This window comes from Rosa chinensis, chromosome 2, assembly GCF_002994745.2.
Source record: "Rosa chinensis cultivar Old Blush chromosome 2, RchiOBHm-V2, whole genome shotgun sequence".
Classification (NCBI taxonomy): Eukaryota; Viridiplantae; Streptophyta; class Magnoliopsida; order Rosales; family Rosaceae; genus Rosa; species Rosa chinensis.
In genome coordinates this window covers 40865680-40937768 of record NC_037089.1, presented here as the reverse complement: position 1 = coordinate 40937768, position 72089 = coordinate 40865680, and the positions used below count along the sequence as shown (strand labels likewise).

The 72089-nt window shown below is 36.4% G+C and overlaps 1 long non-coding RNA gene across 1 annotated transcript; it reads left to right on the top strand.

The window, feature by feature from the left end:
* The first annotated feature begins 48003 nt into the window (after positions 1–48003).
* On the top strand, positions 48004–48808 carry LOC121051559. Its single transcript, XR_005806095.1, has 3 exons — positions 48004–48192; positions 48280–48332; positions 48799–48808. It is a non-coding gene; the product is annotated as an uncharacterized LOC121051559 (long non-coding RNA).
* The last annotated feature ends 23281 nt before the right edge of the window (positions 48809–72089 follow it).

The following is a 72089-nucleotide window of genomic DNA, read 5'->3' as shown; positions in this document are numbered from 1 at the left end:
AAAGCAAATCTGATTATATTCTGAATTGGGTTGCCTCCCAAGTAGCGCTTGTATTTTACGTCTTGCAGCCAGACGGTACCTACACTAAATAAAGTTAGTGACTATACAATAAAAGAAAAACAAATTAATGATTTATCACAATTTAAACAAGTATAAAGAGAAGTATATATTACAAAAATATGCACAATCTTCACAAATGAACCACGTAAGAAATTTATACAAGTATAAAATGTACAAAACAACACAATTTACATGTGGAGGTTATGTTCAAGTGTATTATTATCTTTACAAATAAAGTTAATATCTTAATTGATTACAAGTTGTAAGTCGAGCCCAATAGAAACCACTACTATTGGTGAGATACGATCTAGGGATAGTCGCCTAGACATAAGTAGCTTTCCTTTGTTTCAGAAGGCTAGATGGCCAGATTAAGAGGTAAGTGAGAGGGAGGACTCATTTCGGTGACACTACGGAGGCTACTCCCTCATTGAGGTTTAGGCCCCTATCGGCTACTCCCACATTGTGGTTTACGCACGGTCTATAGTATCTCTGAGATCCAATTTGAACCCATCACCCAGGGTCTCAACCTAAGACACCATCTATATGCCCCTTACTCAGCTTGGAAATAACTCATGTGTTAGACAGTTCTCCAAATGTTAATAAAAGCCGCCCTCAACCTCATAAGACCTCAGAAAGGCACTAATGAAGGGTTAAGGCCAATATTAACAAAAGGGCCCTTATCTACTCATACGATTTTACACACTTATAATAATCAAGAATTTAACGATATTTATAATTAATGCTTTACATTTCTTTTGTTTAGTAAGGTTAGACACATTATGTACAAAAACTTTCAAACAACAAACAAACAAACGTCAAATTTTTTTTTTTTTTTGAACACACATATAAACAAAACAAATATTCACAATATGACAAATGATTTTTCAATCCCCGGCAACGGCGCCAAAAATTGATGTCGCTTTTGGGAAGCGCGCAATTTAACCCTGAAAATATCGTTAGTAATATAAGTAAATAGGGATCGTTCTATTCCGGGGATTGAGGGTACACCTGTAATTGTGAAACAATTAAAGAAAAGTATTATTTACAAAAATAAAATAAAGAATATAAATATATACAATTGTATAAACAAATAAAGAATTAAAATAACAAAGTATTATTTACAAAAATAAAATAAAGAATAAATATATACAAGTGAACAAAAATAAGGGGGGGTTTAGGATTCTTAAAATTAAAAATAAAAATAAAGAAAACGTAAAAACATATATACAAGGGTGGAACGCAAGGAACAAAGATCAAAATCAATTCCATGTAATCAAATTCGATTCAAACCCTATAATTGTTCTTCCAAGTCATGAGAGAGGAGTTGATCATGTGAAACATTCGAAAGCAAATGATTTCCCATATTTTACTTTTCAATGCTAATTAACCTAAGCGAAAGCACCTAGATTAATCCTATCAAACATGCAATCAAGCCCTAGAAAGCTAGTCAATCATGACATGTTCAACGCATTAGACATAGAGAAAGGCTATCAACTCAAGTGTACAACTTAGTATGAATAAGTTCACCTAATTGCAATCCTCTTCAATTGAATTCGATTTTTGTCCAAAACCTTTACTACTTTGATTCAAGTTTACACAAAACGAAAAGTCGATTTCATGTTCTTAAACCTAGCACCAATTACATGCAAATCCTATAAGTGTCGACCCAAATAAGATAAACATATAAAAGTTTTCTATCAAGCAAATTCAATTGAACAAACTCACATAAGCAACTTAGAATCACAATTATGGAATTCGAAAACTTTATTTAAGCATAGAAATTGGGCTTAAACTTTACCCTAAACGTTATTGTTAGCTAGAAACAAGTTCATACGAAATCAAATAAGGAAACCAAAAAGGTTACAAGGAAAAGGAACGAATTACACCGTGAGTGGAGATGGAGATGGAGAGCTAGATGGTTGGATCTTGAATCTTGGAAGCAAGCCTTCAAGGTGGATGATGGAGGATATGATCTTCACGGCTCCTTCTTCTTCTTCCTCTCCTTGCTTGAAAATGCAGAACTTTGCAACTAGAGAATGGAGAAGGAAAATGGAAAGGAAATGGAGAGACAAAGAAGATGAGATGGATGAAGGAATGTGTGTTAGAATGAGAGGAGAAGGTGTTTATATAGGGAAGAAAAAGAAGAGTGAAATGATGAGTGGAAGAAAAATAATGAAAGTGGAGTATGAAAGTGATTTGTAGAATATGGAAAAGAAAGAGAAATGATGATTACACCCTAAAACATGGAATGTTTTTGGGTGATGATGATGGTGGATTAGTGTGAGAAATGATGGAGAAAACATGATGATTACACCATAAAACATGGAATGTTTTTGGGTGATGATGATGGTGGATTAGTGTGAGAAATGATGGAGAAAACATGATGATTACACCCTAAAACATGGAATATTTTTGGGTGATGATGATGATGGATTTCCTACTCATTTACTTCAATTTTATCTCCACCATTTGTAGGTAAGTGTGGACATAATGCTCATTTCACCATCATTTACTCCAATGTACCTAAGAAAATAGAAATTGAGTTAAAAATCGATTCGTTAAGGAATTAACTAAGCAAAATGTGAGGAATTAACTATTAAAATATCACATTAAAATGCTCCTATCAGGTACCATGGCAGACATATTAGAGCTCTAACTAAATCGTAACCTGTCACTCGGCCAAGGTTCAACCTTACGATATAACATTGCCATGAGGATGCAACTTGCAACCCCGGATCCTTAGGCCAACCTGACCCTAAGATCAAAACGTCAAATCAAATCAAAAGGAGAAATCACAACCTGTGACTCTCAAATCCTTAGACCACCGGTCGTCAGATCAAAACGTTAAATCAAACTAAAAGGAGAAATCACAACCTGTGACTCTCAAATCCTCAGACCACCGGTTGTTAGATCAAAACGTTAAATCAAACCAAAAGGAGAAATCACAACCTATGACTCTCAAATCATCTTACACTTTTCAAAACAATAGAAATACCATTTCCCACCATTTGTTTTCCGAAAAGTCACATCACAAACAATAAAACTCATCATTTATGCATATTGCTTCCATAAATCCACAAATCCACCAAAACATATATATTTCACGTAAATATGTATATATGTAGTCATCCGCTCAGGAATGCTTACTAATACCAACTATAGTTTGCAGTTAAATCAATAACTCTCAAAACAATAAAGGTAATCCGTTCATTAATGAACCTTGTTAGAATACTCACCTCAAAACTCCCGCTGCGTCTTCAATATAGAACAAGTTAGCCATACCACAAAACAACCATCCAAAGATACCTCGTCAAGTACCTAATTACATACGGTTTCAACTTAGCAACAATCCACAAACGATTTAAGTCCAAAACCCCTGTTTTGAACTAAAATCCCCAAAGCGACACTAATCGAGGCGAAACCACATCCGAGACCACCCAATGTCTCCGGAATACTTCTACGATCGATATGCCAGAACCACAAGTCGATCGGAAGCTCGAATCCTCACGGATCAAATAAATCGACCGGTATGAAACCGTGAAAATCATAACAAATCCATACGAACTCCAAAATTTGCATATTATATATCGAAATGCTCGTATCAATGAGTAGAACATATATAATACCAAAAACAGTTCCGTACATGGCCGGAAAACCACAAGAACACTGCCGGCCAAAACTCAATATTTCACAAAATTCCCAACATCAAAGCTGTTCATCTAAGCATGCTTGTGAATTTTCATAATTAGCTCGAAGTCAGAAAATAAGCATAAATGGTCGAAAAATACCTCGCAAGCCGTGAATTACTGTTCAACCTGAGTTCAACTAAGTTCCATGTAAATCGACCCAAACAACCACCATGGATTGATCAGGGAGCCTTCTCTGAACTCAACCAAGGAAGCATGAAGTCACGAAGTCGCCGAAGCTGCATTTTCCGACCGGGTCTGAATACACCAGACTCCGGCGCCTTCTAGCGCCATCACAGCCGCGAATCGCAGCTAGATGACACCACAAGGAGGAGTGGACGGCAACTACGAACTGATCTGGAAAGTTTCGTAGTCGGAGACCTCCGGAAAAGCCGGGTTGGGTTTCCAAGTTCGGGTCGGGTCAATCGCGCGTGAGGAGAGAGAACGGAGAGTTTCTGGTTTCCGGAAAAGGAAAATGGAAAATGGAAATAGTAAGTTTCCGAAAATGGAAACTCCTATTTATAGAACTTTCCCAAAACTTCAAACGCTCATAACTTTCACATATGAACTCCGATTTCAGCGTTCCACATGTCCACGAACTCGTATCAACGCGCTTAACAACTTTTGTGAAGGAAGTTTCCGAAGAATCCCAACGAATAAAAATTCAACCCTTGCGCCCCCCCTGAAACGACGCTTCCTGAATAATTAATCGCCCGAAACACTTCCGCTCCATCCATGAGCCACGAAACCGTCTAATAACCACTAATTAAATTCCAGAAAATCCTCGAAAAATAATTACGAATTTCTGAGGCATCACAAGCACAATAACACAAAGTTATCTCCCAAGTAGTATAATGTACTCGTGAGCACAACAACCCAAAGTTATCCCCCAAGCAGTATATTGGCAGATAGACTAAAGCTCTAATTGAATATTAGCCCGTCACCCAGCCAAGGTTATGGCATATGATATATTGCCTCGATCACCAATGTGACCAAAGGTCCTCAGATCGAAACATTTAAAAAGTCCACATGAATCAAAATGTTACACTCAACCCAATATACTCTTTAACACAATCACATCAATCAATCACATGATATATTACATTCCCAAAAGAGTAAATGCGCAAAATAATAATTCGACTAAAATCACAATTATTATACCTCTCACAAAGTCACACCATTCAGATATATTTTCCACGTATATATATATATATATACACACACACACACATAGTCATCCACTCAGAGATACTACTAATACCAACTATAGTTCACAATCACAAAACTCGAGAAATCATTTTTATACTTAAAATCTCATTTTACTTACCCATGAACTATTGCCGAACAAGTTCATATTATTTAAAAACAAATATTTATTTCCATGAAACAATTTCACGATTTAGCAATTAAACTGCCAATAATGTAATTTGGTTCATAAACGAACCATGTGAGATTTCTTCACCTCTAATTCTAGCTGCGTCCTCTCAAACAACTACGATCATACAAAACACAGAACGTTAAGCAATACAATTCCGTCAAGTACCTAATCAGAAATGATCTCAACTTAGCGCACAAATCAAAAAACACAATTATACGACGATCCAACTGTCGGATCCTCATCCGAGACCATCCAAGGTCTCCAGAAAACTTCTACGATCAATACAATAAAACCACAAGTCGATCGGACGGCCTGATCCTCAAGGATCAAAATCCGAGACAATAGAAACCATAAAAACCCTAACATAATCATACAATCTCCAAAAATTACATATTGTATATCAAAATGCTCGTATCGACGAGTAGATCGTATACAGAATTAGAAACTGCCCCTAACATAGCTGGAACATACGCCAAGCGCCACAGGAAACCGCTGAATTGGGTGGTGAGACCTATGCCAAAATATTCATTTCAACATGTACAACAACTTTCACAACTAGCACAAAGTCTGAATCAAAGTCAATTGGCTAGAAAATACCTCAACAGTGGGTGGATTAAAGATTTTTCCCAATTTTTCAATTTTCTTCGATTCTCTCTCCACGCTTCAAATTTGTTCAAACCTCTTGGAGAGCGTGATCACCATCTTTTGGGCTTCAAGAAATGACCGGTGGCGAAGCTTGGGGTGGCCGGACGGTGAAGAAATCAGAGTTGACCGAAAATTGGGCTTTGGGTCGGGCTTTTCTTGCTCCGCCGCATAGACGCCGAGTAAGGCTCCACAAAACGGTGCAGGAGGAAGAGGCGAGTCGATTGCGACCAATGGTGGGTCCAAAGACAGCTGAACGAAGGTAGGAGGCGATTTCCGGATCGGGATAGAGAACAAGGGTTTGATTTCTATTTTCAAAATTTAGAGTTTTTTTGAAAAATTACCCAAATTTTTCTATTTATCCCAAAATTGAAAACTTTTTCCAAACGCCATAACTTCTTCATACGAACTCCGATTTTCGTGTTCCACATATCCACGAACTCGTATCGATACGTTTTATGGTTTTCGTAAAGGAAGTTTTCACAAAATCAAAATGTATAAAAAGTCAACCCTTGAATTGAAGCATTCCGAGTGAATAATTGTATGAAAAAATTTCTAATTCTCGGTAAATAAAAAAAAAAAAAAAGGCATCGAGACTGTAATTTGTACCAACTGGGACTTTCATTAATTCCACACAAAATACAAGAAATTAAAACGAAAATCCAAGTCATTACACTAACATAATATTACCATGAGATAAACAATACTAAGACTAAAAAGTGTCAAATTCATGTTATAGTCTCAAATTATTCTTAACCTGAAAAAACCACCGTACATGGAGAGGGATATCCTCCAGCATATCTATAGACTTTGACATCATCTGTGCATCAAGCTTAATGACCACCTCTGCCCTGCCTGAAATATTCAAAAACTTTTTCTTAGGCTTCTTCGTTTCCAAAGACAATGGGAGATCTTACCCTAGGCTTTTTGGCCGAAGAGACTAGCACCACCTCCTCCTTCACAAGAAGAGACTGGTACAGGTCACCAATGCCATCGATGTTGTTCTTTTTCCTCTAATGATAGGCATTGCCGCAATTGTGTTTTTTTCCCGTACACTCGATGAAGATGCCACCACCACAAGTTGAAGTGAAACCTACCTCTGTTGATGTTCTCGAAATTGTGAACATCATAGGTTTAGGCATCGGCATGAACAAGCTCACAACTGAAGCCTGAGCAACCAATTCCTAAAGATGCTCTGCGACGTTATGGGCTTCAATGCGCACTTCCGCCTTCTTTAAAGTCACCATTGCTCCTCTTGAAACCTCGTAGTAGGGGTTGACTTTCAACCACTGAAAAATGAGAAATCGATCAAACTGTGTCCTCAAAAGCTTCCTAGGCCCAAAGACTAATCCGTGCTCGGGGGATCTTGTCAGAACGCTTCCTCCCCCTGGCCACCAAGAATATATTGGGATTAAACTCCAATAAGCGTCGGCGGGATTCGAACCCGGGTGTGGGGGTTCCACACCTGGAGGCTCTTACCAACTCGACCACCTGTTACTACAACAGAAAGTCTTTTTAGCGACCAAGTTTTTTGCGAAGAATTTATTTTCCTGAGTAAATGTCACTTTTTACGAGGAATATTTCGATTCCTCACTAAATGTTATAAGGTTTCCTGCGAGAAACATATTTTCCTCACTAGACACCACTTTCTACGACGAATATTTTTGTTCATCACTAAAAGTGACCATAATTTGGTCTCCTAAATCATCATGTTATTAGCGAGGAAATATGAGACTAGGGTGAGGACTTTTTTCATCGCGAAAACGACATTCAAAGAGGAAATAACGATTTCGTCGTTATTAGTTTGGCGGAAAATTATGCAAAACCCGCCAAATTCAATGGTGAAAAAATTATGGATTCCTCGCTAAAATCCGTGTTTTACGATGAACTATTTCCTCGTGAAAAGAAGCAATTAGCGAGAAAATAATGATTTCGTCGTTATTAGTTTGGCGGAAAATTATGGAAAACCCGCCAAATTCAATGGCGACAAAATTATGGATCCCTCGCTAAAATCCTGTGTTTTACGATGAACTATTTCCTCGTGAAAAGAAGCAATTTGAGAGGAAATAATGATTTCGTCGTTATTTGTTTGGCGGAAAATTATGGAAAACCCACCAAATTCAATGGCGACAAAATTATGGATTCCTCGCTAAAATCCTGTGTTTTACGATGAACTATTTCTTAGTGAAAAGAAGCAATTAGCGAGGAAATAATGATTTCGTCGTTATTAGTTTGGCGGAAAATTATGTAAAACCCGCCAAATTCAATAGCGACAAAATTATGGATTCCTCGCTAAAATCTCATGTTTTACGATGAACTATTTCCTCGTGAAAATAAGTAATTAGCGAAGAAATAATGATTTCGTCATTATTAGTTTGGTGGAAAATTATGTAAAACCCGCCAAATTCAATGGCGACAAAATTATGGTTTCCTCGCTAAAAGCCCGTGTTTTACGATGAACTATTTTCTCGTGTAACGAAGCAATTAGCGAGGAAATAATGATTTCGTCGTTATTAGTTTGGCGGAAAATTATGTAAAACCCGTCAAATTCAATGGCAACAAAATTATGGTTTCCTCGCTATAAATCCATGTTTTACGATGAACTATTTTCTCGTGAAAAGAAGCAATTAGAGAGGAAATAACTATTTCGTCGTTACTTGTTCGGCGAAAAATTATGTAAAACCCGCCAAATTCAATGGCGAGAAAACTATGGTTTCCTCTCTAAAAGTCCGTGTTTTGTGATGAACTATTTCTCGTCAAAAGAAGCATTTAGCGACGAAAATACACTCTCCTTGTTATTAGTTTGGGAAAAAATTGTGTCAGGCCAGCCAAATTCAACGGCGATAAAACAATGGATTCCTCATTAAAAGTTTGTGTTCTACAAGGAACCATTTCCACGTAAGAGAAAAAATAATTAGCAAGGAAACAATGATTTTGTTGTCATTAGTTTGGTGCAAAAATTGTATAAGACCCACCAAATTCAACGACAACAAAATTAAGATTTCTTCGCTAAAAATCAGTGTTCTTCTAGGGAACCATTTTCTAGTCAAAAGAATCCATTAGCGAGGAAATAACACTTTCCTCAATATTAGGTTGGCCGGTAGGCCTCATCAAAAAGCCCGCAGATCAAGTGGGCCGATGGAGGCCCGCCGGCCCAGAGGGCCAGAAGCCCGGCCCGGCCCATCAAAAAGACCGCCATAGGCCCCGCCCTGTGGGTAGAGGGCTGGGCTTGGTTTAGGGGTTTGAAACCCATAGGGCAGCAAAAAAAATGTTATATAAATAACACAGAAACTGTTGTGCAGAACACCTAACTTTGCTGAATTGCTCGGAACTTCTCAGATGGAATTAGGAGATGTACCCTATATTCACGAAAAGCCCCATGTGTCTAGTTTTTAAGAAATTTTGCGTTTTGTGATTCTGACTTTTCTAGAAGGAGTTATAGCAATTTAAGTGAAGGCAGTTTAACTTGAATGAGAATCTGCAACACAAAAACTGTTGTGCTTTAATTTTACTGAATTACTGGGAACTGCTCGGACAGAATTAAGAGTTGTAAACTATATGCATGGAAAGTCCCATGTGTCTAGTTTCTGAAGAATTTTACGGTTTGTGATTCCAACTTTTCTAGAAGGAGTTAACGCAATTTAAGTGAAGGTAGTTCAACTTCAAAGAGAATCTGCAACACAGAAATTGTTGTGCAGAACACGTAACTTTGCTGAATTACTGGAAACTGCTCGGATGGAATTAAGATCTGTACCCTATATTCGTGGAAAGCTCCATGTGTCTAGTTTCTGAGGAATTTTACAGTTTGCGATTCTGACTTTTCTAGAAGGAGTTATAGCAATTTAAGTGAATACAGTTCTACTTGGACGGGAATCTGCAACATCTTTTACAAGTTCATGTCTAGAACCGAACTTTGCTGAATTACTGGGAACTGCTTGGATAGAATTAGGAGCTTTACCCTATATGCGCAGAAAGCCCCATGTGTCTAGTTTCTGAAGAATTTTATGGTTTGCTATTCTGACTTTTCTAGAATGAGTTATGGAATTTAAGTGAAGGCAGTTCAACTTTGACAGGAATCTGTAACATCTTTTACAAGTTTATGTCTAGAAGACCCAGCACATATATTTGGAAATCTTCAGTGTGCCACATCATCATTATATGTGTGTATGTGTCTCTTTGTGTGAGTGTGAATTTGTCACGCCCCGAATTTTGAATAACAAATTCAAATCCGAAACATGAATAATAACCAAAACAAATAACATCTTGAATTTTTTTCTTAATCAGCGTCTCACAAAACATAAATAAACCTCGCAGCAAACTATCTCTCGAGTCAAATAATACAAAACCATCAAAAATAAAAGTTACGCACAAAAGAGTCTATAAAACACACTAAAATAGACCAAGTGCCGATGTCAACCCCGCTGCCCTACACAGCTCGCTCTTGACCCGGATCATCCTAACCTGCAGGATTATCCGCTACACCGTTTGAATAGTGTACCGGGATTGCAACAACACAAAACCCGGTAAGCTTTTTGCAAAGCTCGTGAGTAAATAAGAAATGAACGATTGATTTAATAAATCACAATTCTTTTAAATCAAGTAAATCAATCCAACAATCTGAACGCACACAACAATTCCAACAATTTAATCACCAACCCAACTCACGTGGCACAAAGTACTCACAATGCAATAACCTAGTTACCACCATGACTGTACTCCCACAACAGACTAGAGCTCTAACTACATTGTAACATGTCACCTTGGCCGAGGTTTAGCCTTACGATACCTTTACACCAACTAAATCGTAACCTGTCACCTGGCCGAGGTTCAGCCTTACGATACAGTGCACCCAGGTTACCACTGTAACCTTCGGACTTCAGACCATTCGGTCCTCAGAACAAACCCAGGTTTACCACAGAAACCTTCCGACACACAATTGTCACAACACAACTCACAATCATTCTTTTAACAATATAAATCATCAAAAACCACATATTTCAATGTCACACCATTCCGTATAGAATCATGTAAATATATATACGTAATCATCCACTCAGGAATGACCACTAATACCAACTATAGTTCACACGTAGTAAAACCAAGAAATTCATTTTCTTAAATACTTTAATTCACATTTTCCTAAAATCATTTTCTCACGCAAAACAATTAATCGTGCAGTAAGGAAATTTGGTTCGTAAATGAACCATGTGAGATTTACTCACCTCTCACTCCCGCTGCGTCTTCTATCAAATAAATCCCAATATCACAAACGTTCGTCCACTCAAACCGTCAAGTACCTAACAAAAAACAATCTCAACTTAGCACCCAATTAAAAAAAAAACGCACACTATATGAAGATCTAACAGTCGGATCTTCACCCGTGACCACACAAAGTCATCGGGAAGGTACTACGATCATTATATCAAAACTACAAGTCTAACGGACGGTCCTATCTTCACAGATCACAAATCGAAAGATCGAAATCGATCGAAATTGTAAAATTCATAACTTAATCATACGATCTCGAAAAATTACATGCTATATATAGAAATGATCGTATCGACATGTATAACCTAAAAATGGGCAGAAACTGCCCTTGGGGTGACCGGAAGTGGCCAGAAAAGGCCACCGGAGTTTGGGACAGATCCACTGCCGACCACTGCCTATGGTGTCGGGGCCGAGCTTTTCCTCTTCATTTAATCATTTTGAGCAACTTTCACAACTAGCTCAAAGTCAGAAAATGAATGGAAATGGTCAAAAAATACCTCAACAGTCCGGTTTGGCCGGAAATTTTCCAGAAACCGGCGAGCTCTAATTCAACATAAAAACTTCCACCACTTGCCTCGATCCCTTCTGGATACTTGGCTTATGGTGAAATTGGACGTTCTCATACTTCTATATAGAATATGTGCATATATATTCTACATGTCATGACTACGGTTGAACGATTAGATCGGATTTGAAAATATAGTGAAAAACTAAATTTTTTACTGCATTTATAATTTATTTTAATAATCTCATCTAACGGTCGGTTTTTCCATTTTATTTGAATTGATAGAGGTTGCCCTTTGGAGTGTATGATATATAAATATAGGTTTATAAGAGTAACTAAGTTGGACCTAGCTGATCGAATTCGGAATGAGAACCAAATTGGCTGGATTTTCTACAACTACCATAAAAACATTACAATCTCTCCATCGAGCGGTTAATTTCTCCAAATTCATTTTCTACTTCATGTTTGCTTTAGAATGAAGCTCAACAATTTAAATGCAATGTATAAGTTATACAACTTTAGGAAGCAAATTGGTATAGGCCAACGCCTTTGTAATTAAAATTGAAGTTTTTATCTTATGTTCACGCACATCCATCTATGGAATATTTACAGATCTGATGTGAAAAAATAAGCAGGTTTCGAGGTCGTTATACCATCGGTCAACAAAGAAAATATACACGTGACGACGGTTGACCAATTCGATCGGATTCGAAAATATGGTGAAATTGGCTAAATTTTTTACCACACTCATAATTTATTGTAATAATCATATCCAACGGTTGGTTTTCCATTTTCTTTGAATTGATAGAGGTTGCTCTTTAGAGTGTATGATATATAAATATAGGTTTATAAGAGTAACTAAGTTTGACCTAGTTGATTGAATTCGAAACGAGAACCAAATTGGCTGAAATTTTTACAACCACCATAAAACATTACACTCTCTCCATCGAGCGGTTGGTTTCTCCAAATTCATTTTCCACTTCATGTTTGCTTTAGAATGAACCTCAACAATTAAAATGCAATGTATAAGTTATACAACTTTAGGAGGCAAATTGGTATAGATCAATGTATTTGTAATTAAAATTGAAATTTTTATCTTATGTCCACGCACATCCATCGATGAAATATTTACAAACATGATGTAAAAAAATAAGCACGTTTCGCGGTCGTCAAATCATTGGTCAACCAAGAAAACATACAAATGATTACGATTGACCAATCCGATCGGGTTTGAAACTATGGTGAAATTGACTAAATTTTTAACTACACGCATAGTTTATTGTAATAATCATATCCAACGGTCCGTTTTCCCATTTTCTTTGAATTGATAGAGGTTGCTCTTTGGAATGTATGATATATAAATATAGATTTAAAAAAATAAAATTAGTTTCTTTAAATATTTATTATAAATAAAGCCCACAAGGCCTGTCCCGAAAAAGACATCAACGCCCGGCCCGGCCCCGCCCGCCATTATTTAAAAATATAGTAAGGCCCGGCCTGGCCCGTTGACGAGGCCTAGGTTGGCGGAAAATTGTGTAAGACCACTACTTTAAAATTATTCATATTTATGCTTTTAAAATTATGATTAAAATATCATAGACTTCTTAACAATTAAAAACCGTTAAGATATTCACAATCATAAAGATACCCTAAACCCATTTTTATTTTTACAAACACATTTTTATTTTTATAAATGACATATTGAAGGATTAGAAAGAAGAAAAAAAATTAAAAAATTAAAAATAAAGAAGAGGGACATTTTGGTTTCATTTACCGCAGGGGGAGGGAAAAAATAAAAAAGAAGTGTTAATCTAAAAAGGAAAACAATTAGAGATAAAACCTAAAAGAAACAAAACTCAATTCTCTCTCTCACGGCGACCTCGTCCTTCATAATACGTCTTTGAGCCTCCCTATCTACATCTCCCATCTTTGAAGCTCTCATCTCTGCAGGTAAGACTATATTCATCTTTTTTCCTCCTTATACATCATTATTGAATAGTTTGATTAACAAAAATCTTATTTTCAAGAACATAACAGAACAAAGGTTTCGATTGAATTGGGATTGAGAAGTTATTTGGGTCTGGGTTGCCAAATTAGTTTGGTTGGGTTATAGGGACTATTTCCAAAGGTGCAGAGTTACTACATCAAGAGGGTGCCAGGGAAGCCTTTATCTCTAACTATCAGTTGAAATCTAGAACCAAAATCAAAAGTGTGAGAAACTGGGCTCTAATTCTTACCTTAGGCATAAATTAATTATCCTGCTTTTTCCCTTTTACTTGCCAGAATAATTAGTCATTGATTTCTAGGTTGACTTTACTAACCTCAACTCTTATATATGTGTTTCTGTCTTGAATAAAATTTTAGGTTGTGCACAATGATCTATGCACATCGGATGGTTTGCATGAAGTAGAATTGCTTTTACCATTTGTGGAAGATACTGGAGGTTTGTTTATGTATCCCTTAATTTGTTTAGTTTTCATATTTTCTTTTTATGATGTCTTAACAATTTAAAGTTTTTATTCTAACATTTATCTATATTGCGTAAAGTATGCAGCCAAAAAGATGCTTTTGGTGTTCTTGCTTTTAGTGGTTCTGTTTGTTCCTTTGCGTACTTAAATATTCGAGAAACAATTTCACAAGCTAAAGAACTATTTATTCTTTGATCTTGATTTTAGAATGAGATGATTTATTGATTCAGTTTTCCCAGGTAATTTAAATTCACAGTTATCATCACACAACAGGTTGTCACTTTTGATTTTACAATGATTCTTTTAATATAAGGGTATACAGCAGGCCATCACTTTAGATTCTTTGATCTTGATTTTAGAAATGAAACTAGTTATTGGTTTAGTTTCTCATGGTCATTTTCTTTCAAATTTCTCAGCGGTTGACTATATTGCGTAGTCCTTTGGTAGAGTGCACGTGCTCGATAGAAGTAAGACTCATGTAGGACTAGACTGTATATTGAAAATTTATGTTCAATGGATGAAATAAATATTCATTTAATTGATCATATCTTTATGTGTCTTGTAAGTACATTTACTTCTGGTACCAACAGGGGCTATTGCAAGTGCTTTCTTATATATTGTTATAGAAGTGTAGAGAAAAGAGAGCGGAATGTAATTTTGTTTTCATGAATTGCAAATTAGAAATGTATACCTAAATTATATGTATAATAACAGGAATCAGAATTAGTTCACGTCTCCAGCATCAAACTGCTAATGATCAGCTATTGATAAATATTACGATAAATATTACAACTGAAGAGCGAAATGATAATGTGATGTCAGCCAGTAATCAAGAGCCAGCCTCCTACAGGTGTATACAATAATATATATATATTGTTATATTTTGAAAACTAAATATATGTGTGGACTTCATTAATTAAGAATTATGTTAAAGGTCCAACAAAAAAGGTGTGGGGAAAGACAAGAGGAGTGAATGCAGATAAGGTGTTTTCTCAATTGAATGCTAAAATACCTGTCACTGTGACTGAACAAAATGGCAGACCTACAAGCCCATATGCTGAAATGTTGGCCAATGAAATTGGTTTCATAGTTCGAAACCATGCCCCACTAAATGTGGAAAAAATGGAAGAAGATTCCGAAAACTAAAGTGGATAAGTTGATTAAAAGAATAACGGTGAGTGATGGTTTGTTTTTCTAAAATGTATGTTTACATTGATAAAAGGATTAAAAATAAAAATAAAATTATTAGATGAAAACAGAGGCAGAGGTAGATGAGGATAGTGAGAAGATAGGTCTAAGACAAAATGGATGAGTGTCATCTATTGAGAGCTACTTTTTTTTTTTTTTTTTTTGTGAATGGCTTCTTCATTTTTTGAGTGAGAAAGAATCCATCAAAATCTCTTGGGAAGTGGTTGGATTGTTTTTGAGTTTTGATACATATAAAAAGCACTATAAAATCCTTCAAAATCCAGCATTTAATGAAATCCTTCAAAATCCTTATACTTTTGAATATCTGCAGATTTGAATGAATAATTCTAAATCTTAATTGAATACATCAAGATTTTAAAGGATTATTTAAAATCTCAATTGAATACCCATAGACTTTCAAAATACAAAAAAATCTTGTAGATTCTTAAATGAATACACCCCCCTTAATTAATATTTTGTTTGGCATGAAATTATTTATATGTAGAACAAGTTTGACATTGACATGTCTTTTCCTTGGGTCGAGAGATATGTAATTACAACATGTCAGACTGTATTTTGTAATTTTCGTTATAAGTTGAAAAAACATTTTGAGAAATTTTCAACAATTGAGGAAGCAATTGAAAACAAACACGATGATGTCAAGACTCAGGAAGAATGCACTACTACAAAAATTGAATCAGACGACACATCTCAGACGACGCTATGCAATTTTCCGTCGTGTGATTGAATTTTTTTTTTCAGACGTCGTTTTTGTAAGAGCCGTTGTCTGATAGAGACTTAGGAATTAGTTCAGAAGACGTTTAAGATAAAAACTGTTGTGTGACGCTAACAAAACTGAGCGCCAAGTTTCCCACCGCGTTAGTGGCGCTAAATCCCATATAAAACCCTAAATTTTCTCCAATATGCATTGATCATACGACGAGAAAAAATATAACTATGGTCTGATCAAATAGTCTAACAGAAAGGAGGGAGATTTCCCACCACCATGTTTCTCCAACTACACAAAGGGGGAAGTCAAATTTATAGGAGACAATGGCCAAATTTGAAATGGCTATATTCAGATCACATTGTTATAAAATTATGTCGTGTGAGTTGATGCGCTCAAAGCAAGCGCATAATTTAACCCTGAAAATATCGTTAGTAGTATAAGTAAATAGGGATCGTTCTATCCGGGGATTGAGGGTACACTTGTAATTGTGAAACAAATAAAGAAAAGTATTATTTACAAAAATAAAATAAAGAATATAAATATATACAATTGTATAAACAAATAAAGAATTAAAATAATAAAGTATTATTTACAAAAATAAAATAAAGAATAGAAATATATACAAGTAACAAAATAAAAAGGGAGGGGGGTTTAAGAATTATAGAATTGAAAATTAAGATAAATAAAATAAAGAAAACGTAAAAACATATATACAGGGGTGGAACGCAAGGAACAAAGATCAAAATCAATTCCATGTAATCAAATTCGATTCAAACCCTATAATTGTTTTTAAATGTCATGAGAGAGGAGTTGATCATGTGAAACATTCGAAAGCAAATGATTTCCCATATTTTACTTTTCAATGCTAATTAACCTAAGCGAAAGCACCTAGATTAATCCTATCAAACATGCAATCAAGCCCTAGAAAGCTAGTCAATCATGACATGTTCAACGCATTAGACATAGAGAAAGGCTATCAACTCAAGTGTACAACTTAGTTATGGAAAAGTCCACCTAATTGCAATCATCTTCAATTAAATTCGATTCTTGTCCAGAACCTTTACTACTTTTGATTCAAGTTACACAAAACGAAAAGTCGATTTCATGTTCTTAAACCTAGCACCAATTACATGCAAATCCTATAAGTGTCGACCCAAATAAGATAAACATATAAAAGTTTTCTGTAAAGCAAATTTAATCGAACAAACTCACATAAGCAACTTAGAATCACAATTATAGAATTCGAAAACTTTATTTAAACATAGAAATTGGGCTTAAACTTTGCCCTAAACATTATTGTTAGCTAGAAACAAGTTCATACGAAATCAAACAAGGAAACCAAAAAGGTTACAAGGAAAAGGAACGAATTACACCGTGAGTGGAGATGGAGATGGAGAGCTAGATGGTTGGATCTTGAATCTTGGAAGCAAGCCTTCAAGGTGGATGATGGAGGATATGATCTTCACGGCTCCTTCTTCTTCTTCCTCTCCTTGCTTGAAAATGCATAAACTTAGAACTAGAGTATGAAGAGAAAAATGGAAAGGAAATGGAGAGACAAAGAAGATGGAATGGATGAAGGAATGTGTTTTGGAATGAGAGGAGAATGTGTTTATATAGGGAAGAAAAAGAAGAGTGAAATGATGAGTGGAAGAAAAATAATGAAAGTGGAGTATGTTAGTGTGAGTAATGATGGAGAAAACATGATGATTACACCCTAAAACATGGAATGTTTTTGGGTGATGATGATGGTGGATTAGTGTGAGAAATGATGGAGAAAACATGATGATTACACCCTAAAACATGGAATGTTTTTGGGTGATGATGATGGTGGATTAGTGTGAGAAATGATGGAGAAAACATGATGATTACACCCTAAAACATGGAATATTTTTGGGTGATGATGATGATGGATTTCCTACTCATTTACTTCAATTTTATCTCCACCATTTGTAGGTAAGTGTGGACATAATGCTCATTTCATCATCATTTACTCCAATGTACCTAAGAAAATAGAAATTGAGTTAAAAATCGATTCGTTAAGGAATTAACTAAGCAAAATGTGAGGAATTAACTATTAAAATACCACATTAAAATGCTCCTATCAAATTCCCCCACACTTAGCTTTTGCTAGTCCCTTAGCAAAACAAAACAAAAAAAATCAAAAACAGAACAAAGACTTGAGAAAAAGCAAGTAAATGACTCTATTGCTCCTAACTGTTGTCTCAGAGACTCCAAACTCATGGCTTTCACGTTAAACACTTAATCAAAATCACAAAGATAATTCCATGGTTAATAAACCTGTGACATTCATATGACTAAGCAAGATATGGAGAACTTAAGTTATACAGTGAATGATAGCATGTTTCGAACAAGTCCAATCCAAACTCACAGGGCATACTCTCGATTTTTCTCTCAGAAATGGCTATGCTTAAAAGCTTCACACTCAAGTATATGCAAGAGAACAAATTGTAAGGCAACAAACAGCTTGCATATTTCATCAACAAACACAGTTTGTGAAGAATTTTGAAAGACCTCATGAAATGACTAAGTGCACAAATGGACCTAAACCATAAGCTCGACTGCGTAACTGACTCCACTAACCAAAGACTGCCCATCTCAAGGATCAAGTCAGCAATTAAAACAGGTTGTAATGGGGCTAAGCTAGGGTTTTCGAAATGAAGATTAAGGATACAAAAATCCTAAGGACCTAGCAGAGCATATATGGACCACCTTATGTCACCATTTTTATGGGCCAAATATCATTGTTTTGGGCCAAACCTTCACTCTAACCAACATGGGAATGGACAAAGGCATAATTTTCAACTTTGAGCCTTCTACAAATTTGCAAATCCAAAACCACGCTTCAACAATTTCCCAAGAGTTTTCATTTCAATTTTTCTTTTCTTTTGCCGCTTTTTCTTTTCAAGGCAAAATTTTTTTTTTTCTTCTTCTTTTTTTTTTCTTGGATTTTCCCCACCCCACACTTGTCTTTCATCGTCACCCCTACATACTATGTCATGCTCTACTAAGTCCTTAAGACAAGGGTAGAGATATCCTGTACTAAGCTCATGGTAGGGTAGTGAGGGTGATGAAACAAAGGTTTTCAACGTAGGCTCAAAGGGGTTCATTCTAAGGAGTCCCACGACGGGCACAATTGGGGACACATGCTTGTTTGGCTATGGTGGTTACCCTAATGCCTTCTATCCTATCCAGGATCAGTGCATATTATGGCATACAAGTTTTGACAGTCACAACAGCCGAGTTCTAGTACTCTCTAGTCCATTAAAATCTATGGCACATGATCATTGGATTTCCAAAGAATGATGAGGTTTTGCAAATACAGCCATGAAATTCTGAAATTATCAGTAAGCACTCAAAAAGAAAGTATTTTAGCTCAACAGCTCACTTGGGTCAAATGAATCAGACTTAATCCTAGCATGCTTAATGAACCAAGTTACAATCCTATCTCAAATCTTCATACAAGCATCACAATGTCGATTAACCACAGAATTCAATTAAGTCCTATTTTGATTGTGAAAACCTTCAGCCATGAATTCGGAGACATGTTCATCCTAGACGTTAGGAGCATCCTCAGACTCAAACAAACAAAAACACTCTAAAACCAACTCTTTTTTTTTTTTTTTTTTTTTTTTTTTTTTTACAATTTAATTCAATTTCAACACTTAGGTACGGGAACAGGGAGTCTCGATGTGCAATGGGACTGAAACAGCTACCCTTTTTCAAGACTATGTTTAATCCAATATACCTTAGTGTATCACAACATCAACTAAAAACACAATCCAACATCAACTATTTTTCATTTTTTTTTTTTTTTTATATACTAACTACTAAAAACACAATAAAGCAATAATCCTTCCCCCATAATTAATTCATGCATTGTCCTCAATGTATAAACAAATATAAATCATGCAAAGCATAAATCAAGCATAGAAGAGAAAGTTAACACAACGAAACTTAAAACAACTTAAAATTCATGAAAATAAAATAGAAGGAAGAGTTCAAGAAAGCAAATCTGCGTTTGATGGCTCCTCCACAGATACGGTTGAAATGGGTTGCCTCCCATGCAGCGCTTAATGTTTAAAGTCTTTCAGCCTAGACTTGTACCTCCATTTACTCCTTTGGAGGAGCGGTATGCTGGCGAGTGGCAGCCCTTTTGCTGGTTTCAGCCTTTGGAGGCGGGTCCTCATGTTGTGATGCAGTAGCGTCCTTGCGAGGAAACCCAGGAGGATAACTCTGCAAGTTATTGACTTCCTGAGCAAGCTTGTTTATTGCAGTGTGACAGCGGATCAAAGAGCAGTTCATCTCAGAGATGTAATCGATCATGCAATTGACTCTCCAATCTGTCACCATAATACCATCGCGGAGAGAGGAGCGCAAATCATCAATCGAATCCGACAAGATTTCCAGGGTGGCCATAGGGCGAGGAGCACGAGCAGCTGGTGAGGAAGAAGACTCTCTGGGATGCAGTCTGGGAGAGCGACGAGGCAAAGGAGGGGGACTGCGGGTACGCTCACGGATAGGACGATGGTCCCATGGACGAGTAAGCCCAGCTCTAGTGGCCGCTTGACGACCTTCTTCTTCCAAAGAGAGAACACGGCGTTGATTGACGCCCCTGCGAGGGGTAACCTTGGTTCGAGCCATGAGGAAGTAGAAGGAATTTGAAACTGCACGCTTAGACAAACCTTAGTAAAATCTGGAGGAGACAAAAAAGGATGTATATGTAAAGCACAAAATAGGGTAGAAATCTCAACAAGCACAGGGTTTTAACAAAGCTTCTCCGGGAAGGAGAAGAGTTATGACAGTTCACGGCCCAAGAAACTCCCCCACGTGTAAATATTCCTTTCTTTTCCTGGATTTATGGCATGCTTTCGGCTATAGCTTGTCTGTCACGGATCCTCGAGATTCGTTTGATTCCCCCACGCGTCCTTTCTTTTCCTTGATTCACGGCAATTAAACCTGCTTTCGGCTGTAGCTTATCTGTCACAGCTCCTCGAGATCAGTTTGGTTCCCCCACGTGTCCTTCACGAGCCAACAACTTTTCCGTGTTTTCGGGTGACTTTAATCCAACGCGTAGATTTAATCTCAGAGATCGTCGATCCAACGGTGGAGATCTGCTCACTCGTTCTATAAATAGGTGCATTCTGAGCGACTGTTCACTCCAAAAGAAAATTCTTCCGAGTTCCAGCCTTTCTCTCTCAACCCTTCAGCCTTTCTTTCGAAACTCAAATCTTTTCTTCATCAACATGGAACCACGAACTCTGCAACTAATGGAGCAACAGACCCAGCAACAAATCGAGGATGGAGGAAACAACCAAGCAGCCGGGACTAATAACCGGTGGGCTCCCACACCGCCTCAACTAAGAATCCTCAAGGGCCTTTACTATGATAAGGGTTTTAAGTACCCAACTCCAGAGCAGATTCAAGAGATCTGCCTTCATCTGAAACAGTATGGGCAGATCGAGGACAAAAACGTCTTCTTTTGGTTCCAGAACCTCAAGGCTCGTGAGAGGCAGAAGTTGAAGGAATTTCAGAACGTTCCGGTTGGTGGATCTCTCGATCTCAATTTTGGTTCCACTGGTTCTACTAGTAATGATAGATCCACTGACAGATCCATTGATCTAAACTTTGGGTCACGTGTCGGCTATGGTGCTGATGGATCGATCATGGAACAACGAGGAGAATATCACCAGGAGATTGAAACCCTTCCACTATTCCCCATGCATGGTGAGGACATCTTGGGCAACATGAAGACTACTTCCGAGGGAGGTGGCGGTTATGGCGGTGGCTCTCACATTTCCCTTGAGCTCAGTCTCAACTCCTACAGAGATGCAGACATGGCTTAGTATTATTATTATTATTATTATTTTTTTTTTTTAAATTTTTTTTTTAAATTTTTTTTTTTTTGTAAATAGCTGAATTTAATAAGACTGAATGAATGCAAAAAAATTTTTTTAATTTTTTTTATTTTTTTTATTTTATAAAGGACTCAAAAATAAAAGAAAAAATATATATAGGACTCAAAATGAAAGACAAAAATATTTATAGGACTCAAAATGAAAGACAATTATATAAATCTCTTCCCCCACACTTAAATATTGCATTATCTTCAATGTAATCAATTAAAAGCATGCAATGAAATAAGTAAGCATAGATAGAAGACATTTACGAAAACAAATCCTAAAATAAAAACTAAAGAGAAAAATTGAAAAATAAAAAGAAATAGGGAAAGAGAAAGCAAATCTGATTATATTCTGAATTGGGTTGCCTCCCAAGTAGCGCTTGTATTTTACGTCTTGCAGCCAGACGGTACCTACATTAAATAAAGTTAGTAACTATAATTAACAAAGAAATACAAAATAAAAACAAGTATAACTATTAATTACAAACTACAAGTATAATTAACAAGTATATTGTACATAAGACACAAGTTAAGTACTCAAGTGAGTATAAAATGTGAAAAGTATTTTTACAAGTATTAAAGTGTGAAACAACAAAATAATTTACACGTATAGAGTATTCACAAGTATTTCTTTTATTATAAACATTATTGATATCGAATCAAATTCCAAGCGGTAAATCAAGTGGACGTGCGGCCCAAGTATAGTCGCCTAGACACAAACTCCCTTTCAAATCGTTTGGGCAACCTTACTGAAATGGCCAGGTGGGGGAGGACGAACACGAGAGGAAAAATCCATTTTGGCATGAGCTACTCCCACATTGTGGTTTATACCCATTTGCAAGCACTTCTGGATTCAAAAACCCGTCATGAACGTTGTCCCCTTCCTAGACACCATTCCACATAGGCTATACTTACTAAGATGAAAAAGTTCATAAGTGTGAAGACAGTTCAACAAGTGTTAATAAAGGCCGCCCTCAACCTTAAGGGACCTGAGCTAGGTACCAATAAGGGGTTTAGGCCAATATTAACAAAAGAGACTTCACCTATTCCTCTCAATTTACAACCTACAATTAAAATTCATGTTCAATAATATAAATAATATTCTAGTTAATTTAAACTAAGTTTCAAACAATTTATATACAACAAATATATACAATAAATGATACAATTTAGCAAGTGATTTTTCAATCCCCGGCAACGGCGCCAAAAATTGATGCGCTCAAAGCAAGCGCATAATTTAACCCTGAAAATATCGTTAGTAGTATAAGTAAATAGGGATCGTTCTATCCGGGGATTGAGGGTACACTTGTAATTGTGAAACAAATAAAGAAAAGTATTATTTACAAAAATAAAATAAAGAATATAAATATATACAATTGTATAAACAAATAAAGAATTAAAATAATAAAGTATTATTTACAAAAATAAAATAAAGAATAGAAATATATACAAGTAACAAAATAAAAAGGGAGGGGGGTTTAAGAATTATAGAATTGAAAATTAAGATAAATAAAATAAAGAAAACGTAAAAACATATATACAGGGGTGGAACGCAAGGAACAAAGATCAAAATCAATTCCATGTAATCAAATTCGATTCAAACCCTATAATTGTTTTTAAATGTCATGAGAGAGGAGTTGATCATGTGAAACATTCGAAAGCAAATGATTTCCCATATTTTACTTTTCAATGCTAATTAACCTAAGCGAAAGCACCTAGATTAATCCTATCAAACATGCAATCAAGCCCTAGAAAGCTAGTCAATCATGACATGTTCAACGCATTAGACATAGAGAAAGGCTATCAACTCAAGTGTACAACTTAGTTATGGAAAAGTCCACCTAATTGCAATCATCTTCAATTAAATTCGATTCTTGTCCAGAACCTTTACTACTTTTGATTCAAGTTACACAAAACGAAAAGTCGATTTCATGTTCTTAAACCTAGCACCAATTACATGCAAATCCTATAAGTGTCGACCCAAATAAGATAAACATATAAAAGTTTTCTGTAAAGCAAATTTAATCGAACAAACTCACATAAGCAACTTAGAATCACAATTATAGAATTCGAAAACTTTATTTAAACATAGAAATTGGGCTTAAACTTTGCCCTAAACATTATTGTTAGCTAGAAACAAGTTCATACGAAATCAAACAAGGAAACCAAAAAGGTTACAAGGAAAAGGAACGAATTACACCGTGAGTGGAGATGGAGATGGAGAGCTAGATGGTTGGATCTTGAATCTTGGAAGCAAGCCTTCAAGGTGGATGATGGAGGATATGATCTTCACGGCTCCTTCTTCTTCTTCCTCTCCTTGCTTGAAAATGCATAAACTTAGAACTAGAGTATGAAGAGAAAAATGGAAAGGAAATGGAGAGACAAAGAAGATGGAATGGATGAAGGAATGTGTTTTGGAATGAGAGGAGAATGTGTTTATATAGGGAAGAAAAAGAAGAGTGAAATGATGAGTGGAAGAAAAATAATGAAAGTGGAGTATGTTAGTGTGAGTAATGATGGAGAAAACATGATGATTACACCCTAAAACATGGAATGTTTTTGGGTGATGATGATGGTGGATTAGTGTGAGAAATGATGGAGAAAACATGATGATTACACCCTAAAACATGGAATGTTTTTGGGTGATGATGATGGTGGATTAGTGTGAGAAATGATGGAGAAAACATGATGATTACACCCTAAAACATGGAATATTTTTGGGTGATGATGATGATGGATTTCCTACTCATTTACTTCAATTTTATCTCCACCATTTGTAGGTAAGTGTGGACATAATGCTCATTTCATCATCATTTACTCCAATGTACCTAAGAAAATAGAAATTGAGTTAAAAATCGATTCGTTAAGGAATTAACTAAGCAAAATGTGAGGAATTAACTATTAAAATACCACATTAAAATGCTCCTATCATGAGTTCTTATAGGACTTGTCCAAATAGGCTTGAAATCCTAACACTTCAACAAAAAAGGAAAAAAAAAAACAAAAAACAAAAAACAAAACAAAGCCAAAACCACATGCATGTGCCTCTCTCGATACTAATCCGGCCTCACTTCTCTCGACAGCTAGCGCTTCGGCCTCACTTCTCCCCTTTCACTCATGTCTCACAAAGCCAAAACCTCCTTTTGCTTATGCCTCACCGCTGTCTCGATACAAACCTAAAACCAAAACCTCCTTTTCACTCGCGTCTCATAGAACCAAGACCTCCCTTCACTTGTGCCTCACCAAAACTAGAACCAAAACCAAATCCAATTCAAAGCCTGACGGTAGCAGATTGCCCTAAACCCAAAATCTCATCTTTCATTCCCACAATCAATACCCAATACCCAATACCCAAAATCCCATCTTATTGTTGCTGATGATTTTCTTTGCTAGTTTCTGTTGGTGAAATTGCAATAAATTTATAATTTCTATATGAGAAACTCGTTGACAAAAGGCTGAGGCGCATGTATCTCGCTCTCTTTAAGGAGATTCAAGCCCTCTGCGGAACAATGCCGGTGCACCAGAAATCTCTTGACTTGTCCCCTCCAGGATACAATAGCCCAACAACAAGTTGTGTGGCTCACACCAATCTGCACAAATTGGAGGAACCCAAAGCTCCACCAAAAGAACACCTTTCTTTGGCCAAGAAACACACAAGACTCTTTTGGGGGATTTTGGAAAGAAAGTTGATGGGTGAATAGTTGAGTAAAAGTTTGATGTAAATTAGCATGCAACAAATGGTGCTATTTATAGGCTCTTAGGGCACTCCCTACCATTAATAGGGTAGTAACCAAAAGCCATATGTTACAAGAATTAAAACCCAAAATAAATCAAAATAAAACACCATGAGTTACAAAATAAAATTCAAAATAAATTCTGAATTTAAACACACAAATAAATTCAAATTTTAAACACAAAATAAATTCACCCAAATTTAATTTCAATAATAAATAAAATATTAAAATGTAACAACATTCCCCCACTCATTTTAATATTTAAAAAAATATCAACCAAAGTTACCGGCCAAAGACAAACCATTATGCATCATGAAGGTGTGCTCTGCATTGAACCTTCACTTAGTGAAACAGTAATCCCTACTCCAGAGTTGATAGTGGTCTCAGACTTAAACTACAACTGCTTAAGGGAAAATAAGAACTACTGCTCACACATAATAATTCAGGTGTTAATATGAGCTTTATTAGCCAGCACGTTACGGCCTTGTGCTTATCCCGGTTTTCATGAGTGTATTTCAAGAATAAGCCCAATTCTTATAGAGAGCGGCCCCACTCTCTCACTCATATAGGTAAAATCCGTCAAGGATGCTCATGTAACTATGACATCTCACCCATATGAGCTACAGATTTTATTAAGAGTTTTTAAGTAAACTCAACCTTCATATACGTTACAAGATTAATGCACTTACATCATAGGGATGAGTAAGAAAATATAGTGCATTTTTCTTACGGCCACCTTATGATTCGTTTTTCCCATTGAACCCTGTTTTTAGGATCTCTAATCACCGGGTTGGGTGTCCTCATATATGGCTCATGACGATATGGGCTTCAATCCCATCCCCCTCGATGTATTCCAGACCTTTTCTCTTGCCAAGCCCTTAGTTAAAGGATCTGCAAGATTATCACATGATTTAATGTAATTCACATTAATAATTCCATCACTCAAATATGATCTCACAGTACTGTGCTTTCTTCTTATAGGTCTGGATTTACCGTTATAATAACGGTTATTTACTCTACCAATAGCTGCAGTGCTATCACAATGAATCAATATAGGTGGTATAGGTTTTTCCCACAAGGGAATTTCATGCAATAAATCTCTCAACCAATTTGCTTCTTCACTTGCTGAAGCTAGAGCAATAAGTTCAGCTTCCATGGTTGAATTAGAAATTATTGTTTGCTTCTTTGATTTCCAACAAATAGCACATCCACCTAATGTAAAAATATAACCAGTGGTAGAGAGAGAATCACCTGACAAAGTATTCCAATCGGCATCACAAAAGCCTTCAGGTACAGCAGGATATTTTTTATAAATTAATCCATAATTTTTAGTACCAAGCAAATATTTCATAACACGCTCAATTGCATGCCAATGTTCTTTACCTGGTTTACTTGTGAACCTGCTAAGTACTCCAACTGCATATGCAATGTCAGGTCTAATGCAGTCAGTTGCATAGCGCAAACTGCCAATTATGCTAGCATATTCCTTTTGATTAATCACATCATTTTCACTTTCAACAGGAAATAAGTGAACACTAGAATCAAAAGGAGTAGACACATGCTTGTGGCCAACATAATCATATTTCTTCAAAATTTTCTCAATATAATGTGACTGATCAAGAAAAATACCATCACATGTTTTTGTTATTTTCATGCCCAAAATAACATTAGCCTCACCAAGATCTTTCATATCAAAATTGCTCTCAAGCATAGTTTTTGTCTCATCAATTACATGCAAATGTGAGCAAAAAATTAACAGATCATCCACATAGAGACTAATAATAACATGTGAATTTTTCCAAGATTTATAATATATGCATTTGTCACATTCATTTGATTTATAACCATTTCCAATCATGCAGGAATCAAATTTTTCATGCCACTGTTTAGGAGCCTGCTTTAAACCATAAAGGGATTTAGATAACTTACATACCTTGTGCTCTTGACCAGGTTCTATAAAACCTTCTGGTTGGTCCATATAGATCTCTTCATCTAAATCACCATTTAGAAAAGCTGTTTTCACATCCATTTGATGAATAATCAAATCATGAATTGCAGAAATAGCAATCAATAATCTAATTGATGTAATCCTTGTAACCGGAGAAAAAGTATCAAAAAAGTCTAGATCATGTTTTTGCTTAAAGCCTTTAGCAACAAGTCTAGCTTTATATTTATCTACACTTCCATCCAGTTTGAGCTTTTTTCTAAGGACCCATTTACACCCAATGGTTTTAAAACCTGTTGGTAAATCTACTAATTTCCAAGTATTATTAGAAATTAGAGACTCCATTTCATCATTCACAGCCTCCTTCCAAAAAATTGCATCTGGTGATGATAAAGCTTCATGTAAAGAAATAGGATTTTCCTCAACATTATAAACATAATAGTCAGGGCCAAAATCTTTTTCAACTCTAGCTCTCTTACTTCTTCTAGGTTCATTTTCATTAGTTTGTTGTATATGTAAATTAGAAGAAGAAGAACTAGGTTGTGAAAAAATATTTTCTCTAGATTCTTGACCCCCACTATTTTTTGATTTAAAAGGAAATTTTTCTTCATGAAAAATTGCATCACCAGATTCAATCACAACATGATTTTCAACATCAAGAAATCTATAGGCTGTACTATTTAAAGCATATCCAATGAAAACACAAGTAGTAGCTCTAGCACCTAATTTTGGTCTTTTAGGATCAGTTAACCTTGCAAAGGCTAGACAACCCCAAACTCTAAGATAACCCAAATTTGGTTTATGCCCCTTCCACACCTCAAAAGGTGTAATTTTTGTATTTTTATGTGGCACTCTATTCAACACATAACAAGCAGTTAAAACTGCTTCACCCCAAAGATTAGAGGGAGCACCTGAATCAATCAACATGGCATTTGTTAACTCAATCAAAATTCTATTTTTTCTTTCTGCCACACCATTAGATGCAGGTGAATAAGGTGGAGTAACTTCATGAATCACTCCTAAAGATTGAACAAAAGAATTGAATTCAGAAGAATCATATTCTCTCCCTCTATCACTTCGGAGTTTTTTAATTTTTCTACCGAATTGATTTTCAACCTCAAGGAGGAACTCTTTAAATTTGGCAAAAGCATCACTTTTATTTTTCAACAAATAGACATGAGCATATTTAGAACAATCATCAATAAAAGTGATAAAATACCTGTTACCTCCGCGAGTTAAAATTCCCTCAAATTCACACAAGTCTGAATGAATTAATTCCAATAGCTCGGTATTCCTTTCAACATTTTTGTGAGGCCTTCTAGTAATTTTTGCTTTACTGCAAGTCTCACATTTTTCAAAATGTTTTTGCACTGAAGGAATTAAACCCAAGCTACTCATGATTCCCACATATCTACTATTTATATGACATAAACGTGCATGCCAAAAATTCAAAGAAGAGAGCATGTAAACTGAAGTAGATGCTTTATTATTATTCTCAACATTCAATTTGAACATGCCATCACAAGCATAACCTTTGCCCACAAATACACCTTTTTTGGTGATCATATATTGGTCAGATTCCATAGTTTGTTTAAAACCAGCCTTATTAAGAAGATAACTAGACATCAAATTTTTTCTCATGGAGGGTGTATGCAACACATCTTTCAAAGTTAGCACCCTACCAGAAGTAAATTTGAGTTCCACCTCACCAGTTCCAAGCACATGAGTAGTATGTGAATCTCCAAACATAACTGTTTTGGGCTCCTTAAAAGGAGTGTATTTCTTGAACCAATCTTTATCATAGCAGATATGCCTATTAGCACCACAATCTGCCCACCATCCTTCAACACTTTGAACCATATTTACATCAGTTATCATTGCCACATATGGTTCTTCAGTGACGTGAGCTTGAGGAACAGCCTCACGTTTTCGATAATTGCAATTTCGAGCAATATGCCCACTTTTGCCACAAACATAACAACAAGTATATTGTTGCTTATTTTCTGAAGGAGGATATTGGTTCTTATTCACATAGCTTGGTTTGCCTTTATTCTGTTGGTGAGGTTTACCAACTTTTTTCATATTTTTCTTCTTTGGCTGCATAAGAGAATTTGTATGAAAATGACCATTGGGCATATTATTATTGGAAGATACTAAATTTACCTTGGAGGTGTCATTGTTTGTATCTTGCATAAGAACATCTTGACCTCTTGCTTCCTCCTCAACTCGGATGCGAGTCGTCAAGGTCTCCAAGAAAATTTCCTTTTGTTTGTAACGCATGGATTTTTGGAACTCTCTCCATGTTGATCTACAAAACCTCTCAACATTTCTTTGAATAACAGTGAGTAGTTTATTATAATCATAAACATTACATGAGAAATAAGTCAAGAGATAAAAAAGAATAGTTATACTCATCTTTCTCAAGTTGAGATTTCCCATATTGTCGAACGGTTTCTCTTGTGCATGCTCCATGTTGTTGAATCTCCTTAAAATTATTGGTGAAATTGCAATAAATTTATAATTTCTATATGAGAAACTCGTTGACAAAAGGCTGAGGCGCGGGTATCTCGCTATCTTTAAGGAGATTCAAGCCCTCTGCGGAACAATGCCGGTGCACTAGAAATCTCTTGACTTGTCCCCTCCAGGATACAACAGCCCAACAACAAGTTGTGTGGCTCACACCAATCTGCACAAATTGGAGGAACCCAAAGCTCCACCAAAAGAACACCTTTCTTTGGCCAAGAAACACACAAGACTCTTTTGGGGGATTTTGGAAAGAAAGTTGATGGGTGAATAGTTGAGTAAAAGTTTGATGTAAATTAGCATGCAACAAATGGTGCTATTTATAGGCTCTTAGGACACTCCCTACCATTAATAGGGTAGTAACCAAAAGCCATATGTTACAAGAATTAAAACCCAAAATAAATCAAAATAAAACACCATGAGTTACAAAATAAAATTCAAAATAAATTCTGAATTTAAACACACAAATAAATTCAGATTTTAAACACAAAATAAATTCACCCAAATTTAATTTCAATAATAAATAAAATATTAAAATGTAACAACAGTTTCACTTGGATTTGAAAATTTTTGGAAAGCTAAAGGAAATGTCGAGAAGAATTGGTAAATGTATGATACATCTTGCAGATTAGATTGATTCTTTTTCTTATTGAATTGAAACCCTATATCTAATCTCTATCCCTAATCCCTTTTCATTGTTAGAGCTTGAAGAATCACGAGCGTTGGTTTGAAGAAGTTGAGTTGCGGCGCTATTACGGCATTCAGTTCGAGCATTTGGGAAGATAAGGGTTCGGGTTCCTGCCTCGGGTCATTGAAAGGGGTCATTCAGGTAATCAACCTTATCTCATATTTCAAGCAGATTACACCTGGGTCATTTTGCCTATGTGAGTGATTGATATAGAATCGTTTGGATTGGATTTCTAGGTGCTGCTAATGTTCTTTTCCATTTTTGGTTAAATTATTTTGTTGGGTATTTCTCGGAGGTATCAATATGAGCGAATGATTGAGCTGCCCAGCTTAATATGGCTGGTTTGGTACTTTTGTTAGTGGGGTGGACGAGATTTTACCTTTGTAATGTCAATGCACGAATCTTTCTTTCTCCATCATCATGAACATTACATGGAGATTACACAAAATACGAAAGTTGCAGAGATTCTTTCTTCTTTTCAAGTCTTTTTCCTCTTATATATATATATACTTCCCTCTCTTTTATCTTCTCCTAGATTTTTTTTTCCTTCTCGACTTCTCGTAATAAGTAGGCAAGTGGCACACTAGTGTTGATGAGGAAGAGGAGCTTTATAAATGTTGAAGTCTTGGTCAGTGAAATCAGTGTTGTAGTTCTAATTTGTTAGTGAATATCACTTATCAAAGTTTTGCTATTCTAGCAATTAATCAATTTTTGTAAGGAAATATATGTCATTGCTCTTGTAATTCATACTTTGCTATGAATGTGTTGTTGTTTTGCTTATTCACATTTGGCTTCTTACTTCACTAGCTCTTACTTCAATCTAGCTAGTGATAAATGCATATATATAATGTTGCATATATATAATGTTGAAACTTGGACTCAAAGTCCTCCTAAGTCTAATTTTAATACCATCAAAATATAACTCCCAAGACCAATGGAGGGAACTAAAGAAGGTTTTTCATTTTGGAAAGAACATAATGTGTAGATTTGGCGCATGAGTTTTCTTCCTTGTTGATGACACTGCATGTTTCATGGAAAAATGTGAAAGCCATTTAAAAGCTGCATAACAATCCATGGCTTGTGTAACAGAAAATTCACCTCATCACTTTGACGCTTTGCCTATTATTAGTTAATGTTCCTACTTGGATTTGGATTTTAGTGTTGTTTCTGTTGATAAAAAATAAATTATTTTCATATAGAACAAGGTGCATGTGCTTTGAATCCAACACTTGCTTCACTCTCTGTGTTGCTTAACTTTTGTACTAATTTACCTGCTTTGCTATATTTTAGTAGGAAACTACTGGTGATTCCAAGGGTGAGAGAGAATAGGAGCTCAAAAAGCTGCTGGCAATTTATAATAGCAAAATAAGGTTAGTCAATTCAACTCTACAATTGATTCTCTGAACTTGCTTAATTTAACGAGGTTGATAAGATAATTTGTTGAATACTTAAACTTTGTGGCGGCATATAAATGATTGTTGATAAGATATTTTTTATATATATGTTGTGCAAAGCATGATGACTATAGTTACAACTTATTGTTTTTTTTCTTGGTTGATGATGAATTTGGATTCTGAATGATGTGTATTTGCATATGTGGAAGATAAGTTGCAACTGTTATTGGCCATGTTATGTATTGATGTTTTGCTCCAATTTGGATTGTTATTGCAGCAATATTATTGACCTTATAAGCACTCGAGTCTTGATTGTCTCTATCTCTGTTTTTTCCTTGTTCTTTTCAATGAGAAAAATGTATGTCAACTAAAATGGATAGGTATAAATGCATGGGACAAGATACCCACTGCTCCTTGATCATACTGTTTTTAAATGACTGAATCAACCATTAATTCTATCTTTGGGATGGTGTATCATCTCACTTATTTTCTATGTGTGTAGATAAGCTGCAACAACTGAGGTTGATACCAGAATCGAGGGTATATTGAACCGATTGGATCTCTTGCTAAGTCAGAAGATGCATGAAAGCTATTTTTATTCATTGAAGCCAACCAATTAATTAAACCCTTTATACTTAAATCAGAAACTTTGTTCAGAAACAAAGGTTAGTCTTTGCATTATACTTTGTTTAGAAACATTGTTCAGAAACTTTATGTTTTGTTCTGCACTTTTCAAGCTATCTGCATTTCAGAGTTCACTTTGCATTTATGCTTTATCTTTCCACCCCCACTCCTTATGGTAGTGAATTCATGGTATCTACACTTTTCATGTTAAAATTTAGATATCATTTGGATCCACTTAATTTGATCGTTTTGTTTAGAAAATGAGTCATTTATCGTGTGTTATCATTAGTATATCTTTAGCTCATTTAGCACCAGACCATTTGATCATTCTGGAAAATTCTGTCCAATAATCACTTTGTTAATGGATTGAGCTATCTTGCTGTTTTGTTAGGGAATGGTTCTCTGGGAGTGTAAAACACATGCTTACTTCTTCATATGTGATTTCCTTTGTTTTCCAGACCTTAGGTTACTTTATCTACTCTTTCTTTAGACCCTTTGACCTTTGTCTACCAGATTTTCTTCTCAGATGATTTTGTTATAGTACTTATTATCAAGCTATGGTAAATCTGGAGTACTATTACAGTGGGCTAGGAGAGCCAACCATGTTTATGGTCAAGTGGAAATTGATGAAGTGCGTAATGAGCTCGCAAGTTATGTGTTAAAGAACATCCTCAAGCTGTAATCTATGCAGTTGCTCATGCCCTAAAAGCTGTGAAGTGAAATAGGCTAGAAATGTGTTTTTGTGCTCCAAAGTGATAATTTAAAGTGCATTTCTTCACTTATTTTGCTAGTGGAGTAGTATAGATGTGCTCCATATTTTGGTGTTGGCATGGAGTAGTATAGTGCTCCTTTTTGGCAATATTGTCTAATACATTTCAGTACAATTATTTGGATTATAACAATATTATTAGATATATATTGGTAAGTACTGTTCATATGGTAATTTTTTATTTCATTTTCTGCTGTACGTATACAATGTTCATAACAGTCATACAATAAAAACTGTTGTGTGAGAGTAATATAGATCATGGATGCAATCAATGTTTTAGTTGTGTAAATAACAGTCACACAACAGTTATAAAAAAAAAAAGACTTCTGAATCACAATCACACAACAGTTATAACAAAAAAAATGACTTCTGAATCATAATCACATAACGGGTTCTTAAGTTGCCCGTCGTCTGAGTGACGTTCACACGACAGTTAATGATGTCGACAAGCTATCGACAGCCTGTCGACATGCTATCGACATGAATGCCGAGTTCTTCAGACGACAGTACTCTAAATCATGTTTCATCAGACGGCAACGAGATATACGACAGTTAGCTCCGCATCAGACGACAGTTTTTAGCCGTCGTCTGATTCAATTTTGTACTAGTGATGGGAGTTTCTCTGTGCTTGTTTTTCTAGTGAAAAGTTTTAGGTACAATATTGTTTATTTATTTTTTTACTATTTTTGTACACATTTTACTTTTTTGTTATATTAATTTTCTTTTTTATTCAGATTCCAACTAACTTTTTGATATTTCATAATAATTTTCAGATTCGTTCAGAGAAGAATGCTATAAATAGGTCAAAGTTGACACATCACCACAAAGATGGGTCAAAGTCATTTATGTCTCACCAAGAGCAAATTGTAAGATACTTATAAATTTTATTAATAAATTTATAGCTTCAATATGTATTTGTAGATGTTAAAAGAATGTGTTTGAACGTAATAGGCAGCACAGACTAGAGAGATGCAAGGTGCAATTGATCGCTTTGAAACAGAATACAAAAGCACTAAAAACGGTTGGGACTTGGGAGCAAAAGCAAAGTGGGTAAGTAGCTTGTTCACGATGCATACATATGGACAAAAACTCTATAATGTATATATGTTGACCATGACTATAGGTGAAATTATCTAATTGTATATATTTTTTATTTGTTGGATGAAATGATTAAGATGTGAACTGAGACAACTCAACCTGATGGAACTCGGACAATGACAGATGATGAAATTTGTGCAAAAGTCCTCGGAGTCAAATCAGGCTACATCAAGGGTTGTGGTTTTGGCCCTAGACCTCCACCATTAAGGGTGTGATGCCCCGGAAATTCGTAATTATTTTCCGAGGAATTTCCGGAATTTATTTTATGTTTATCGGATGGTTTCGTGGCTTGTGGACGGAGCGGAAGTGTTTCGGACGAATTTTTATTCGAAAAGTATGGTTTTAGGGGGGTTTGAAAAGGTTGACTTTTTATACGTTGGGATTCTCCGAAAACTTCCTTCACGAAAGTTGTAGAGCGCGTCGATACGAGTTCGTGGATATGTGGAACGCGGAAATCGGAGTTCGTATGGGGAAGTTATGGCTATGGAAAGAAGTTTCCATTTTAGTATAAATATGGAAAATCAGATTTTTTTTCATTATTCCTCATTTCCTTTTCCGGAAGCCCTCTCCTCTCTCTCTCTTCTCTCTCGGTCGGCCTCTTCAGAAACGAAAATATCCTGCTGACCCGACCCGGACCCGGCATACTCGCAGCTCCGGCGACCTATTCCGGTGAAACCAGCCCAGAACGACTCGCCTCCTTGCTCTGGTCGTCTCTGTGGTGGTCTCTATCGACGATTCTCATCCACGGCGGCGCTGCAGGTCGACCCAGATTGAAGAAATCGGACCCGGCCGGCGATCCTTATTCCGACGTCGGCAAGGCTTCCAGTTTTCTTGGTTGAGCTCAGAACTGCATCGCCGATCGATCCTTGGTGGTTGTTTGGATCGATTCACGTGAAAACTCGATCAACTCGGATTGGATCACTGTTCACGACTTGTGAGGTAGTTTTCGATCCCTTAAGCTTGTTTTCTGACTTCAATCCAGTTATGAAAGTTCACAAGCACGCTTAGATGAAGCTTTTTGATGTTGGGAGTTTTGTGAGATTTTGAGTTTTTGGCCGGCGGCAGTGCACCACCGTCTGTGGTGGCGTTCCGGCGGTGTTCCGGCCACTTAAGGAACTGTTTTTGGTATTATATGTCTTCTACTCGTCGATACGAGCGTTTCGATATATAATATACAGATTTTGGAGTTCGAATGGATTTGTTATGATTTTTGCCGTTTCATATCGGTGAATTTATTTGATCCGTGAAGATACGAGCATCCGATCGACTTGTGGTTTGGTCACATCGATCATGGACGTATTCCGAAGGCCTTGGGAGGTCTCGGATGTGGTTTTGCCTCGATTGGCACAACTTTGGGGATTTTAGTTCAAAAACAGGGGTTTCGAACTTAAATCAAATGTGAATCATTACTAAGTTGGAACCGTTTGTGATTAGGTACTTGACGAAGTATTTGGACGAGTTGTTGGTGATAGTTTTGGTTCGGTTCTGTATTGAAGACGCAGCAGGAGTTCAAGGTGAGTAATCTCACGAAGTTCATATCACGAACGGGTTAACCCTATTGCTTTGAGAGTTATTTAGTTAACTGCAAACTATAGATGGTGTTAGTGACATTCTGAGTAGATGACTATGTGTGTATATATATATATTATGGGATGTATATATATGCATACGTATTCAAGTATTAGTTGTGGAATTGTGAAACAATATGCATGAACGATGCTTTTTATTGTTTTGGGTTGGGGCTTTTGGAAAACAATTGGTGGGAAATGGTATTTCTATTGTTTTGAAAAGTGTTTGAGGATTTGAGAGTCACAGGTTGTGATGTCTCCTTTTGGGTCGATTTAATGCTTTGATCCGACGACCGGTGGTCTGAGGATTTGAGAGTCACAGGTTGTGATATCTCCTTTTTGGTTGATTTAATGTTTTGATCCGACGACCGGTGGTCTGAGGATTTGAGAGTCACAGGTTGTGATTTCTCCTTTTGATTTGATTTGACGTTTTGATCTGAGGGTCAGGTTGGCCTAAGGATCCGGGGTTGCAGGTTGCATCCTCAGGCAGCATATATCGTAAGGTTGAACCTTGGCCGAGGTGACAGGTTACGATATATTCAGTTAGAGCTCTAGTCTGTCTGCTATCGTACTTTAGGGATCTAAGTAGGTTACTTAAGATTCCTGGGTACATGTTTTGTCCAGGTTGGACCGATTTGATGCTTTGTCCAGGTTGGACCGATTTGTTGTTTTATCCAGGTTGGATCGATTTATCATATTCTACTTGTTAGGTTAACAATGGGTATGATTTATTTGTGTTGATGCTTTGTCCAGGTTGGACCTATTTGCTGTTTTGTCCAGGTTGGACCTATTTGTTATTTTGTCCAGGTTGGACCGATTTGTTGTTTTGTCCAGGTTGGACCGATTTGTTGTTTTGTCCAGGTTGGACCTATTTGTTGTTTTGTCCAGGTTGGACCGATTTGTTGTTTTGTCCAGGTTGGACCTATTTGTTGTTTTGTCCAGGTTGGACCTATTTGCTGTTTTGTCCAGGTTGGATCGATTTATCATATTTGAATTGTTAGGTTAACGATTTATATGATTTTGTCACGGTGTGACTTCTGTTGTTTCTTTTGGGAAAAGAGTATTGTTTTTGGAAGCATGGTATGTTTTCCTTATTCGCGAGTTGAAAGGTTTTCCTCGTTTTTGGCGTGAGTTGAGCATGTGTGGTTTGAGTTACTCATACGGGCTTGCAAAAGCTTACCGGGTTTGTTGTGTGGCAACCCGGTGCACCATTCCAACGGTGTAGGGGTTAATCCTGCAGGCTAGGATAATCGCGCTGAAGCTGAGGTAGCGCCTTCGCAGCTTTACGGTAGGGAGCCAATTTTGTGACCTTACCTTTTATAAGGACTTCCGTTGTTTAGTTACTCTGAGTAGCCTTTACGTTTATCTTGTTGCTGATAATTTAATTCGTAAGCTTGTGTAATATATAACTCTTTGGAGCGAGTGTATATTAACTTTGAGGGTTCAGGGCATCAATATGTGTGTAAGTTTAAGGGAAAAAGAATTCAGGTATTTTGTATTGATGACTGAACGTTCACGCATATATAATTATGGGGTTATATATATCGATTTTCATGGATGTAAAATCCGGGGCGTGACAAAGGGTCTCTCATTTGTAGATAAATGAAATGTCTGAAAAGAACAAAGAGTTGCAAGAACAGCTTCAGGAGACCCAACACCTTGTAGGGACTCAACAACAAAAGATTGATGCACAAAATGAGGTGATCCAAAGATTGGAGGAGCAAGGCAAAAGTTTGAGGAGTTTATGGCTAACTTTTTCAGGCAACATCCATCAAGTTAGTATCTTTATTAGAGAACTTAAACATGGAGAAATGATTTTTAGATCATCTTGATTTTGTTATTGGTTTTAGACTATTTTTGTTACTTCTTATGTTAGAGAACACTTTGATTGTTATTTTGGTTTTATTATTATGAGATTTATTATTGGTTTGACTATTTCAATTAGTTTTAAATATTTTGATGTAATATGGTAGAGAACAATCGGTGACAAAACCATCTGTATTGTCAACATTTTCCTTGTAACAAGCAATCAATTGTAACGAAAAAGAATTTCCTTGCTATAGGCTATAGAATGTACGACGAAAGTAAATTTCATCACTATACAATATACAACTTATGAAGACAAAAATAAATTTCCTCGTTATAGATTATAATATGTACGACAATGAAAGTAAATTTCATCGCTATAGGTTATACAACTTAGGATAACAAAAACTTAATTTCCTCGCTATAGACTATATGTTGGAGACATCATTGAGTATGAAAGTGTGTGCAAATTTGTGTATGATATTCCTTACTTCCAAGTGTAGAAGATCAAGTTTTAGTAAGGGAAAGTGTAGAGTATCGTACCCAAGGGATTGGGGGAAACTCTACCCTAGTTAGATTACCGCAAGAGAGCCTAGAAAAAATATGCAATCTACCTTTTTACAAAGTCACAACCTTAGCCCTTTGGAAGCTAAAGATCATGAGGATGGTATTAACAATGGAAAATACTTCAGTACATTAATGTACCGATACATCAAGTAGACTAGGTTCAATACAGATGTAGACTAGCTCGGTACAAGGGTAGACTAACTCCATGCATGTCTACCCATGTACTGAGCTAGTCTACCTCTGTATTGAATGTAGTCTACTTGATGTATCGGTACATTAATGTACTGTGGAAATCCCATTAACAATTATGGTAGTAAACGGCTTGATTGATTTGAATTTTTATGCGAACAAATTAAAAGTACACAAAAATAAAGTATGCAAATAAAAATAGAGATTTTGATATAAGAGAGAAATAGAGGCTTATGCATAGACCTGTAAACGGACCGGATTTTGATCCGGACCCGCTCCAGATCAGTGGCTATTGGACGGGTTTGGATCGAAAATTTTGATCCGTTGATCCGTTAATGATCCGAATCCGTTAACTCGTTTATTTAACGGATCAAATACGGATTTAGGTCAATCCGATCCGTTAATGATTAGGCCCGTTTTTTGTAATAATAAAATATTATTTTTTATTAAAATAATATATTTTTTTAAATATAAAATATAAAATATGAAGAATTTCTAATACAAATTTTTTGTAGAAATCTAAGGGACAGTCCATCACCCAAGATTCCAAGAAGCATTATGAATTTTGATAATGTAATTCTACTTTTGGTGATACTTTTCATGTTGTTTTAATATTTTATTAATATCTTATGAGGTATCATGATATAAATTTAATATTACTATTTAAAATTTTAAAATATTTGAAATTATAAAAGGGTCGGATTATCGGATCGGGTATCCGTTAATCCGGCGGATACGGATTTGGATCCAGCTATCAATGATCCGCCGGGTTAACGGAGCGGGTTTGGATCAAATTTTTTTTTTAAGTAAACGGGTTTGGATTTAGGTTGATCCGATCCAAATCTGGTCTATTTACAGGTCTACTTATGCATCACACCTAGCCTTACTCATGCACACAATATAACCCAAATTTAATGTAACAACATGTTTTGATAAATTTCCCCCTAGTGCTTTGATGAAGCTACCAAGAAACAAACAATCTCTTCCGAAGCAAAGCTAAATTACACAACCTTTAGACCATTCGAATCTTCCGGATTATAAATGGCCTATGGTGCCATGAGCCTAAATTCTTCCGGAATCTAAACTCACAACATCATGCTTTAATTTAAAGGTAAGAAATTCAAGCAACTTAGTTCTTCCCGTAGGAATAAGTTAAGCCACCACCTATTTGGCTACACATGCTCAAGGACTCAAGAGTTTATCAAGTTCATGTTTCCGATTCATTAACTTCCTAAAGTATGCTTCTAGGTGATAAATCTATGAACACACTTAGGATACATTAAAGTATAGTAGCCAAAATATTCAAAATATGCAAAAACATCAAAGAACATAAATATTACATTGTTTTGTGCACAAGTTTGCCCTAGCCCCAAATTCAATTACTCACAACTCATATTTACACAACTACATGCCATAAACATCATAAATAACAAATAAAATAGAGCAAAGAGTGGAGAACAAGTGATATACCCACAAGTTTGACTCTTTTTGTAGCCAAACCAATAGAACAAGATGTCTCCCTTGTCTCCTAGATGCTATATGAGAAGAGAAAAGCATCAAAGTATAGGGATTTCGGTTTCTAGAACCCAAATCACTATAAAAATCCACAAAATCTCAAGAACAAAGTAAGAACAAGGCTTGAATGTGTGAGAAACAAGAGAAGTGATTGATCAAAGTGTGTAGAAACTTCGGTTTTGGTGAAACCCAAGTGGCTACACACCTCTCTCTTACACAAAATCAAAGAACTATGAACTAGCTATGAAAAACTAGAGAGAAACTATGCTAGAACTAGAGAAAAGAGAGATTTTGATGTTGCAAAGTGAGAGAGTTAAAGGCCAAAGCAATTTAAATCAAGGGTGGAGATCAAAAGGAATGAAGGGCTAGATGTGATTGACAAATATATAAGCACAAAATGTGGATCTAGTTTTTAACTCCACATTGAAATGACCTAGAAAGCCCATAGATATTTTGGTGGAGGAGAAAAAGTAAGGGTAGAAGGGTCATTGTGTAGGGAAACAAGGTAATAAATGGGAGACAAAGGTGTAAGGTGTAAGAATTAGACTACTTGTCATCTTTCAAATTTGGAATTTCAAAATAACCTAGACATTAAGTCTTCCCACCTAAAGTCTCTAACCCTAATCACCTCTTTCCTGTCCTCCACACATGTTCTTGGCCAGCCAACTTGCTCGGAAATGTCCGGAATCCGGCGTTGACCACCATTGACCAATTTTTTATCCGTTTGCGCACTTTCTTCTCATTTATTCCTTCAATTGAATCTCCACCGAGAGTTTGGAATTGGCCTTTGACTTCTTCATACCAAATGTTCCTCCATGAGTGTAGTCATCCAGGTAAAATTTTAAAGCTTAGTTCGCAGTGATTTGGCCGGAAATTCTGCCGGAATCCGTATAGGTCCGGTTTTGCAGTTTTCGTCTTTTAGTCAGAAACTTGTGCTGATTGTTTGAAGGCCTTCCACTCCGAATTAGCTCTTGCACTCTTCATAAGAAATTATCAGGCTGGAAAGTTTCAACTAATTTGAAGTTCATTGGTCAGTCTGCCACTCCTCCTTCCTTGCCTAGCTCGGTTTCTCCTAGTCAGAGTAGGAAAATGTGCTAAAGTTGACTTTTTAGTGCATTTCCAAGCTTCTCCCTCATTTCCTAGCATGATAAGGAAAACATAATAAATAAATATAAATAAACACAAAGATTAAGCAAAAGTGCAAGATTAAGGGAATAATTAGTTGGTAATTATGGACCTAACACTATACAACCTACAACGACAAAAGTAAATTTCCTCGCTATAAACCATATAACCTATATCGACAAATGTAAAGTTCCTCGTTACATATGGAAGAAAATAAATTTCCTCCTTAAAGATTGCTTATAGTGAGGAAAGACTTCCTTGCCAAAAGATACCTACAACGATGAAAATGTTTTTTCAATTTTTCTATTATTTATAGTTTCTAAATTATTTACATATTATTAGCAAGGAAATAATACTTTAACGATGGAATTTATTTTATCCGAAAATATATTTAACGACTATTTTCTAGCCTTCAAAAATTTTCAGTGAGAAAAAAGTATAAGTTTAGGCGAGGAAAAAAATTGTAGCTAAAGAGTAATGGCGAGAAAAAAATATTTTCATTGCGAAAAGGGATTGGCGAGGAAGTATTATTTTTCTCCCTGAAACTTTTCTTGACCACCCTACCGCGAGGAACTGGCGACCAAAATATTTTCCTCGCGAAAACAATACGGCAAGGAAATCTAATTTTTCAGTGACAAATTTGTTCCTCGCAAATTAACATTTTTGTTGTAGTGTGGTGGTTAGATTCTCAATATTCTTATTATGCTTGGTATCATGGAATCAAACTTTAATTCCAAATGCTAATCTTTACAAGATAGCGTTGTGTCTTTTTGATAGCTTATGGAATCAAACAGCAGTATGACTTTGCCAACTTCAAGCTCTATTCTAGATAATTCAATACAACCTCCATACACTACAAACCCCTAGAACTAGAAGATGTAGACAACTCAAATAAGATAAAAAAATGTCTAGCTTGGCAACATTATACAATGTTGAAGAAAGAGGATGGTGTGACTGATATGAATGATAAAGTCATTTGCAAGTATTGTTTCACATCCATAACTTATGACTGTGGGAGAAATAGAACCAGTGCCATTCTATCTCATTTTGAGAGCTGCAAAAATCTCTATTATTGGAGAAATGTGACAAAAGGTAGAGGACATTAGCTTTTCAAGTGAAGGAAGATGGAGTTGAGTTGGTGGCATGGAAATTTAACCAAGACAGAGCTAAGCTTATGTGTGTGAAGATGATCATAAGAGACTAGCTTCCATTTAGTCACATAAAGAAGGAGAGATTTAAAGATTTTATAGCAGAAATATGCCCCCATATTGATGAGATTATATAAGGAGTACTGGGCGTTTGATCCACAAGCTGGGCAAGCATACATGGAACAAGATCCAGCTGACCCATTAGAGATCAATGCTTCTAGAAATCAATCATCAGTTGATGTCCGATTTCAAAGGCTCAATAGATTTGTTCAAATGAGAAAATCTAAGAAAGTTGATCAGCTATGAGGTGGACAAGTACTTGATGGAGGCTCCTGAAAATCCAAAAATATTGGGGTTTGAATTGTATATATTACATGTACATCTCAATCATTCATGCCATTAAGCACGGAAATTAGAACATTAAACACAAAAATGCATGATGGAGGGTTGCTGTGAAGTCTCTTTTGGCTAGCTTCTTCTTCTTTTTGAGGCATCTCCCAAATGGACCTTAATACTTTTCCATTTCAAAATTGACAATGCCTTTATGATAGCTCTCTCTCTCTCTCTCAAGTTATCTCCAAAGATTTTCTTTGATGGCAATGATGAGCTCATGTTGACATTTTTATTTATGGATTGTGTAACTTAACTGAATGTGTTTACTGTTTATTGTTTCTAGTTTGCTTATTATGTGCTTACTAAATGTAACTTAATTGAAGTATCAAACTTGTAGTTTAATTTGTTTTTTTTTCTCTCTGTATTTAGTCAAATGTGATTAGTTAATATGGAAAGTCGATTACTTACACTACTACAAAAAGTGTATTAGACAACGGTGGATTTCCGTTGTCTGATGAAGAAGTCCTCCGTGGTTTAAGTGATAGTTGTATGATTGAAATATCACACAACGGTGATTCTACCGTTGTCTGATAATAGTTGGCTCAACAGAATAGTTATTTCTATTATGTGAATTTTGCCCAGGCATGTGCAGCATGGCATGCGTGGGGATGCCTCAGGCCATTCAGACAACAGAAGAGTAATATTTGCTGTCGTCTAATATTCATAACACACAACAGCTACAATTCTTTCTTTGTTATGTGAGATTCATAACACACAGCAACTATGACTCATTCTTTGTTGTTTGAAATCAATAACACACAACAACTATAATTCTTTTACTGTTGTCTGAGACTTAAAACACACAACAAGGATGACTCATTAATTGTTGTATGAGATTCATAACATACAACAACTAAAACTGTTTCTTTGTTGTGTGAGATTCATAACACACAACAGCTATGACTCATCATTTGTTTTTGAAATCAATAACACACAATAGCTATAATTCTTTTGTTGTTGTCTGAGACCCAAATCACACAACAACATTGACTCATTAATTGTTGTCTAAGTCAATAACATACAACATCTATAATTATTTCTTTGTAGTATGAGGTTTATAATAAAAAACTAAAGTGATTATCTCCCTTGTCTGTTGCTTCATTACACAATATATATAATTTTATTTCTGTTGTGTGTTGTAGTTCTCACACAACAAAATTTTGTTTTCTTTTGTTGTTGGTTGTCAGTTCACACAACGCAGATATTTGGTTATCTGTGGTGTGAATATTGTAATCAGATTGGGTATCAACCAATAACTGTTGTAGGAGAAGCCTCAATTTTGAATTCTTTTACTGTGATACAACACATTGTTTTGTATTGTATGACTTAACATTGGACAACTTGGATGATATGCTAAGAGTAAGTGCGCAATTTAACCATGTAAAATGTCATCGTTTATATGGTAAATAGGGATCATTCAAACCAGGGATTGAGGGTATACCTGTAATTGTAAAAACAAATAGAGAATTATTATAAGGTATGATATTTACAAAATATGTGCAAAATAAATAAAGAATCAAAAAGGGGATTTTGGGATTAGAAAATCAGAAATTAAAAATGAATAAAACAAAAGTATAAAATACATATACAAGATAAGGTGGATGTTAGGTATAAAGATTAAAACCAAACTCATATGATTGAATTCAATTACAACTCATATAGTTGATTTTCTAAGTCATGAGAGAGAAGTTGACCATGTGAAATGTTAAAAGCAAACGATTTCCCATATTTGACTTTCCTCGATTAAATAATCTAAGTGAAAGCACATAAATTAATCCTATCAAACATGCAATCATAATCTAAAAAGTTAGTTAATCAAAACATATTCAATGCATGACGAACAAAGAAAGGATGTCAACTTGAGTGCACAACCTAGTATGAATAAGTTCATCTACTTACAATCCTCCTCAATTGATTTCGACTTTTGTCCAAAGCCTTTACTACTTTCGATTTAGGGTTACAAAACTATTAGGTGAATTGTTAACCTAAATCTAGCAAAAAGTACATGCAAATCCTAAAAGTTTCGAACCAATCAAGATTAACACATAAAAGATTTCAATCATGCAAAACCAATTAAGCAAACTCACAAAAGCAACTTAGAAATCATTACTATAGAAATCAAAATTTATTCAAATCATAAAGATGAGCTTTAAACTTTTCCCTTAACATATATGTTAACTAGAATTCAAGGTTCATACGAAATCAAACAAAGAAAACCAAAATAGGTTACAAGGAATAAGATGGAATTACACCGTGGATGGAATGAATGATGGAAAGCTTGAGACGTTGATCTTGAATCTTGAAAGCAAGGCTTCACTATCACGGCACAAGGTGGAGATTTGGCAGTTAGGAAGGCTTCACGACTTCTTCTTCTTCTTCTTCTTCTCTTTGCTTGAAAACATAGGACCTTGAAAACTAGAGAGTGGAGAGAATTTTGGCGTTGGAATTTTCTGGGGGGAGAATATGTGAATGACATCCAAGGAGTGAGGCTATATATAGGGGATGGCATCTTGATATCCAAGGTTCTAGATCCTTCTTTTTATTTTCTAAGAATTATCTGCTTGCACCACATAGCCTCAACCAATTAATTCCATGTCATCTTTGCTATGCCATCCAACCAATCAGAAGCCTCCAAAATAATACCATGATTCATTAAAGAGATATTCTTGCCGAATTAGTAAAGAAGTAATCTGATTTTTCTCTCCAATTTTCAGCCAAAGAAGTTTAAGTGCAATCAGGAATGTATCTGGACCTGTTTTCACATTTTTCTTGTTGCACACACGTTGCAATCCCTTAAAACTCTCCATGGCATCGTTATCCTCTAGATTCTTCTATGTATAACGTCAAAATATCCAAATATTTATCTAGGAGCTCTCTTTTGATGTCAAAGAAACCTAAAAAGATTAGGTTTCTTCCTTTTGCCAAAATTCACAAAATATCTACAAGGATTTTGAGCTTTCTTGAGTCTTCTTTAAGCTACGTGGTCTCCTAGTGCCTTCAGGTTTATCCCGTGCTTTGTTTCTTGATTGAAACGTGATTTGTTTATTGATTTAAACGTGATTTGAGTGAGTTTATCTCGTGATTTGTTTATTTATTTAAACGTGATTTGTGTGGGTTTATCCCGTGCTTTGTTTCTTGATTGAAACATGATTTGTTTGTTGATTTAAACTTGATTTGAGTGAGTTTACCTCGTGCTTGTTTATTGATTTAAACGTGTGAGTTTATCTCGTGATTCGTGTGGGTTTATCCCGTGCTTTGTTTCTTGATTGAAACGTGATTTGTTTATTGATTTAAAAGTGATTTGAGTGAGTTTACCTCGTGCTTGTTTATTGATTTAAACGTGTGAGTTTATTGATTTAAACGTGATTTGAGTGAGTTTATCTCGTGATTTGTTTATTGATTTAAACGTGATTTGACTGAGTTTATCTCGTGATTTTTTTATTCATTTAAACGTGATTCGTGTGAGTTATTCTCGTGATTGGTGTGAGTTGTGTGTGGTTTGAGTTACTCATACGGGCTTGCAAAAGCTTACCGGGTTTGTTGTGTGGCAACCCAGTACACCATTCAAACGGTGTAGGGGAAAATCCTGCAGGTCAGTGTAATCGTGGCTGAAACTGAGGCAGCGAGCTAGCAGCTTTACGGTAGGAAGCCAATTTTGTGACTTTACCGTTATTAAGACTTCCGCTTGTAGTGAGCTCTGAGGAGCATTTACGTTTTATTTTGTTGTTGACAATTTAATTCGTAAGCTTGTGTAATATATAACTCTATGGAGCGAGTGTATATTAACTTTGAGGGTTTAGGATATCAGTATGTACTTGGTTTAAAGGGAAAAAGATTTCAGGTATTTTGTATTGATGACTGAACGTTCACGCATGTATAATTATGGGATTATATATATCGATTTTCATGTGTGTAAAATCAGGGGCGTGACAAGGATAACCATGACAAACTTGGGAGGGGTCATCGTGTTCCATAACAGTGCCAAGAGCTACAATATGATCAACTGAACCTAATGCGAACTTGGCTCAAATCTTAGCTCTTTGTACCTGAAACACCCAAGAAAGCTAGAATTTTAAATTCAAACGCAGACACACATACACACACATAAATATATAAAGTTCACAATCAATAAAAATTATACTACTGTGCAATAATATAGATAAATGTTTAAGTAACTACCACCTTCTCTCCATCTAACTGTCCCTCAATTGCATGATCAACCACCTGTATTTTGCTCACTCAACTTGCTTAGCTCATCCTTTTTATTGGAGTTGGGAATAGATTTTCCACCACACTCATTCCTCTTTGAAACTTTATTTTTACATCCCACTATCCTTTCCTCAATTACATCTAAAACTTCCCAAATTATTTCCCATCCACAAGATTCACTACTTCGTCTTCCACTTGAGCATTTGGTGCTTCTTGAAATGTTGGACTTGGGGTTTGTGAACAACTGGCTTACCCAAATCCATGTGGAATGTATTTCACTAGTGCTGCTGGAGAACTAGCTACTTTCCCAACCTCCCTTGTTTCTAGATTTGCTTCTATCTGTGCAAACTTATCAACCCAAAATGCCCTCTCTTCTTTAACTGCCTGCTGCTTTGCCTCTTCAATGATCTTATCTCTTTCCTATTCTAGTATTTTTTGCACACTCCTCCGAATCGTCTCTTGGATTGTGACGTCCCGAACCCGAATTCACCGGTTTACTAGTCATTTGGACGGTAAACAACTTTTACTTTCACTTTTACTGTCGTTTCAATGCTTTTAGGGGGCCCTAAAAGTTGACTTGTTGTTCGGGTCAAAATTTGAGAAAATTTCCTTCATGAAAGTTGTAGAGGACGTTAAACCGAGCGTGCATATGTGGTATGTAAAAATCGGAGTTCGTATGCAAAAGTTATAAGCGAAATGGTAAAGTTACTGTTCATGGTAAGTTTCTATAAATAGGACGAGTTACTGTGGTAAGTTTCCATTTTCGGAAACTTACCGAGCCCTCTCCTTTCTCTCTCCCCGATTCTCTCTTCCTCTCCGACCTCGTCACCTTCTTCCGGCCATAACTCTTCCATCCGGCGACGGATTTTGACGTGTAAGATGTCGTTGGAAAGCTCTCTTCCTTCTCTTCATTTCTGGGTTCGTTTCGTAGCTTAATATGAACTGTGGAAGGTGCAGCAACAAGAAGAAGATGACGGTCACTGTAGCATTTTTGAGGCAGCGTCGATATTTTCTGATTCCGGCAGTCTCCGGCCACCAAATTGGCGTCGAAGGTTCGGTTTTTGACATAGATCATTTCCCCTAAGGTCTTTCATTTCAATTTGCAGTGTAGAGGTCGAATTAACAATTTCAATTTCTAGGGTTCTTGGAGTTTTCTGGAAAAATTTCACCGGCCTAATTGGAGCTCTTCCAGGTAAAATTGGAACTTGTTGTAGTTGAGAAAGAGGTTGGGTTTGTTGAGTAGATGGTGCTGCCAAATTTTGGTGGCCATCTGAGGTGGTTGCCGCCGGCGCGTGGGGCCCACGCGCTGCCACTTTTGGTGGCGCGTGGAGGCGTGTTGGGCTGTGTTTTAATTCCAGTTTTTAGCCCATTAAATCCTATAAATATAGTAGAGCTTGTATATGAAATTTGGTGAATTTTGGAGAAGCTTGGATTTAATTATGAATTTTTGAAGTTTAGGGTTTCGATTATCGAATTACGAGAATCCGGCCGTCGGATATCTCTCGGTTCTGCCTTGGAACCTTTAAATTAACGAAATGGTATTAGTGGTATAATTTGGGTTGCATCCGAGGAGAAGTGGAGATGTAATTATGAGGATTTGATTTTGAGAATCGTATTTAATTATTGAATAGTTATTCACGGAAAATAATTGTATACAGGGCGACGTACCGAGCTATTGCTCGACGAAGGAACTCGTATGCATGGTCGCCTAAACAGTACTGTGAGTGGACATTTATTTTTTAAATTAATTCCGCATGCAGTATTATTATTTTCTTCCAATTGAGATTTAATTATGTTTTGAATATTTGAGCGTTGATTTATCGAGATTTATTTATGAATTACGAGATTAGTATTGAAATTCCTTCCCGAGGGCTTTTAGTAGATTTTTGAGATAGTCATTCATGAGTTATTGAGTTGAGGAATGATTTTCGGGAAGTGACTGATTCAGCAAATATTATGAGAATTATGGATTTCGAATATCGGTTTTTATGAGGATTCACGAATACGAATGTTTCATCGAATTTTTGAGCATGATTGAATTATCAAGATTTATTGAGCTTTGAGCTCCGCACTTATCAGCCTTGAAGTTAGATTGAGTTTTCTTTCCGAAAGCATTTATTGATTTACAGAGTATTTGATTTTATGCTTTCGAGGATGCTTTCGAGATATTGAGGTTTGATTTAGCGAGATAATCCTGAGTTATGCTTTCGGTAAATTTTTAATGTTTTATTGAAGTAACAGCGAGTTTCTTTCCGAAAGCAAGTAATTGAAAGAGGTTGTTTCCAGGTTCCAGTTTTTTAAGGAGGCTATTCAGTTTATTAAGGAGGCCAGTTTTGGCGCATGCGTATCTTACCTAGTTGGCAGTCCCTTCTAGGTAATAGTCTGGTTGGCAGTCCCTTCCAGACTACAGCCCGGTTGGCAGTCCCATCCGATGAGTCACCTGGTTGGCAGTCCCTTCCAGATGACATGAGGTAGTTAGTCGGCAGTCCCGTCTACTACCTGTGGTTAGTCGGCAGTCCCGTCTACTACTTGTGGCTAGTTGGCAGTTCCTTTTATCCATCGCCTCCTATTCCGGTTGGCAGTCCCTTCCGATGCGTCATCTGGGTGGCAGTCCCTCCTAGATGGCATGAGATGACTAGACAGCAGTCGTTTCTAGTCATCAAACGAGCCTCATGAAAAGGATGTTTTTATAAGGATTGAGGATGAGATTTCAAGAGATTTCAAGATGTTCTATTTTTCCGTGATTGAGATTTTGGTAAAGAGGATGATTAAGAGTGTTTTCAAGATTGTTACTGCATGCGAGATTTTAGAGAATAACTTGGGAAAGCATTAAGTTTTACTTATACATTTGAAAATACTTATTTTTCGTCCACTCACTCTAACGGATTTTAAATGTTTTCCCCTGGGCCCTTTGGTTTTAAATGCCCAGTTTGCAGGCCAGTTTAGCTTGAGGTCGAGCGTACTTGGGGTTGAGGCATAGCTATCATAGCTTCCGCATTATAAAAGTATTGGTCATTCATCTTGTTTTCTTTTCTCTTGTACGCCTGTACATTAGATTGCTCTGATAATCTATGAGATTAATATTCTTAAATTCAGAATTGTTTATGAAATGAGAGATGTGAGATGTTGTGTTATAGGGAGCAGGGTGGCTCCAGGAGAATAAGGATGGATGATTTAGAAGTGTGGATGTTTTTCTACAGGTTTTGGGTTGTCCTTTTTTAGGGGAAGTTCTGTCAAAATTTTGGTAGAATTTCTTCTAAAGTGGGCCCCGCAGGGCCTCTTCGGATTTCAGGGTGAAATCCGGGGCGGGTCCTGTCATGGATGCTCTGCCTTCTACGTTTAGGGAGGTGAAAGTAAGATGAGGGATTCACATAAGTTCCTACCCCTCGCACTCTACCACCATGCTCAGAAGTGCCTAAAGCCAAGACTAACACATCATTACTTCCACTAGTACTTTGTTCTCCACTAGAAACCTTCTCCTTCAAGTTCCTCTGGTCGCATTTACAAAATAGTGATAAACGTAACAGCTAACAAAAGATCAGCTGTAGACATTGAACTTCACAAAATTATACTCACAATTCTGTCAGCGCATTGCTTCGTCACTTCATCCCTGAAGGTTTCCTGCCTGGTTTGTCGTCCAGCAATCCATAGTGTTGCTCTATCGATTTCCTCCTCCTCCTCCTCCTTCATTGTTGCAGACTACCAAAAAGATTTATTACTAAATTTGTGGTGATATATAAATTAATAGCCAGATTAACAAATTACCTAACCAATACCCATAACTTACCAGCTCTTCCTCCAACCCAACCCAACATATCCCTTACGAGACATTTGGTGGGGATACTTATTATTCTCACGCTGCGCTTGTGCCATCCTACGCACTTCTTGTAAAACATATGCACTCACTTCATATACCTCTTTAATGTAATAACCTAACACAACAACCTTAATGTAAAACTTACAAGAAATTTTGGGTTTGTCTGTTTAGCCACAATTTGGGTCCAATGATCTTTACTGATGAATCTATAATCATCTGGAAGGAAATTTAAGGATTCAGGGTCATCCAAGTAAGGCCTAGTGAGCCGAGACTTGAAATACCTCCATTTTGATGCAGTTGATTCCAATACGAGTTTTCTTTTTTCAGGACCAATCTCAAATGCCCCTTGCGTACACAAACATAGTTCTTATAAGTGGGAAGACAAACAAAAGGGCCAAATTCTATTATCATTCATAATTAAAAACCAGAAACTTAAGGTCAGAAGGTAGAAGTTATAGGAATATGAACCACTAATAATAACTTCATGAATAGATAACGATATACCTGAACATGTAACCAGATTCTCTCTTTCTCCTCGGATGTGACACCTCCAAGTTGTCCTTATGATTGGTATCTTTCTACAGGCTAAGACACCAATATATGATTGCATTTCCTTCGCTACCTTCCCACATGGAGTCCCTTTTACGTTGAAGATAACCACTTTCTTCTGCCTTAAGCTCTTGTGCCTTGAAATACGTGACATTGTCACACAACACCGTTCAAGTAGCTTCAAACCTCCGGTCTCTTCATCCTTCTTGTTAGATTTGCCATTTATATTGGAAATGGATGCATCAGCTGATGTCGAACCTGACTTTTTTGATGACTTAGTTTTGTTCAGTTTGAGTCCCTTATCATTTGACTTCTTCGGTGTTGAGGTAGATTTTGATGGTGCTATTATCTACAACAAAAAACATGAGAGACATTGATTAGCCACTTGAACACCAGAATAGACATTAATCAATAATTAATGTAAGAACGATATAATGCACACGATAAAGACACTCATATTATAAGTAACTAAAAACTTTGCCATTTTCAGTAATCACATGACATATAGAAAGCTTCAATCAGTTTCATTCAACAAACTGATTACAATTACATGGTCCGTACCAAATGACATGGTTAGAGCAAAAATGAAAGCACTGATCAACCAACACAACATAAACCACAAGGCATTGATGTGGGATAACAACTTAAATTAATAGAAAATAAATTGCTTATATTATCTATCAACAACTATATCCTCCTCCCCTTCATGCACTACTACAAAACCATTAATAGACATCACCTAAGAGACATCAGATTAGTATAGAACTGATGTCGTAAGTTCTTTAACATCATATTCTCGTAATTCCGATGTCTTACAATATTATAAACATCATGCCTTATAGGGACTAATGTAAAATGTCTTTTTCAAAATTACTGGAAATTTTAGAAGTGTGGAGAGCTCGCTTAAAATTCCCTCATATCACGACCACAAATGAAAAGGGAAAAAACTGCTCCCACTCCCGCATATCACTATGCTTCTCTCCCCATTCCTCTAAAAGACACCCGTAATCTCTCCCTCCATCTACTTCCTTACCATCCTCCACTCTCAAACCCTAGAAAATCCAAACGCAGTCTAACCCATCGATGGTTATTGGCTCAAGTTGTCACCATCTCTCTCTCTCTCTCTCAATCTCAATCAGTCTCGAATCTCTTTAACCAGACTCTTCAACTCCATTTTGTAAAATGGATATTTCTTGTGGGTTGTTCACTCTTCGCTAGTGGTGGACGGCAAGGTTTGTATTTAGGGTAAACGCCATAGGGATCGGCTCGGTTATGGACAAGAGAACTCTGCGTTTCTACCCAACTTGAATCCTTATTTGGATTCAATACAGTTCATTTCGCTTGGTGGGTTGCATTATGTTTCACTCACCTACTTAATATTTCTAACATTTCTAAAAGCTCGCACTAGCATTTCATCCATTGGTTTCTCTTATTTGCTCTTAGTTTGATAAGATGATGTTTCACATGGACTTAATATTATATGATGGTTTATCAGGGCTCAAGGTTCAACCTATCACCTCAAACGTGATCGCCTAAACATAATGGGTCACCATCACTCCAATTTAGAGTTTGCATCTCGATCAGGTAGTATTTAATCTTTTTCTCATTTAATCGACATTGATGTATATTAGGCCTTGCCCTCTTAATTGTTAGGTTATGGTTTATCTGTTCATCTCAAATTCCATTTTCAATTGGAACCCTAAGCTATCATTTCTTATCGATTATCGATTATAGGTAATTTCTTCCCTACGAGTTTAAATTGACAATATCAATCTTTTGATTATTTGAATGTAATTGTTTAGTTTATGGTGAACTTATATCCTTCATTAATATGGTAATTTGCTCTAATATGCAAAATGGAAATATGACAATGAACTTTGCTTCCAATCTGCAAGTGCTTCACACTTTTTAACTTGTTGTCTAGATAAATTGGCCATTGTGCTGACTTTTGTTTTGTTTGTGTTATGTGTTGCTTGGATTATTGCTATTGTTGCAACAAATTAATACTCTATTTTTTTGTTTGTTTTATATATGGTCAGATTGGTAACAGGGTATTCATTGAGGAAAAAATGGATCTGACTTTTGAACCTAATTAACCAAACTGAAAGTGCAGTAAGTTCTTGGTGAGTTTTATACTATCCTTTCTAAATTGCAAAAGGATAGCAATTTTTGACTTATTTTTTCCAATTCAAGTTACTATGTACATGCAATTTGTTTGGGTTCTTTAATTCAGTTTTAGTGCAATGCTATGGAGATGGAAATTTCCTTTGTCTCTTTTGCTTATTTGCTGTGTTTTTCTTTAATCAATAGAGACTAATGTTTCCTTTGTCTCTTTTGCTTATTTGCAGATGACTTGATCAATATCTATCAACTTATGACTCCAGGTAATAATTATTATAAACATCTACTCTGAAGTACATTCTAAATTTCAAGCTAATCTTTGGAGTTGCAAGGCCAAACTAGATTAATTATTAAAGTAATTCATATTTGTTTGTCTTAGAGGTTTTTTAGTTCCATCAACTGTATATGTTAAAAATGATGATATTTATAACATTTACTATATAAGAGCTCAGTTGTCATCATTAGTATGATTATTGGTCTTTTGTTTTTGTTTTGTCAGAATTCAATTTTGACTGTTTTTGTTTTTCACCTCTTTGCTGACGCTGACCATTCTTGTCCATATCATATGTTGCTCACATTAATGAACTACTTTTGAATAGTTGCAGAATTAGAAAGATGACATCTTTGTGGCAACTCCCAAAAGATCAGCAGATTTGATGGAAAGAGCTACAGTTTCATTGTCAATGCTTATGTGTTTAGCGTTTGGGCAGATCAAGTATTATAGAATTAGTCAATACATATTAATTGATTTCCATTATGCTTGTTCTTGCAGTTGTAGTTCTTGTTTATATGTTGTTGTACTAGGAGGTCAGGCCTTATGTCCCCCTCTGTTGTATTATTTACATTTGGTGCTAATAAAATATGTTGCTTTTCAATTTTCAGGTACTTTTAGTGTTTTTCGTTAGTCTCTTATGTTATATGAGCAATAGCAATAATATGTAAAACTATACCGCATCACATTTTAAGTCATTTTGTAATGTGTAAATTTGGATTCATAAACACAAACTAACAAAGAACTGATGTTTAATTCATCTCAAATATCATATACAACTAGGAAACTGATCTTGTTTTTACTTTTTACATTAGGTCTACACAAAGAACTGATGTTAAAGTTTTGTTTAGACATCGAAAATTCTAAGTAATAATGCTGTATAACATATATGCCACATCAGTTTCTCTTGAAATTTCGATGTTTAAGTATGCTAGTGACATCAGTTTTCCACCGATGTCTAATATTATCACATTAGACATCACTTAACTAGACATCAGTTTTTAACTGATGTCTATCAACTGTTATGGACTAGTGATGTAACCCACTTCATCCTCGTTCAGTAAGTTACTAGATAACTCCATAGATGGCATAATAGTGGTGATGGAATGGTGAGTAATAACAGTGTCCCTAAGCTCATCTTCAACCTCAAAGTCATTGTAATCTCTAGCAGGAATTCTTAGAACTATTGACCACATTGGATTTACAGGATCTTGAACATAAAAGATCTGCTGAACACAGTTTCCCACACAAAAATGTCATTTAAATGACATTTCTTACTCAAATTCACCAATGTGAACCCAAGCTCATCTAGCTTCATACCCATTCTATTTTCTACCCAATCACACTTAAAGATAGTAATCCTAAACATTTCATAGTCGAGCTGCCATATTTCAATAATCACACAATAGAAACTCATGTCATTAATAATTGGCCTTTTATCCCTAGCAGTAGCTACTTGCGGTGTCTTAGCAAACAAGTAGACACTACTATTTTGCATCGATCTAAGATCATTGAGCTTCTTTGTGTTATACTGAACTCCTGCAATTCGGTAACCACTGAATGTTAGTACTTCATTGCTTGGTTTATCTGAAAGCCACTTGACAATCTCAGAGATGTTAGCATCTGGTTCACTCAGTTGAACAACAACCTGCGAAAAATGATAACAGTTAATGTCCTTATTCAACAACTAATAACAGTAATCTGGAAACTGAACAATACATATTCTCATAAACATTGTTATTGTTAGGACTTACCCTATCCTTCAACCAATCTGCAAATGTCTTGTTTTGCTTGTCCGTAAGCCATTTTTCATTCATTTTGAATTTTGGAAGCTCCCTCTTCAAGTATCCCAAGTGTTCATTGCAATTACCAATAAAATAGTGACACAATGAGTGAAGATTAGTGTTTACTTTACATGAAGTATTAATAGAAATCACAATATTAGATAGAGAGATAGTACTTACACAAAATAGCTTCTGAATTCATCCGTGTTTTGAAGCACGTAGAGATGAACTTGGTCGAATATCTTGCAGTAAACTGATAGGAGCACAAAGTGTGACGTTTTAATACGTATTTTCCCTCATTTGGCTAAGTTATTCTCTTAAAATTAATAATTATAACATAGTTTCTGTTTTTAGGTACTTTGATAGGAGCATAAAATGCGACGTTTATAATGTTTAAACCCTATATTTTGCTAAGTTATTTCCTTTATCTTGATCAATTTAACTTAGTTTGTGTTTTTTAGGTAAAATGGAGTCTCAAGGTCCGAAAATGGCTAAGGAATGCACAAAGGGCGCAGAAATGAGAAGAAATGAAGAAATGGAAGTTCTCCCAGTTTGACTAGGAAAAGGAATCCTAGTTGGAGTAGGAATCAGAAGCTGACTTGGATTCAAACTCTTAAGTCGCGGAAATTAGAAGTCCTACTTGGACAAGGAAACCCAATCCTACTCAGATAAGGAATCCTAGTGTGATAAAGAGTCCCTGTTGGATAAGGATTACTCAAGAAGGTTCCGGAAGAGTGTAGAAGCATCTCGGAAAAGGAAGCAGTATTTAACTAGGAAACCTACTTGCATATGGAGTTCTACTCATACTAGGAGACCTGTGGAAGCTAGGAGAAGTCTATGGAACGTCCATGAAGCATCTAGAAGTCTCAAGAAGGTCATATGCCGTGCACATGGAAGAGGAAGCAACAAGGAATTCGGATTTCAAAGCAATGTGGAATTTGGACTTCTTGTTGAGTAAGGATTGAATTGCCGTGAGGTTCTTGAAGGTTCTAGGGAGTTCTTGACGTTTCTACTTCAGAATAGGCGTGGAAGACATGTGAGAGGCATGTGATGTAAAGGAAAACCGAATTGGACTCAACTTGTGCCTTAAAAGTCAAATCCTTTACAGATTCGGAAATCTGCCTGTGCAGATCAGTCAACTTCAACGGAGTGCAATAAATCTCTCAGAGCTCAGAAAATTATGATCTTTATATGGTTGGAAAGATACGGATGTCTAGTTTCCAGATCTTTTTACGGTTCATCAATAGCTATTTTATAGAGGAAGTTATGGCCGTTTTAGTGGACTGAGGTCAATCCTGCCGGAAATCTGTTTTGTGAGGAAGAAGTCCTAAATCAACTAGAACTAGGAGAAACCAAGTAGAAACGAATTGGGAGAGCCTTGGGACGTCCTCCTATAAATACCTTGTGTATTAGACGTTCTAGGGTGACAATTATTCTCCACAATTTCGATTTCTCACTTGTTCTCTCTAGTTTTCAGGTTTTCGCAATCTTCAAGGAGCAAGGCCGTAACCATCCATCTTTCCAGCCGTGATCATCACTTGTGCACCATCTTGGATCTGCTTTGGACCTTGGGACGTGATCAAGGGTTGTCCACACCATCATCTTTTCATGTATTCTTACGGTTTTGGCTTTCTTGTAGTTAGAATTTCTGCTTTGGAATTTCTGTTGTTTAAACCGAAATTATGATGTGACAATCTGATTTTTGGATGCAATTTAGATGGTTCTTTTCATGTTTGATGTGTTTATGTGTTCTTGATCTTGCTTGTTTGCCGAATTGATAGAATGATAATCTGAATTTTGTGCTTCATTACATGTTAACGATTCACTTGGTCTGACAAACATAATAGGATGACTTGCATGTAATTTGCTAGTAATTAGGGTTGATGCTTTGTGAACCTTAATTCAAATAAGTAGTAAAGGCTTGCTTTGAGTCGAAATCAGATTATGCATGTGATGAATAGTTGTGACGCGCTTGGATTTGCATGTTCATCAATTCTTTCTTGAACTTAATGATTTGAAAACGAATTTTCAACGTATGTGTGTATTCGGGTTTTCAAAATAAATTGATTTGGTGCTTTGCTATTTCGATTCACATAAGAAAGAAAGTTAAAAGGGACATTGGTTGCTTTGATCTTTGTGTCTTGGTTGATGGCGTTCTTGGTAATTAACAAGATTAAGGGATGCATGAATATGTTGTTCTTGAATGGTTCTTGATGAATTGTTTTCCAAAAGTTTTTCTTTTCCCACCTTTGTATAGAAACGATTTTAATCTTTATTTTTCTGGAAATTTTATGTTTTTAATCTTCAAAAAACCCCCCATCTTTATGTTTTCTTGTTTGTGTAAATAAATAAAATTAACTTAGATTTTTAGGTAGCATGTTAACCTAGTTAGATAATTAAATAAAATAAAAATAATAAAAAATAAAATAAGTGTTTTTAAAATTCGTGAATAGTGTCTCCGTGAATAGTAAATATGTGTTTGTTTTAGTTTTAGTGTTTTTTTAGGAGTTTGTTATGTGTTTGTTATGTGCTCCTAAATTTTAGGGAAAGTAGTTAGAGTTAGTTTTGACTTAGGAGTCCTAATTTGACTTTGCTTCTAATTTGTTTCCTAATTGTATTTGACTTCCTAATCCTTATAGAAGTAGTATTCCTTGTTGTATATGGATTCCCTATGTGATATGGACTTGTAAATTGTGTATAAATAGGAGTAGGATTTCCAAACCTTTTCTAACTCAAATTCTTTCTTTCTTTCGAATTCTATGCATATATATACTTGTATAATTTGTTGTTCTCTCATTCCTTGCTCTCTAATTTCGTATAACATGTATGTGTTGCTTTCTAACTTTGTTTTCGTGTGAACTTGTATATGTTCTTAATAATTTTCGTGAAATTGTATATTCTCTTCTCTTTGATTTATTTCTCACATGTTAGCACCCTCAATCCCCGGCTTGAACGATCCCTGCTTATTCTATACTAACAACTACATTTTTCAGGGTTTAAATTGGCGATTGCTTTTGCACGTATCAATTTTTGGCGCCGTTGCCGGGGATTGAAAAGTCTTCATGTGATGAAAACACCACTAAGGTATGATTTTGGTAAGGGATTGTGAACTATTATGGAATAGGTGAAGTCTCTTTTGTTGACATTAGCCTTAACCCCTTATTAGCACCTAATTTAGGTCTCTTGAGGTTGTGGGCGGCTTTTGTTAACACTTGAAAAATGTCGTGCACTTAATTTTTCCCTTATCCTAGTAAGTATAGCCTATGTGAGATGGTGACTCTAGGAAGGGGACAACGTTCATGACGGGTTTTGAAATCAGAAAGGCAATTGCCGAAATGGTTTCTGCCTCTTGTGCTCGTCCTCCCCCGCACTGGCCATTTCAGTAAGGTTGCCCAAAGGATTTGCGAAGAAATATGTGTAGAGACAAGGACTTGGGCCGCACGTCCAAAACAATAGTCCATGATGTTTTATTAAAGTCATATACTTAGACAATTCTCGAGAAAATTGGTTTTGGTAAGAAGAAAGTAAGTCATAACGGAATAGGTGAGAGTTCTTTTATTAATACTTGTCAAGCAACCTCCTTTATCAAATAGGCGCACCTTAGTAGCATAGAGTGTCTAGGTTGATTGGATACGAGAAGTGCTGACAAAGGGTCTCGTCCCCTGTCAATCAAGTGAGCTGAGCTCCGCCAAAATCGTTCCTCTACTACCTGGCTCTGTGTGAAAAGAGTTACCAAAAGATTTAGGAGGGGAGACTTGTATTAACATTAGAATCTCTGGGCCGCACGTCTAAACCTTGACTTACAATTCTCTTATTAAAATTGACCATTTCGAAAGTTGTAAAAGATTGTAACTAACCCTAAAATTTTCGTTGACTTTGGTTTATACATGTATATATATGACGTTTTTGATGTGTGAACCTTGGTCCACGTCTTGTTTATACCTTACTAACATTATTCTTTTGTTTCACTACAGATCAATGAATGTCTGGATCATCTGAACCACCTAAGTACACCAAAACACCCCTCTACGTCATTTCAGAGCGAATTGCGAAGTTGAAGCAGGATTCTGACATCTTTGACGTCCAAGTTTCTACACCTCTTCAATTTCGTGAACTTCAAGTGGATAGTGAAGGGAATAGAGTAGAAGGAGGATCAGAAGCTTCTGACACTTCAGTTAATCCATCACCACACCAAACGCCACCTCCATCACCTCGTGCACTTTTAGTCGTTCCACCACCACCACCACCAATGGCTCTCACCATAAGGCAACTCTCTACATCCGTCATCCCACCTGGGGGAGTACCAACCTGCATAACCTACCCTGCTGCAGCTGAGGGATTAACAGCTGATTTTGAATTGAAGTCTGGGTTGCTTCATCGTCTTCCTACATTCCATGGACTCCCTATGGAAGATCCCAACAACCACTTGATGGAATTTCAGTTCATCTGCACTAGCATGAAGCCTCAAGGAGCTGATGAGCATATTTTGAAGTTGAAGGCCTTCCCATTTTCGTTGGCTGACAAGGCAAAACAGTGGCTTTATGAGTTGCCTAGTGGACGAATTACTTCTTGGGGAGACATGATGAAGGCGTTTCTTGAGAAGTAATTTCCTACATCTCGCATCATCATGTTAAGGAAGAAGATAAGTGGCATCCAACAAGGGCAAGATGAGTCCTACGCAGAATACTATGAAAGGTTCAAGTCTCTCATCACTCAATGCCCTCAACATGGCATGAAGGAGGAGACCTTGCTCACTTGTTTTTATGATGGTCTCACACCATTGGAAAGAGATATGCTAGATGCGGCTTCTGGTGGATCTTTTGTTGACAAGGAGCCTGCGGCTGGAATGATCCTTATTGAGAATAGGGCCTTGAATCAACAACAATTTGGAAGCTCTAGGCCCAAATCCACCACCACACGTGAAAGGGTCCATGAGGTAAGTACTTTAGCTCAATTGGAAGATAAAATTAACAGACTTACTTCTATAGTATCTCAGGGATCACATGGACAAGTCATGGTGTGTGGAGTGTGTTCAATGCAAGGGCATGTGTCTGACCAATGCCCTCAACTCATGGAAAATGGAGGACAAGAAGGTGTCAACGCCATAGGTTTCCAACAAGGGTACCAACGTCCTAGGAATGATCCATATTCGAATACTTACAATCCTGGATGGAGGGATCACCCTAATTTTCGTTGGAAGGACAATGAGAACGTTCAAAGTGCACCTCAAGGCTTCCAACAGCGTCCTCAAGGCTTTTATCAAAAGCCTCAACCTCCTAACCCTACTCCTTTCAATTCGAATTTTAATTCAAATGCTTCTTCTTCTTCTTCTAATGATGAGTTGATCAAAGCACTAACCAAGTCTACTCAAGCTTTAATTGCAGGTCAAACTAATCATGGGAACCAAATCAACGCCATATCCACAGATGTAGCTGAGATGAAGAAGCAAATGAGTCAAGTGGTGGAGTTCATGGGTAAGTTTCATGAGCAAGGTAAGTTACCAAGTGGCACCATCCCAAATCCTCACTTTGAGCAAGCCAAAGCCGTGACTACAAGGAGTGGTAAGACCCTTGTAGACCTTCCTAAGCCTCCCAAAAAGAGCTTAACGTCAACTTTAGAGGAGGAAGAGGACCCTGCAACGTCTAAGGCTCATGTGACACCTCCTACTGCAGAACCGAAACCTAAAGGACAAGTTTCTAACTCTTTCAATTCGGTTATTACTAATCCATCTTCTTCTCCTTTGCCTTTCCCAAGCAGATATGCTAAGTCCAAGAAAGATGAGGCCGAAAGGGCTATCTTGGAAACTTTTAAGAAAGTACAAATCAACATCCCTCTCCTTGAGGCCATCAAGCAAATTCCTAAGTATGCCAAATTTTTGAAGGAACTTTGCACCACAAGGAGACAAAACCGTGAGAAGGAAGTGGTGAAGGTAAGTGAGAATGTCTCAGCTGTGCTTCAACGCAGAATGCCAGAAAAGTGTAAGGATCCAGGGAGTTTTTCTATCCCTTGTGTCATTGGAACTAGTAGATTCGAAAATGCCATGCTAGACTTAGGTGCTTCTATAAATGTCATGCCTTATTCTGTTTATGAAACTCTAGGTCTAGGTGAGCTTAAACATGATAATGTTATTATTCAGTTGGCAGATCGATCTAATGCATACCCTAAGGGGTTAGTTGAGGATGTACTTGTGCAGGTTGGTGAGCTAATCTTCCCAGCTGATTTTTACGTCCTAGAGATGGAGGAGCCCTCTCCCAAGTCAACGCCACTTTTGCTAGGTCGTCCCTTCATGAGGACGGCTAGGACTAAAATTGATGTTTATTCTGGCGCTTTGACAATGGAATTTGATGGTGAAATTGTTGGCTTCAACATCTTTGAAGCAATGAGGTATCCCTTGTCTGATTTTTCATCATGTTTTTCTATTGATATACTTGATGAACTTGCGCAGAAATTCATGGAGATGATGAATGAGGATACTTTGGTTTCAACCATTGCTAATGGTGTTGGAGTGATGAAAGAGGACACTACCATCCCTAGGGAGGAGCTCACGGCTAATCATAGTGATGCAATCATGGAACATGTTGCTTTTCTTGAAGCAACACCATTTGAGCTAGGTAATGTTTCTTCTGTGTTTATTTCTCCCTCTACTAATAAACCTTTACCTTCAGTGATTCAGGCACCTACTTTGGAACTTAAGCAATTACCAGATCACTTGAAGTATGCTTACTTGGGAGAAAACGAAACTTTACCTGTCATCATTTCATCATCTTTAACGTCAACTCAAGAGGATAGATTGGTGGAGATGCTTCAGAAGCACAAGACTGCAATTGGTTGGACTTTAGCAGATATCAAGGGAATCAGCCCTACTACTTGTGTGCATCGAATTCTGCTTGAGGAAGGAGCCAAGCCATCTAGAGAGGCTCAAAGACGTTTGAACCCACCTATGATGGAGGTTGTAAAGAAAGAAGTCATCAAGCTTCTTGACTGTGGCGTCATCTACCCTATCTCAGACTCTAAGTGGGTTTCACCAGTTCAAGTTGTGCCAAAGAAATCTGGGATCACAGTTGTGAAGAATGCGGAGAATGAGTTAGTGCCTCAGAGAACTGTGACTGGACATCGAGTTTGCATAGACTATAGGAAGCTAAACGCCACTACTAGGAAGGATCACTTCCCTTTGCCATTCATTGATCAGATGCTTGAGAGGTTAGCTGGCCATGAGTTTTATTGCTTCTTGGATGGATATTCTGGTTACAACCAAATTGCCATTGCTAATGAGGATCAAGAGAAGACAACCTTTACATGCCCCTTTGGGACGTTTGCCTACAGAAGAATGCCTTTTGGACTTTGCAATGCTCCAGGTACGTTTCAAAGATGCATGGTAAGTATTTTTTCTGATTTTATTGAGAAAATTATTGAAGTGTTTATGGATGACTTTTCAGTTTTTGGTAAAGACTTTGATGATTGCTTAAATAACTTAGAATTGATACTTAGGCGTTGTGAAGAGACTAATCTTGTGCTTAATTGGGAAAAATGTCACTTTATGGTAAAACAAGGGATAGTCTTAGGGCATATTGTTTCGAAACATGGAATAGAAGTTGATAAGGCTAAAGTAGATCTTGTTAAGTACTTACCATACCCCACAAGTGTGAGGGAGGTCCGCTCTTTTCTTGGACATGCAGGTTTTTACAGGCGCTTTATCAAGGACTTCTCCAAGATTTCTAGGCCCTTATGTCGTCTTCTCCAAAAGGATGTGGCATTTGAGTTCAAAGAGGATTGCAAGGTGGCATTCAACACATTGAAGGAACTTCTGACATCTGCACCCATCATGCTTCCACCAGATTGGTCACTTCCCTTTGAGATAATGTGTGATGCATCAGATTATGCAGTTGGGGCCGTGCTAGGCCAAAGGAGGGACAAGAAGCCCTATGCCATCTACTATGCTTCTAGAACCCTTAATGATGCTCAACTCAATTACTCTACAACTGAAAAAGAACTTTTAGCTGTTGTTTTTGCCTTAGAAAAATTTCGTTCATATTTATTGGGTACTAAAGTTATTGTTTATTCTGATCATGCAGCTTTAAGGTACCTAATGTCAAAGAAGGAGGCAAAACCAAGGCTAATTCGTTGGATACTCTTACTTCAAGAGTTTGATGTTGAGATCAAGGACAAGAAGGGCACAGTGAATGTTGTAGCTGACCACTTGAGTCGACTAGTGAGTGAGGAGGACGCCATACCCTTAGTGGAGATGTTTCCGGATGAACAACTCTTCGGAATCCAGGTAAGTGAGCCTTGGTATGCAGATATTGTTAATTACTTGGTGTCTAAAGCATTCCCTAGTGATTTGTTGCATGCTCAACGTGAATTACTTAAGAATAAAGCTAAGCAATATGTCTGGGATGATCCTTATTTGTGGAAATATTGTTCTGATCAATTAATAAGGAGATGTGTGCCTAATAATGAACAAAAAGCTATTCTTGAGTTTTGTCATGCAAAACAATGTGGTGGTCACTTTGGCTCAACTAGAACGGCTAGGAAGGTATTGGAAACTGGTTTTTATTGGCCTACTTTGTTTAAAGATGCATATGAATTCTGTATGACATGTGATAGATGCCAAAGAACTGGAAATTTAGGACCTAAAGATCAAATGCCTTTAAATTCTATAATAGTTGTCGAAATTTTTGATGTTTGGGGTATTGATTTTATGGGTCCTTTTCCTTCATCTAATGGTTTTCTCTACATTCTCTTGGCTGTTGATTATGTTTCTAAGTGGGTGGAAGCGAAAGCCACCAGGACTAATGATTCTAAGGTTGTTGCAGAGTTTATAAAGTCTAACATTTTTAGTAGGTTTGGCATGCCTAGAGCACTCATTAGTGATGGAGGTTCTCATTTTTGCAACAAAACCATTGAAGCCTTGCTTAGGAAGTATCATGTGACCCATAAGGTTTCAACGCCTTATCATCCTCAAACAAGTGGGCAAGCAGAAGTTTCAAATAGGGAAATCAAGCGGATACTTGAGAAGACCGTGGGTCCATCTAGGAAGGATTGGAGTCAACGTTTGGAGGATGCTCTTTGGGCATATAGGACGGCTTTCAAGACACCAATTGGAATGTCACCCTTTCGTTTGGTGTATGGGAAACCATGCCATTTACCTGTGGAGTTGGAGCATCGAGCATGGTGGGCAGTTAAGACGTTTAACATGGACTTGGATGAAGCTGGACTTCATAGGAAATTGCAACTCAATGAGCTTGAGGAGATTCGGAATGATGCCTATGATAGTGCACGGATTTACAAGGAAAAGACAAAGGCTTTTCATGATAAGATGATTCGTGGAAAGACCTTTGTAATTGGTCAAAAAGTTCTTTTATTTCATTCTAGATTGAGACTTTTCCCTGGTAAGCTGCGTTCTAGATGGGTTGGACCTTTTATTGTTACTAATGTTTTTCCTCATGGTGCTATACAGATAAAGAGTCAGACAACTGAGGCAGAATTCAAAGTGAATGGCCATCGTCTTAAGCCTTACTATGAGGCGTTTGTGGAGCATAATGTGGAGGATGTACCCCTCCAAGAGGCGCCACAACCAGAAGAATAAATGAAGGTGCAAGTCTAGGCTGAAAGACTTTAAACATTAAGCGCTGCATGGGAGGCAACCCATTTCATCCGTAGCTGTGGAGGAGTCATCAACGCAGATTTGCTTTCTTGAACTCTTCCCTTCTCTTTTACTTTCGAAAACTTTGTTTTAGGATTTCTTGCGTTAACTCTTATGCCATGCTTGATTGATGTTTTGTATGCTTTATACTTGTTTATACATTGAGGACAATGCATGATTTAAGTGTGGGGGAAGGGTATAACGTTTCACTTTGTTTTTAGGAGCTAGTTTTGTGGTTATAAAAAGAAAACAAAATAAAAAATCGGAAAAATCAGAAAATAAAAAGAAATTTGCGTTAACTTTGTTTAAGGTTTGTGTTATATGTTTTGGTTTTTATACTTGTGTGTTTTGTTTGCTTGGTTATTGTTAGAGTCAAAATGATTTTTGGGTAAATATCTTCTTCATCGTAGGCGCATCCAATGGGATGTGATGTCTAAGGTTTAGTTTGGATATGAGAAGTGCTGACAAAGGGTCTCGTCCCCTGTCAATCAAGTGAGCTGAGCTCCGCCAAAATCGTTCCTCTCTTCACCTGGTCATGTTCCAAAGGAGTTACCGAAAGGAGAAGGGAAATAACCCTAAGTCCAAACGTTTTTGTCTTGTTGTTGCGTCATTTATATGTTGTTTTTGTTTTGTTTTGTGATTGAGTCTTAGGATGCCCTTTTAACTGTCTAGGATGAGCTTATATCTCTGAAATTAAGGCTAAAAGAGGATCACAAGATTGAGATAATATTTGATGATATTCTTTGGTTAATTATGATTTATAAAAAGCATATGAATGTGTAGTAGATATGGTGCATGCGTAACTTTGGTACAGAATATGAACATGTGGAAGATAAGTTGTGATTCATAATAACCCTTGTGAGAATTTGAGCCATGTGCCCTTTCTTTGTTGAGTGATTAATGAGAAAAATGAATTATACTCTTATTTTCTTGGCAATGACTTTGTTGATCTCATTATTCTTTCATCTTGATTGACTACTTGCCATAGATTAAGTTTGATGGACTAGAGAATGCTAGAATTCACTGTTATGCTTGTTGAGACATTTATGATCAATACATGTCCCTGATTCTGGAAAGGATAAAGGTACTTACTTAAGATTTTTACCACCATAGCCAAATATAACCTGTGTCCCTATTTGTGCCCGTCGTGGGACCCCCCTAGTTTAACCATTTTGAGCCTACATTGAGCCTTTTCTTTCATCACCCTCAAAATTCCTTAACCCTTAACCCTAGTATAGTTATATCCTTACCCTTTGTTCTAAAGACTTAGTGGAGCATATTTTTGAGACTTTGCTTGGAGTTTTGGCGTCAAGGAAGACTTTTGAAGACATGAAGAAGTTCAAGTGTGGGGGTAGACTTGTCCATATATAATCTTTGTTTGTATTTGCCGAAAAAGAAAAAAAAAAGAAAAGAATAGAAATCGTAAAAAAGAAATAAAAAGAATGTTTCGGCAATTTAGAGAAAAAAATGTGTGTTATTGTTTATGTTTATGGATTTTAGTCCCCTATACTTGGTGGATTTGGAGTTTGCTTTGAAGTGAAGGCCCATTGTTGAAGATTTTGGTCTTTGTTCGATTCACACTTGTTCAAAAGAAGGTTAGAATGAAGTTTGGGCCCAACATGATGGTACTTGGCCCTTTTATAAACTTGGAGGATACTTGACGTTTGCTATGCTTGGTGGGTTCGAAATTTAGTCTCTCTACATCAACAAGTGCTATGCTAGGTTTTTAGGATACTTTGTGATTTTCCTATCCCTTCGTTTCTTTTAACCTTAAGCCTTGGCCCATTACAACCTTAAATTGTAAGACCTCTTTGATCCTTAAGATGGGACAGCCTTTGATCTGTGGAGATGAGTTATGACTGTTGAACTTATGGCTTGGGTTCATCTGTGCAAGTGGTTGATATCTTTCATGAGATCTTTATATATGTGCTTTCGTTTCCTATGTATGTGATTTACTTGCTATTCTTTCACATATAATTGAGTGATAAGCTTTTAAGCATGAGCCTTGAATCTGAGAGAAGAAAGAGTGATTTATCCATGTGAGGTTTGAATCATGACTTGTTTGAAATATGTTAAAGAACCCACCACCATTGTTTACCCCCAAGTCTTACATGCTTATATGTGGATTATATCTTGTAATTAGCTCTTGAATATCTTGAAGATGTGATGCTTGGTTAAGTGCTAATCTTGGTGACTTGAAAGTATGAGATTTCTGAGACAATATGTTAAAGGGCGTAGAAGTCATTTGTGATGTCAACGTTTGTGTCTTTGTTTTTGGTTTTTGTTTTACGTTTTTGAGTCTTGAGTCTTTGTGATTTTCGTCTTCTACACTTAGTTTGTTTTTCGTTGGTTTTGTTTTGTAGTCTTTTTGGTTTGTTATGTTGATTTTGCTAAGGGACTAGCAAAAGCTAAGTGTGGGGGTATTTGATAGGAGCATAAAATGCGACGTTTATAATGTTTAAACCCTATATTTTGCTAAGTTATTTCCTTTATCTTGATCAATTTAACTTAGTTAGTGTTTTTTAGGTAAAATGGAGTCTCAAGGTCCGAAAATGGCTAAGGAATGCACAAAGGGCGCAGAAATGAGAAGAAATGAAGAAATGGAAGTTCTCCCAGTTTGACTAGGAAAAGGAATCCTAGTTGGAGTAGGAATCAGAAGCTGACTTGGATTCAAACTCTTAAGTCGCGGAAATTAGAAGTCCTACTTGGACAAGGAAACCCAATCCTACTCAGATAAGGAATCCTAGTGTGATAAAGAGTCCCTGTTGGATAAGGATTACTCAAGAAGGTTCCGGAAGAGTGTAGAAGCATCTCGGAAAAGGAAGCAGTATTTAACTAGGAAACCTACTTGCATATGGAGTTCTACTCATACTAGGAGACCTGTGGAAGCTAGGAGAAGTCTATGGAACGTCCATGAAGCATCTAGAAGTCTCAAGAAGGTCATATGCCGTGCACATGGAAGAGGAAGCAACAAGGAATTCGGATTTCAAAGCAATGTGGAATTTGGACTTCTTGTTGAGTAAGGATTGAATTGCCGTGAGGTTCTTGAAGGTTCTAGGGAGTTCTTGACGTTTCTACTTCAGAATAGGCGTGGAAGACATGTGAGAGGCATGTGATGTAAAGGAAAACCGAATTGGACTCAACTTGTGCCTTAAAAGTCAAATCCTTTACAGATTCGGAAATCTGCCTGTGCAGATCAGTCAACTTCAACGGAGTGCAATAAATCTCTCAGAGCTCAGAAAATTATGATCTTTATATGGTTGGAAAGATACGGATGTCTAGTTTCCAGATCTTTTTACGGTTCATCAATAGCTATTTTATAGAGGAAGTTATGGCCGTTTTAGTGGACTGAGGTCAATCCTGCCGGAAATCTGTTTTGTGAGGAAGAAGTCCTAAATCAACTAGAACTAGGAGAAACCAAGTAGAAACGAATTGGGAGAGCCTTGGGACGTCCTCCTATAAATACCTTGTGTATTAGACGTTCTAGGGTGACAATTATTCTCCACAATTTCGATTTCTCACTTGTTCTCTCTAGTTTTCAGGTTTTCGCAATCTTCAAGGAGCAAGGCCGTAACCATCCATCTTTCCAGCCGTGATCATCACTTGTGCACCATCTTGGATCTGCTTTGGACCTTGGGACGTGATCAAGGGTTGTCCACACCATCATCTTTTCATGTATTCTTACGGTTTTGGCTTTCTTGTAGTTAGAATTTCTGCTTTGGAATTTCTGTTGTTTAAACCGAAATTATGATGTGACAATCTGATTTTTGGATGCAATTTAGATGGTTCTTTTCATGTTTGATGTGTTTATGTGTTCTTGATCTTGCTTGTTTGCCGAATTGATAGAATGATAATCTGAATTTTGTGCTTCATTACATGTTAACGATTCACTTGGTCTGACAAACATAATAGGATGACTTGCATGTAATTTGCTAGTAATTAGGGTTGATGCTTTGTGAACCTTAATTCAAATAAGTAGTAAAGGCTTGCTTTGAGTCGAAATCAGATTATGCATGTGATGAATAGTTGTGACGCGCTTGGATTTGCATGTTCATCAATTCTTTCTTGAACTTAATGATTTGAAAACGAATTTTCAACGTATGTGTGTATTCGGGTTTTCAAAATAAATTGATTTGGTGCTTTGCTATTTCGATTCACATAAGAAAGAAAGTTAAAAGGGACATTGGTTGCTTTGATCTTTGTGTCTTGGTTGATGGCGTTCTTGGTAATTAACAAGATTAAGGGATGCATGAATATGTTGTTCTTGAATGGTTCTTGATGAATTGTTTTCCAAAAGTTTTTCTTTTCCCACCTTTGTATAGAAACGATTTTAATCTTTATTTTTCTGGAAATTTTATGTTTTTAATCTTCAAAAAACCCCCCATCTTTATGTTTTCTTGTTTGTGTAAATAAATAAAATTAACTTAGATTTTTAGGTAGCATGTTAACCTAGTTAGATAATTAAATAAAATAAAAATAATAAAAAAATAAAATAAGTGTTTTTAAAATTCGTGAATAGTGTCTCCGTGAATAGTAAATATGTGTTTGTTTTAGTTTTAGTGTTTTTTTAGGAGTTTGTTATGTGTTTGTTATGTGCTCCTAAATTTTAGGGAAAGTAGTTAGAGTTAGTTTTGACTTAGGAGTCCTAATTTGACTTTGCTTCTAATTTGTTTCCTAATTGTATTTGACTTCCTAATCCTTATAGAAGTAGTATTCCTTGTTGTATATGGATTCCCTATGTGATATGGACTTGTAAATTGTGTATAAATAGGAGTAGGATTTCCAAAACCTTTTCTAACTCAAATTCTTTCTTTCTTTCGAATTCTATGCATATATATACTTGTATAATTTGTTGTTCTCTCATTCCTTGCTCTCTAATTTCGTATAACATGTATGTGTTGCTTTCTAACTTTGTTTTCGTGTGAACTTGTATATGTTCTTAATAATTTTCGTGAAATTGTATATTCTCTTCTCTTTGATTTATTTCTCACATGTTAGCACCCTCAATCCCCGGCTTGAACGATCCCTGCTTATTCTATACTAACAACTACATTTTTCAGGGTTTAAATTGGCGATTGCTTTTGCACGTATCATACTTCAAGGACGAAAATGGAGAAAACAGGCTAAAAAGGGTAGAAATTAAAGTGGTAAAGGCTATGTACAATGGCCGAGATTATATGCTACATGTTTGTGTGTTTGTAACTTCTTATGGATGCATACATGTTTGGATTCAGAATTCTAATTGCACTTAATGATTCATATTTAATGTTGACAGATGCTCTTCAATATTAACGTGATGTTTTATATGAAATATTTTAAGTTATGGACTTTTCCTAACTTAGGAGATTAAAAAGAAGAATTAAAGTGGTACTTGATCTCTTCAGATTTGTACTTCGAATTCATTTATGATATTTAGTGTTGGCACGATTTTAGGTTGTATAGATTGAAACAATTCATTACATGTTGAAATGGTTTGAAAATTCTAATTTGAGTGTGAAGAAGTCTATCATTGTAGATAGTTTTATTTGTTTCATTTTTATTTTAAGTAGATTAGGAATCGAATTTCAAAACCCCCATTTTATTCTTTTATTTGTTAATTGACCTTTTTGTGTAGGTGTACCCTAAAATCCCCGGACTGAACGATCTCTGCTTATCATATACTGACAACTACATTTTGCAGGGTTAAATTGTGAGGCTATTTCTGCCAAATCAATTTTGGCACCGTTGTCGGGATTGTTAAAATCCCTAGCGCGTAAAGTGTCATTAATTTTGTTGTTTATATAGAATGCATGCTAAATTTTTGTACTACACTTGTGGAATGGGACAAATTGCGATTTATGTTAGGCCAAGTTAAAATTGTGATTTAGTTTAAGTTTTATTAGTGTGACGAAATTAAGAATGTCTTTTATAATTGTTGTGCATTTTGTAGAAGTTTTTTTTAAGCATGTTGTAAATTGTATGTGTTTCACTTAGATTAATTTACTTAGGTTGTTGTGAATTTAGTTAAATACTTAATTGTTGTAAGTGTATAAAATCGTATGAGTAGACAAAGGCCCTTTTGATAATATTGGCCTTAACCCATCATTAGTACCTTGCTAAGGTCTCTTGAGGTTGAGGGCGGCCTTTATTAGCACTTGGAGAACAGTCTAACACATAAGTTAATTTTCCAGTTGAGTAAGGGGTGTATACGGATGGTGTCTTAGATTGGGACCCTAGGTGATGGGTTCAATTGGATCTCAGAGATACTATAGAATGAGCCTAAACCACTATGTGGGAGTAGCCGATAGGGGCCTAAACCTCAATGAGGGAGTAGCCTCCGTAGTATCACCAAAATAAGTCATCCATCTCACTTACCTCTTAATCTGGCCATGTAGCCTTCTGAAACAATGGAAAGAGACTTATGTCTAGGCGACTATCCCTATATCATATCTCACCAATAGTAGTGGTTTCTATTGGGCTTGACTTACAACTTGGAATCAATTGAGATATTAACTATGTTTGTAACAAACTCAACAAAAAAAAAAAGTGTCGTGTGACATGCTTAAAGTATATTGGATTAAAAATGATCCTGTCAAGGGTAGCTGTTCTATAGTTCCATTGCACAATGAGGTCCTCTGTTTCAGTACCTAAGTATGTAATTGTAATTGTAAAAGTAACTTAGAAAATTTAGGATGGGCCTTTCCTTCAACCTTAGTGTGACGTGTGAGCAAAGAGAAGCGTCCAAACTGAAAGACTATAAATATTAAGCGCTGCATGGGAGGCAA